The 72,089-nt window shown below is 37.6% G+C and overlaps 3 protein-coding genes and 1 long non-coding RNA gene across 5 annotated transcripts; 1 reads left to right on the top strand and 3 right to left on the bottom strand.

The window, feature by feature from the left end:
• Window positions 1–16,155: 16,155 nt before the first annotated feature.
• LOC104227433 (uncharacterized) lies at window positions 16,156–19,034 on the bottom strand. 2 transcript variants are annotated; one of them, XM_009779676.2, is made up of 2 exons: window positions 17,498–19,034; window positions 16,156–16,302 (listed from the first exon to the last, which is right to left on the bottom strand). In XM_009779676.2, exon 1 carries the CDS (start codon window positions 18,444–18,446, stop codon window positions 17,538–17,540), a length of 909 nt encoding a protein of 302 aa, XP_009777978.1. In that variant the 5' UTR covers window positions 18,447–19,034; the 3' UTR covers window positions 16,156–16,302; window positions 17,498–17,537. The 2 variants fall into 2 exon arrangements, with proteins under 2 accessions (XP_009777978.1, XP_009777979.1); XM_009779677.2 differs by lacking the exon at window positions 16,156–16,302 and adding an exon at window positions 16,381–16,456.
• Window positions 18,480–18,998, bottom strand: LOC104227434 (FRIGIDA-like protein 5). Its single transcript, XM_009779678.1, has one exon. It carries the CDS (start codon window positions 18,996–18,998, stop codon window positions 18,480–18,482), a length of 519 nt encoding a protein of 172 aa, XP_009777980.1.
• Window positions 19,035–20,374: 1,340 nt separating the features above from the next.
• Window positions 20,375–64,808, bottom strand: LOC104227435 (phospholipase SGR2). The gene is made up of 22 exons (XM_070162880.1): window positions 64,655–64,808; window positions 63,974–64,224; window positions 62,643–62,743; window positions 62,164–62,349; window positions 44,620–44,775; window positions 44,222–44,293; window positions 43,985–44,137; window positions 40,851–40,901; window positions 37,744–37,914; window positions 36,656–36,805; window positions 34,561–34,626; window positions 33,910–34,458; window positions 33,763–33,817; window positions 33,505–33,626; window positions 33,101–33,173; window positions 32,399–32,501; window positions 32,225–32,318; window positions 32,077–32,139; window positions 31,311–31,359; window positions 31,020–31,123; window positions 23,171–23,217; window positions 20,375–21,357 (listed from the first exon to the last, which is right to left on the bottom strand). Exons 2-22 carry the CDS (start codon window positions 64,176–64,178, stop codon window positions 21,120–21,122), a joined length of 2,808 nt encoding a protein of 935 aa, XP_070018981.1. The 5' UTR covers window positions 64,179–64,224; window positions 64,655–64,808; the 3' UTR covers window positions 20,375–21,119.
• On the top strand, window positions 26,990–28,065 carry LOC138882282 (uncharacterized). The gene is made up of 2 exons (XR_011403760.1): window positions 26,990–27,417; window positions 27,654–28,065. It is a non-coding gene; the product is annotated as an uncharacterized lncRNA (long non-coding RNA).
• Window positions 64,809–72,089: the final 7,281 nt, after the last annotated feature.

The following is a 72,089-nucleotide window of genomic DNA, read 5'->3' as shown; positions in this document are numbered from 1 at the left end:
TGTTGGGGATAAATAGGTGCTCACCTCTTCGCAAATCCAGACCCTTTTTGCCAATCTATCTTGTTGCCTTATATTGCCCTTCGAGGGGTTTTCACTAATAAGACTCTCTCCTTTCCCTCAGCTCCCGTCGCCTTATGGTGCCTGTGAAGGTTTTCACCGATAAGACTCTCTCGTTTCATTTCTCTCATCTTTCGTCGCCTTATGGTGCCTGTGAAGGTTTTCACCGATAAGACTCTCTCATTTTATTTTTTTCAGCGGGGAATTGGAGTGTTGCCGATATGACTCTCTCTTCTGGAAATTCTTTTCGGCTATCAATTCATTTCCAGTTTATGATCCTCTTCTTGCTGGGGATCAGTGCATTATTGTCGGCTTTCATTTGCCTGACTTGCCACCTCTCGGATATTGATCGGGAGGTCTTTTTTGGACATCGATGTTGGTTTCGGCGTGGGGCTAAAAGAAAGGCTATCAAAATTTCAAAATAACTTTGATGGGTGAACTACTACAACTCTTGGAATCAAACCTTTTTTGAAACTTTAAAACCTAACTTCTGCCCCAGTTTTCTTTGCTTGGGGGATTTTATTTTTGTTATACTATGTTGAACTATGCACACTGTGACCGAGCCGTGAGGCGCCTACGTATCCTCTTTGAGGAATCAGGTCAAACGTAGTTCCCACTGCTTTTGTTTTTCTTGTGATCTTTATCTTTCTTTCTTTTTTTTTCATTTTTCTTTTAAATTTTTCTTCTTCTTCTTTTTCATATCTTTTCCCATTAGTGATTCCAAAAGAGGGGTACGAAAGAATAACTTAAGGCTCAAAAAGGGGGAAGCAAGGGTTAAAAGTGTTTGGATAGAAGAAAGAATTGCCTCCGTCATTTCATTATCCAATAGGTACCAAATACAAACAAACGAACCAATAACTACCATAATCAAAGAAATTACGCATAATATCTTTTGACTGCATCAGAATTGATAGTCATGTCGACACATCTTCCCTCGATATCTGTTAGACACAAAGCACCGTTGGACAACACTCTGGTCACGATATAAGGCCCTTGCCAATTTGGGGCGAACTTTCCTTTTGCTTCGACCTGATGCGGGAGGATCTGTTTCAATACTTGCTGCCCTACTTCAAATTTTCTGGGGCGCACCTTCTTATTGTATGCTCTTGCCATTCTTTTCTGATACAACTGACCATGACACACTGCTGCCAATCTTTTTTCGTCTATCAAGCTCAGCTGTTCTAGTCGAGCTTTGACCCATTCATCGTCGTCAATCCCGGCTTCAGTGGCAATTTGGAGGGATGGAATTTCAATCTCTGCTGGTATTACTGCTTCAGTTCCGTATACCAACAAATAAAGAGTTGCACCTATTGAAGTACGAACAGTAGTGCGGTATCCCAACAATGCAAATGGTAGCTTTTCATGCCATTGTCTGGATCCTTCAACCATTTTCCTCAATATCTTCTTTATGTTTTTGTTGGCTGCCTCAACCGCTCCATTCGCCTTGGGCCGATACGGGGTGGAATTACGGTGTGTAATCTTAAATTGTTCACATACTTCTCTCATCAAGTTGCTGTTAAGATTAGCACCATTGTCCGTGATTATCACTTTCGGGATCCCAAATCTACAGATGATATGGGAATGGACAAAATCCACCACTGCCTTCTTGGTTACTGACTTGAAAGTTTTGGCTTCAACCCACTTAGTGAAATAATCGATGGTTACCAGAATGAACCTGTGACCGTTCAAAGCTGCCGGCTCAATAGGCCCAATGACATCCATGCCCCATGCCACAAATGGCCATGGTGCGGACATTGTGTGCAATTCCATTGGTGGAGAATGAATCAGATCTCCGTGTATCTGACACTGATGGCATTTTCGTACGAAACTGATACAATCATGCTCCATAGTGAGCCAATAATATCCCGCTCGCAGAATCTTCTTTGCCAACACATATCCGCTCATATGGGGCCCACAGACTCCAGCATGTACCTCTGTCATCACTATCGTGGCTTGACCTGCATCAATACATCTCAGCAATCCCAGATCTGGGGTTCTTTTGTACAACATTCCTCCACTGAGGAAAAATCCATTTGCCAGTCGTCGAATGGCTCTCTTTTGATCTCCGGTTGCCTGCTCCGGGTATATCCCCATCCTGAGGTATTCCTTGATATCATAAAACCATGGCTCGCCATCCATTTCTTCTTCTATTATGTTGCAGTAGGCATGCTGATCACGAACCTGAATATACAATGGGTCAACATGGATTTTGTCTGGATGGTGCAACATCGATGCTAAAGTGGCCAAAGCATCGGCAACCTCATTGTGAACTCTCGGGATGTGTCTGAACTCCACTGATCGAAATCGCTTGCTCAGATCGTGCAAACATTGTCGATATGGTATAAGCTTCAAATCCCGTGTTTCCCATTCACCCTGGATCTGATGTACTAGGAGGTCCGAGTCTCCCAAGACCAAGACGTCCTGAACATCCATGTCTGCAGCCAATCGTAGGCCCAAAATGCACGCCTCATATTCAGCCATGTTGTTGGTACAATAGAAACGTAGCTGAGCTGTAACAGGATAGTGATGTCCTGTTTCCGAAATAAGTACTGCTCCTATTCCAACTCCTTTTGCATTCACAGCCCCATCGAAGAAAAGCTTCCACCCCGGTTCCTCCTTCAGTTCTAACTCCTCTATATGCATCACTTCTTCATCTGGAAAATACGTCCTCAAAGGCTCGTATTCTTCATCAATAGGATTCTCAGCCAAGTGATCGGCCAATGCTTGGGCTTTCATGGCCGTCCTCGTCACATAGACAATGTCGAACTCTGTGAGTAATATCTGCCATTTTGCCAATCTTCCTGTGGGCATAGGCTTCTGGAAAATATACTTCAAAGGATCCAGGCGTGAAATAAGGTAAGTAGTATGTGACGACAGATAATGCTTAAACTTCTGTGCTACCCAAGTTAGAGCACAACATGTCTTCTCAAGTTGAGTGTACTTATTCTCATAGACTGTAAACTTCTTGCTGAGATAATAGATGGCTTGCTCTTTCCTTCCTATGATGTCGTGTTGCCCCAACACGCAACCAAATGAATTCTCCAGGACTGTCAGATAAAGAATTAATGGCCTCCCTGGCTCAGGTGGAACCAACACAGGTGGATTGGACAGATACCCTTTAATATGGTTGAAAGCCTCTTGACACTCCGCCGTCCAGTCTACCACAACGTCTTTCTTCAACAGCCGAAATATGGGTTCACAAGTCGCCGTGAGTTGAGCGATGAACCTGCTGATGTAATTTAGTCTCCCCAACAGACTCATTACCTCTGTTTTGTTCTTTGGCGGTGGTAAATCTTGGATGGATTTGATCTTGGATGGATCCAATTCAATACTCCGTCGACTGAGGATGAATCCTAACAGCTTTCCTGATGGAACCCCAAAGGCGCATTTGGCCGGGTTGAGCTTAATATCATACCTTCGAAGTCTTTGAAAAAATCTCCTTAGGTCTGCTATATGGTCTTCCTGACACCAAGACTTTATGATCACATCATCTACGTACACTTCAATTTCTTTGTGTATCATGTCGTGAAACACAGTAGTCATTGCTCGCATGTACGTTGCCCCAGCATTCTTCAGTCCGAACGGCATGACCCGGTAGCAGTAAGTCCCCCATGGTGTGATGAAAGCTGTCTTTTCCGCATCTTCTTCGTCCATTAAGATCTGATGATATCTTGCAAAGCAGTCCACAAAGGATCTGATCTCGCACCCAGCGCAATTATCGATCAGGATATGGATGTTGGGCAATGGAAAATTATCCTTAGGACTTGCTTTGTTGAGATTGCGGTAGTCAATGCATACCCTGATTTTGCCATCCTTCTTCGGCACTGGTACCACATTGGCCAACCACTCGGGATATCGAGTGACCCGAATGACCTTCGCCTGCAGCTGCTTAACCACCTCTTCTTTGATCTTCACACTCATCTCTGTTTTAAATTTCCTTAGCTTTTGCTTGACCAGAGGGTATGTCGGGTCAGTGGGCAATTTATGAACCACTAGATTGGTGCTTAATCCCGGCATATCATCATATGACCATGCGAAAACATCTTTGAATTCCACGAGGGTTTTGATCAATTCCTCCCTGAAATTTGGCTCAATGTGGATGCTGATTTTGGTTTCTCTGACATTATCTGTGTCCCCTAGATTCACAGCCTCAGTGTCATTCAGATTAGGCTTGGGTTTCTCTTCAAATTGGAATAGTTCTCGGTTTATTTCTTCGAAGGCTTCATCCTCGTCATATTCAGACTCATTGCCACGATCGACCTCTTGTATCATTAAGTCAGAGTCGGATTGATTTATTAGACTAGGTCGAAGATCCGCTGTGCATGCCATGTCATTAGAACGAGTAAAAAAAGAACTGTTCAGAAAGAAAAAGAACAAAACAGAAATCAAAATGAGGCAAAAGAAGAGAATTTTATTAAAATTTGGGATAACAGGGTTCACACTTTTACAAAAAATAATAATAAAAAAAATAAAATTTGGATTACACCCTAGAATAATCCGAAACAAGAAAGCAAAAATCAAAACCTACTACCAGGACTCCCCCCGGATAGGAAGAGGAGTAACCGTCCAATTGTTGGTTTTGGCCTCAGGCCCCACAAAAGGTACGTCTGCTCCGCTGGAACTCTCTCCAACTTCTACCATATTGACATCAGTGAATAGCCTCTCGAAACTCTGATTCAAATCTCCGTCCATCCCAATCAATGGTCCGAGAATTTTTAGGACCGGTGACCCCTTGGCATTTGCTCTAACAAAAGATCTTGAGATACGTGGCACAGGTTTGGGAAGAAACCAAACTTTCTTCTTCATTTTCCGCGCTCGCTTTACATCTGCCGCAGTCGGTTTGAACCCCAACCCAAAGGTCTCTAAATTCTTGGGCAAGGAAACAGGTTGGACAATCCCCTGAAGCTCAACCCCCAGGCCTTTTCCCGGCACAAACCCATTACCCAACATTTCCGAAACCATCATGACCGTTGCGGAAGCTACCCTAGGGTGCTGAATGATCTCACCCTCGGAAATCCTATTTGCCGACACTGCATCGAAAATCTGGTAAACGCAGGGATCTTTGTCATCATTGGTCTCTATGAAGGGCACAATGGCGCTTCCCATGGTGCACGCAGTGTCCTCGCCGTGCAGTACGACCTCTTGTCTATCCCACTCGAACTTGACCATCTGATGTAAGGTGGAAGGCACTGCTTTAGCTACGTGGATCCATGGTTGCCCCAACAGAAGGTTATAAGATACCGCAACATCTAATACCTGGAACTCCATGGTAAACTGGACTGGACCGATGGTCAATTCAAGTACAATATCCCCCATGGTGGCTGTTCCATTTCCGTCAAATCCTCGGACGCAAATGCTATTCTTGTGGATTCTTCCATGGTTGATCTTTAACTGGTTCAGGGTGGATAATGGACAAATATAGGCACTTGAGCCGTTATCCACCAATGCCCGAGTAACTGCCGAATCTTCGCATTTGACAGTTAGGTAGAGAGCTTTATTATGCTCCGTGCCCTCCATTGGCAGATCATCATCTGAAAATGTTACCCTGTTCACCTCGAAAATTTTGTTGGCAGTCGTTTCCAGGTGATTTACAGAAATCTCGTTGGGCACATGAGCTTCATTCAGTATCTTCATCAAGGCCCGACGATGTTCATCTGAATGGATCAGTAATGATAACAGCGAGATCTGTGCCGGTGTTTTCTTCAACTGTTCGACCACGGAGTAATCCTACACTTTCATCTTCTTCAAGAATTCCTCAACTTCTTCTTCTGACACAGGTTTCTTTGTTGTAGCTGGGTTGGGTCTTCTCAACTCCACTGGAGCAAAACACCGTCCTGATCGAGTTAGTCCCTGCGCCTCACAACTATCCTCCTCCACTGGTTTTCCCCTGTACATCACCACTGCCTTCTCATACTTCCAAGGCATGACCTTGCTATCAATCATGGGCAATTGGACTACCGGCTTTATGGTGACCAGTTCCCTGCATACTCCTTTCAACACAACTGCGGGTGTGGGTGGTGTCCCTGATATTACTAATTTGGCTGGCTCCGGTTTCTTTGTTGCGGTGGACGGACTCTTTCCCAAGATCACCACTGGATTGACACCTTCCCCTTTCAAATGTACCCCTGGTCTTCCGCCGGTCGATCCTTCTTTCGGAACGGCCTGGATCATCATCACTGTCTGTGAGGGCTTCCTCGGCTCTCCTCCCTCAATACCAGCTCGATCATGTGAGCTTCGTGGTGTACTGGCAATGGGTTTTGGTTGATGTTGGGCGCCTCCGGCGTCTGGACTTCGATCTTATTGGCATCAATAAGATCTTGTATTGCATGCCTTAACTTCCAACACTTTTCGGTATCATGCCCCAGTATTCCTGAGCAGTACTCACAGCTTATTGATCGGTCCAAATTTTGGGGTGGAGGATTTGGTCCTCTAGTCTCGACAGGACTAACCAAACCTAATTGCCTCAATTTGTGGAACAAGGCGGTGTAGGTTTCTCCCAACTCAGTAAAAACTCTATGCCTCTGTAGCCTATCATTTCTAGCAGCTTGATTTCCCCGAAAGCCCGCCCCTGGAGGGTTTCTGTATGCCCTTGGTGGAGGATAGGTGTTTTGCGGTGGTGCATGTGTGTTCTAGGGAGCCGGCGCACGCCATTGCGGGCGAGCCGGAGGCTGAGTGTATGTCTGGGCTTGGTGCACGGAGAAGTGTGGTTCTTGAGGTGGATAATAGTGCTGTGGTGGGCTGTATGGGTAGTTTGTCCTGTGGGGTCTGGGTTGGTTGTAGTATAGTTTGCCGGACCTGGACCAATTGCTTGCCTCAATCGTGGCAATTTCTTCTTTCTTCCTCCTTCCCAACGCACCTCCCGTGCCGCTCTGAATAGCCTGGGTCGTTGCCTTGAGCGCCGAGTAATTCAGGATTTTGTCAGACCTCAGACCCTCTTCTATCATGACCCCTATCTTTACTACTTCATTGAAGGATTTTCCAACCATCGTCACCAAGTGACCAAAGTAAGTTGGATCCAGTGTTTGCAAGAAGTAGTCCACCATTTCTCCCTCTCTCATGGCAGGATCAACTCTGGCTGCTTGTTCTCTCCAGCGGAAACCAAACTCACAAAAGCTTTCCCCAGGCTTCTTTCCGGTCCTCAGCAATGTGAGACGGTCAGGGACTATCTCGAGATTGTATTGAAAGTGACCCGCGAAAGCCTGCTCCAGATCATCCCAAGTGTACCATCTGCTGGAATCCTGCCTGGTATACCATTCCAGTGTCGATCCACTCAAGCTTTGACCGAAATAAGCTATCAGTAGCTCGTCTTTGCCGCCTGCCCCTCTCATCTTGCTACAAAAGCCCCGCAAATATGCCATGGGATCACTGTGCCCTTCATATAAATCAAACTTAGGCATCTTGAACCCAGCCGGGAGTTGGACGTCCGGGAAAGGGCATAGATCCTTGTAGGCCACGCTGACCTGGTTGCCCAATCCGTGCAGGTTCCTGAAGGACTGCTCCAGGCTTTTGAACTTCCTCATTACCTCATCTTATTCTGGGACCTTAACCGGCTTTTCAATCTCTACCGGTACCTCCAAGTGCGGATTGTAGGTATGGGGTTCTGGTGCATGGAATGTGGGCTCAGGGGGATAGTATTGCGTATTGTGAGCCTGAAACAACGGCTCGTTGGTTGATCTTTGCAGGGTGGCTGATGTGGGTCCCATAAAAATGGGAACATTTGGTGTTGGGAGAGGTTGATGGGGTGGTGGAGCTTGGGAATCATGGGGGCTTCTCTCCTGAAGATAACGGTGATTCGGGAGGCTTGTTGAAGGGCCAGAGTGAGGGTATTCCGGCATATGCCCCAGTGGTTCAGCGCTCTTTTGTGCTTTGGCCAGAGCTAACTGCATTGCATTCATCTCTAGTCTCATCCTTTCTATTTTCTCCATCGCTTCTTTTAACAACTGGCTCAACGGCCTTTCTTCCTCGGTACTATTTTCTGAAGTAGGCATGCTCGTTGTTACCGGTCCTTTGGATCTGGTTTGGTAAGGGTGTGTTGCCAGAATGCTTTAACAACTAACTGTCTGATATTTGTGGAAAACAACAAACTTGTTAGCGTTAGAGTTTAACAGATTTGATGATAGCACATTGGGGATGCAATGCTCCTAGGCAGTTAACCATTTCTAACATGCTTTGCTTCAAACACATGCGTCATCCCGGCTCGCTTATTTGCCCCTTTAAAGTACTTTGGGAACCCCTGTATTTTATTTTTATATTTTCTTCTTTTTTTTTTCCTTTTTTTTGGAATTATCAATTTTCATAATAAAATAAACTGGGTTTCAAAGGTTTAAAGATGACCATACAAACTTGAAAATCAAATGACCCACATATTCTAATCAAAAGTTTTACAAACTCAAAAACAAACGGCCAGCTTCCTTTCTCTCTTCGACAAATGCAACCAAACGGTTATTTTTTGCAAATGTGGCCCCTTCCAAATTTCACATGAATTTTGAGGCCGAGGAGGATTATTTTATGACACTTTACAAACTTGTCCGTTCTTTTACGAAAATAGCCTTTCGACAACTGAAAGATACTCTAAGGCTATTTCGGCAATAACGGTTTAAGACACTGCCGAAGCTGGCTCGGCTTATTTTGACTAAAACTCCAAACGGTATTCACCTGACCGCTGACTCTTTGTTTATTTTTGTTATTTTTAAAAAAAAAATTAAAATAAAAGACCTGCTGTTGCAAACACAGCCTTTCAGCGTCTCGGGGACAAAGATTTTAAGGCTGTGTGGGTCAACTGGACCAAAATCCTAAACATGACCCAAAAAGTGGCTGTTTATGCAAAGTCAGCCTTTCGGCGTCCCTTTCGGGAACATTCGGCTATTTATGACAAAACAACATCACCTGACTTATTTATGACTCTTTTTATCGTTTTTCAAATTAGAAAACTCAATATTGCAAACACGACCTTTCAACGTCTCGGGGATGAAGATTTTTAAGGCTGTGTGAGTCAACTGGACCAAATCTTAAAAATGACCCAAAGGTGGCTGTTTATGCAAAGTCAGCCCTCCGGCGTCCTTTTCGGGAACATTCGGCTATTTGTGACAAAAACAGCATCACCCGACTTATTTATGACAGAACTAAAATTTTGACATGTTTTTTTTATTATTTATTTGTTTTTGGCTATTTTAGCAAAAGGTGGGGTTGGACCCGATGAGGGTTGTCTACGTATCTCACATCCGGTGAGAATCAAACCCGCGTAGTTCGGGAGAATTAACCGCACTATTTTAAAATAGGATTCTTTTTTCATTTTTATTTTTGACATTTCATAAGCACAAATATAAAAAAAACTACTTTTTAAAACAAGACCCTTTTTTTTTTCAGACAACCTATTTTCCAATTAAAAAAAAATCTTTTTTTTTGACAAACAATATAACAGCCTATTTTTCGAACCAAAAAAACAACTCTTTTTCTTTTTTTTTTTTGCTCTTTTTTTTTTAAGTAAAACAAACCAAAAAATAAATATTTTTATTTTATTTTATTTTCCAGAGTTCCGACAGTACTTGGGCATTTTTTTTTCAAAAACCATTGGTTAACTCTCCAACTGCTATTTTTCTCTTTTTCTTAATTTTCTAACATTCCCGAAATTCAAAAAAAAAACGGTCAACATCCAGGCCAGAGCAAATAAATGCACACAAAACAATTAGGATGCATCAGGATGACCTTTGCATTTCAGGTTGCTAGCCCTAGACGGACCCAACCCCTGTGTTGAGTCCCCTAAGTCAAAATGCACATGAAGCAAACAAGCGTTCCTACTAGGGATATGGCATGAGGCTGAGTTATTCTAGGTTCAAAACCTAGGTGTTTGTTCTAGACCTGGCTTACCCGAGCGGACAACTCGAGCCGAGGAGGAGGCGGCAGTCCGGGAATACAGAAGCTTCACCGGCTTTGCGACTTATCCAAACCTCGTTCTAAATTGGGACTTGACACTTAAACAGAAAAGAAGTCGTACACAGTACACCCTTCTTCACAATTCAGAAAACTCAGAGAGGAGATGGGTTTCGGCACAGCTTATATACAATTCACAAAATATCAAAGCAGTAAAAGCAGTTAGTTAGCACAGTATGCACAGATCATGTAACAAAATCTGATAAAGCTGAATACAACAATTATTCCAAGCTCGAATTCTGAACCCTGAACCAGAGATTCTGGGTGTTTATCCCCAGCAGAGTCGCCAGAGCTGTCACACCTCCTTTTTCCGCCCCCGCGAGGGGTGAAGGAGTTTTTCCAATTAAAGGACAATCGAAACGAAATTTGTTTATTTATTTCAGAGTCGCCACTTGGGAGATTTAGGGTGTCCCAAGTCACCAATTTAATCCCGAATCGAGGAAAAGAATGACTCTGTTTAACAGTCTGCGAACCAGAAATCCGGATAAGGAATTCTGTTAACCCGGGAGAAGGTGTTAGGCATTCCCGAGTTCCGTGGTTCTAGCACAATCGCTCAACTGTTGCATTTAGCTATTATCTGATTTTTACATGAATAACCTATGTGCTGATTCTACTTTTTATTGCTTTTACATATACATATTTATTCGAGAGAGTGAACGCCGTTTAAAGTATGTTTTCGGATTGCGCCGCATCAAATGAACCCGCAATCTTAGGCACACTCTATTCAACGTCTTAGGATTTGGATTCGGGCCGCATAAAATGCCCACCCATATTTAGGAATGTAATTTACTAAAGCCGCGCCTAAAGATTCTAACACATTATTATATTTTGGGAGGGCCGTGAAATTCGCTAAACGGCCCTTCCCGACTTCTAAAAAATTTCTTAAACCTTTACTGAGGGTCCTACAATTTTTTTTATTATTATTTTTTTGTTTTTATTTGACGAAGCTCGTCTCATTTATTTATTTATTTATTAAAAGGAAAGTAACTACATTTCTATTTTTATTTGTCTCTAAATAAAGAAAAATCCTGGTTAATTACATGCTAAAAAAACCATAACTTATTTAATTAATAGTTTAGAACAGATGCTAACGAAAATTATACTTGAACTTGTAAAAATGGAAAATTGTTTCGCGCCTTATTCCATAAGCTAATATTACTAAAAATGGAATTATGTATATAAAAAACGTACAAGATTGACTAACGTTACTACAATTAGCCATTTTTAACTGTGGTGAGGTTAACTAAATGATCAAAGCTATAGACTAATTCATTAACCCTAATGGATTCACAATTTAACTATACTTTATTGAAACTACTCTACATTAGTGTAAGTATACTTAATTATTAATACATAAAATTATCGACTACGACCTTTATTTGTTTATTTATTTATTTACTTTTATTATTATTATTGGAGCTATAATGTTGACACTACCCAACCACCTTACATTTACATTTTTATCAAGTCCACAATCTATCTATGTGAGATTATTTGTAACATGAATTAATGCCAATACTGATGAGAGTATAATCACTTAAGAGGACTAATGGAAATTAGTTTTAACCATCTAAACGAAATACTAATCGGGTTTTGACTAAGTACTCTATCTCGTTTATGGACTACTTAAATATATGCATGGAAACAAACAACTAACTAGAGATATGCTACTTATCATGATTTACCCCATTAATCTAACAAAATTGAAAGGTTCATGTTATATCAGCGCATGACCATTTATACGATTCCTTCTCTTTTCAGTCCAATTATACAAAAAAAAATTAAAACAGTTCACAAAGAAAAAAACTAAATAGACCAGATTGTCTACTATCTACTTTATTGAAGCGGTTGGATTTTATTGTTGCATTTCAACTTCAAAGCTTTATCACTACAAGATTCGAATGTGTACCTGAAATTTGAATTACAAATAGAGAAAAGAGGTCAGGAGCAACAATGTACAGCAATAGCACAACAACAGAATCCCACAGCAAATAACAGCAACAAAAACCAGCAATAACCAGTGTAACAATGGTTAGAACCAAACTGAAAAACCCCGAAAAGCCTGACTGAAAATCAGTAGCACTAAACGCAATCCACAGAGGCAGTAACAAAGTTCTGATTTCAGTAGTCAAGAAAAGGACCTCACTTTCAGTTTTTAACTCTCAAAGACTGATTTTTAGTTCTAAAAAATTAGCATATTTCTCCCTTTTAAGTTCTGAATATTTTTCTTCTCTAAATTTTCAGTCCCCTATTTCTATATCAACTCCTCCTATTTATAGGTTAGAACAAAACATTATTTATTCAAAGTTTTTCACTTTCAGCCTGTATATTCCCTCCCATGTGCATGTATACACTTTTATCATTAATCCCATGCTTATTTTCTGATTTCCCACCCTTAAAGATACCAAACAGGGTGTATTCTGCACTACTAATTCCTTTTTCATTAAATAATTCATTAATTTAATTATACACTGAATATTCAACTGGCAGACTACTAACACTAAACATTTTAAATCTTTTAAACACCCAAAAATACCCCTGAAAATCCCCTATTATTATTGCCTTACCCTCACTCTTAGCAATCTGTATTTAAACCTCTCTGATTTACAACTACACCAAATCACTACACAGCTACAACCAATCCTTAAGTCAAATTCAAACAAATGATTCAAGCATCAAAACAGACCAAAGAAAAGATTCGGGTTGTACTAGTCCAAACAAAGCAGTCATAAACTAACTATTCGACGAAGTTGTTCAAATCGAAGGTCGCTTATAACGCACACTCAAACAAACAGAAGAAAAACCTTGACCAAATAAAAGGTCTTGAAGAAGAAGGAGAACTAATGAACAAGACAAGATTTACAAAAATAACACTTTAAACAAAGATTCAATAATCCGAAAAATAGAATGAACAAAACAAGATTATGAACAACACTTAAAACCAAAAACCATAATAGAAAATAAATCAAATGAACTAAATAATCTTGAAAGAAAAATCTGACACTTGAACGAACCCAAGTCGAACTCGGAGTTGAACTATTGGAGGTCGAACGGACTGTTTTGTGGACGTCAAAAAAGGACGAAGCAGAAGCTGGTCGTTTGGCCTATGGCGGACTAGATAGAGGGACGAGGGTGGTGAGGCGTCGAGGAACAGCAGCGACAGCAGCTGGACTCGCTGCTGCCATGGTCGATAGGGAGCGGCAGCGGCAGTGGTCGCTGGTCGACGTGAAGCAATGGGGTGGCTGGTGGGTGTTGGGCAGTGGGGTTTGGTCGACATGAAGAAGTGGGGTGGCTGGTGGGTGTTAGGCAGTGGGGTTTGGTCGACGTGAAGCAGGCGACGGGGTAGTAGGGTTTGGTCGACGTGAAGCAGGCGACGGGGGTAAAACTGGTTGTTTGGACTGGTTATGGCTATGGAGGACGAAGCAGTGGTCGTTGGGTGAGGATGGAGGAACCTCAGGCTAGGCTTTTCGTTTTTTTTTTCGTTTTTCTTCCGTTCAAAATGAAGAAGAAAGTGAACAGTGCCTTCTTCAATTTTTCAGAAATTTTTTCCCCCACGTTCCTTTCCAATTTTTCTCCTTTAAAATCCACCCTCCCTCGTGTGTTTTGTCTTTGTTCAAAGAACATGGACCTTACGTGTGTAGGGGTCTAAGACTTGTGTCCCCCATGCGTGGTGGGGTTCCCCGTGTGTGGTGTTCCGTCCGTGTTCCCCACGCGTGTCCCCCATGTGTGGTGGGCTCGAATTATTACGGGGTAGGTCCGAAAATTAGGCCTAAAAACGAGCAGTTTGAACCCAAATATTATTCTTTGTCCAGACCCGAGAATAGAACACGATATTATTCAATTAATCCTATGCAAGCAAAATAACTACCAAAATAAGACTAACATTTAAAACAAAACTATTTTTAAAATAGCTACAAAGCATAAATAAAACTATTTTTGTCATTTTCGTTTTATATAAAGATAAAATATAAAGTACTATTTTTTGTATTTTTCAAGATTAAAATGGCTACAAAACGTTAATAACTCCTTTTTTTTTGTAATTTTCGGAATTATACAACGATAAAAATATAAAGTACTATTTCTATATTTTTAAGTTTAAAATGACTACAAAACATTAATAAAACTACATTTTTTATAATTTTCGAAATTATATAAAGTACAAAAATAAGGTACTATTTTTTTTGTATTTTTTCAAGTTTATGAGAAATACATAAGCTAAAATTTACATATATATTTTTTGTAATTTTTCTTTTGCGAAGAAATAAAGTAAAATAGTCAAAATAGCTATATTAGACTCAATTCAAATATTAACGTTTTGTAGCCCTCTTTTTTTTTTTTTGATAAAACTAAAATTCTAAATTGAGCTACAAACTAAATTAACTCCAAAAATACTAATTAAACTCCTAACAACAATTATCATACACAATTAAACACCAATTAAAACAAAATTGCATAATTTGACATTAAATGCTAACAATGCAAAATATTCTTATTTTTTGTGACTTTTATTTTTGCAAAACAAACTTAATTAAATACTAAATGAAAATGTGATATATTTTATATTTTTATTAATTAAAACAAATAAACATGCACTCATAAAAATACAAATAATTATACAAAAATACCACAAAATAACAAAAATTGTACACAAAGGAAAATTGTTTTATTTTGAATTTTTGGGAGTAATTCTTTCATAGGGCAAAAATCACGTGCTTACATAGGTGTTTCAAAAAAATTTGATCTTTTACATAAATTGAGACGAACAAGTAATAAATCTAAATTTCTTTTGTGATTGTAGTTTTAGGTCCTATTTCAAATTTTTAGGGATCAAAAGTGCTAGTTTTCTAATTTCAGTTAAATAAGACTAATTGCTTGGCATATTGCATCGCAAGGTGTAAGCCTAGTGATGTGGTAATTTTTTTTGTATTTGAAAGTTATTTCTATACGCTAATATATCCTTTTTGTTCGTTGTACAAGGGTACATATTTATGACGATGAGTTGTTGGTTGAAATTTTGCAATACTCTAGAAAAAGTGAGCGAAAATACTATGATAATTATACTACAAGTGTATATTTATAATTGGTCATACAAGTCAATTTATGTTTTAGTTACGAGGCAATCAATGAAATTACACTCAGTTGCTAACAAAAATTAATGCTAAACAGTGGACGAAAATGCTAACCATGTGTCCCAAAATATCTACTTTGAGCACGAATTATGTAGGAATATTCACCAATATCTTTACTATGTAATGTACATGTGAAAAACTATAAAAACAATAATTCATGTTTCAAACTCTAACCGGAAATTTTTTCGCTTGGAATTCTTATTAACTCTTCACCATACCGATCAAACTTACAAAAAAAAGTTTCTTTTAAAATGCCAAAGAGGGAGGGTTTCTTGAGAACCCCGAGCTTAGTCTTAAATCTTAGGAACCCTCACCCTAAAAAAAATATTGTTCCATTTTATTTAGTTCGCTTACTAGATAGATATCATATTCATTGAATATGATTCATGTTCAAGATGCCTTGATGGTGAAATAGCAAACACAAGAGATTCACAATCTTGTGCTAAAGAGCGTGGATGCTTGAGTCCATTGAGTAGATAAGAGTTAATCAGTAATAAGAAAGTATTCATTTAAATATGTATGAAGTGATAAATACGAAATCTTTTCCAGTTCTTGCATTTTATCAATCATATGAAAAAAATGAAAAAATAAATAAATTTTACCTCATATTAATCTTTTTGTATCCATTTTATACAAAAATTGGATTTGTTATACGGTCTATGTTTGTTTCTCTTCTATTATTCTTTCTCACATTTATGTATTTATTTAGTTATCTACAAGAGCAATTATGAATTGGAAGTTGATTCAAGGCAAGTATTTGAATCTAATATGACAAAGCTTTGAGAAGCTCAATAGGATAGTTTCTTCTTAGTGGATCCCTCTTGTTAGTGTTTAATCCCCATCATTTCGAAAGTAATTTCGATTTCTACATCTATTTCAATGCATAAAATGATGAGTTCTCGTGCACATATACGGTACACGTACTTGAAAACTAGTTATTAGTAATATTCTAACCGAAGCTCCTTATGTAAGGAGTTTGAGTTAAAGGTACACTATCATATTTAATCATTCTTCACATTTAATAAAGAAAGCAATTTTATTTTGCAGCAAATGCACAATATTTTGCCAAGCTTGAAAGGAATTGGTCCTCTGATTTGGTTAGCATCCAAGTTGTAGAGCTTCAGTTTTTCTCAACATGCCGATCTCCTTTAATACTATTTTCATCGTCATATTTTCTTATGAAGTTCTGCGTATCAACAGTATATAACATTAAAATCTAAAAAAATTCAAAAGATAGAAGCTAATTCCTTTAATCCTTCTTTTGAAAATAGCTACAGTTTCACAAAGAAGACGCGCAAGCGGTTGAAAGAAAGTCTATCTGAGAAGCACCGGACTTATTACTGCAAAAAATTGCAAAGAATCTCTAATAAATTATTTCCACTAAAAAGATCAATAACCTAATTAATCACCAACTAATTCTATTTCCCTCCAAAGAACAGCAAGAGGAAATTTAACGAGATTTTACTGTCAATAAATTGTAAAGACTAAGTCTTAATGCAAATTCCTTTTCTTTTCTTTATTTCAAGGAATATTATAAATAATAAATTTGTATAAAACTATAGAAAAACAGCCAAAGAAGTTACTTTGAGGGATCATCAAACTCACATTTTACAACTCTTTTTGTCTGAGTAAAGCTTATGATATGGTAGCTCACATTTAAACCGATCCAATCAAACCATCCTTAAAACTAATTATAGTTTGAAAAAATTAATACAGTTCCTATACCTACCGGACTTTCTGTATTCTATATCTACTTACACTACTAACTATTAATTCTTGATCATTGTCATTGAAATCTTATATAAGGAAAGAGCATCGTGTCATGGACTATAGCTGTTGGATGGAAAAGAATTGAATAACAAGAAACAACTAGCAACTTTTCAACACTTGATTTCAGAAACCACAATTGGCATACAGGAAATATAATTTCAAAGAACTTTATTTGTAAGCATAGGATCTACTACCAACTGCAGCAATAGCCTGCTCTATACATATTCTACACTTTCCTTAATTAAAGCCTAAGTTGCTTCGACACGGCACATAAGTATTCCATAAATTTTTCTCATAATTTAGAGATATTATTATATTTTTATTTTTTAAAATTATTTTTAGCCGAATCCCCACACCCATATCTATAGTAGAATCCGTATCTCCGAATCTTCGAATTTACATCTCGAAGGATCCAACCTTTAGATCCGCACCCGTGTCCAGACAACTTAGATTAAAGCATCTCCATTTTACTTCCCCCTCCCCCCAAACAAGTAATTTCTCATTTTAATGTAATACATATAGCATAACAGAATATGGAGCTAAACCTTGTAATTGTAACATGCATTATATGGATAATTTCAAGAACTGTAATATCTAATGAAAATAATTACCTCATAGGAATGATGGAGAATAAGGCCTTCAATTTCCTTCTTACTTCAAGGTAGAGACATCGTCAACTTCCTCATAATCAACCTTAACCTTGTTATTGTAACATGCATTATCTTGATAATTAGGTAGAGAAGCAGGATCAAGTTCAAAATATTCATCCATCAAACATTCTCTTATAGTTTGTGTCAATTTAAATAAGGGAACTTTGTGAGAAAATCTGTATAATTCACTTGCTGGTATCGCAAATGAGTCAGTCCCACAGTTTCCCCTTTTAAAAATGCTCATAAATCCACTGACTTTTTCCAGATAATGTACCTTTACGCCAACATCATCAACAAAATCATACAATACCTCTACAATCTCATATTTAAACGGTCGACAGTCTCTGTAAACAGCCCAAATCTCCCCTTTCATAGGATATATCAGATAATAATCCTGCATTTCCCTTTTGCATTTCACTTGATGAGAGAATATATAACGATTCGAAATGTCTACAGAGCTCCCGAGTTTAAATCTACCACAACTTATTGCCTGTAAGTCATGATTTGTCCGATCAACAGCCTCTAACCAGACCATTTGTAGCTTAAATTTAGGAGTAAAAACCTTTTTAACTTGGGCGTAAAGTCTAGGCATACCATCTAAATTGTCATAACATGCCCAAATTTGGTCGATGTCAAAATTTCCTTCTTCTTTATCCTTATCAAAATCATGAAATTCTGCGCGAGGACAATACACTTCTAGACTTATGACACCCTTATCGTTGTCTGTGTCCGATTTTGAACCTGAGTTGACATTCCTATCAGGACAGCTTATTTGCTTGCTTGACATGATGTCTCTCTCGTGTATACTTTGGTTAAGATTTTGCTCCTCTTTACTGTATTCAGATGATTTTTCTGCCTTTGACTTTTTCAAGGGATTCTCAGAACAATAAGGCCTGCTGCATCTTTTCATAGTTTTGCTCAAGTCAAGTTCTTTTGGTTTCTGTTAACTGCAGCCTTGTTGCTTCAACTTGTCTTCTTTGATAGCAATCTCCTTAAGCCTTTTGTCAATCACATTCTCAAATTTTTGTTGCTCATATCTCACTTTGGCGAAAATACGTCGAATCAAATTCTCTTTCTCGTCCAATTCCTCCTCTCTGAGATGAAGTTGTTTGACAGCCTCCTCTTGAACGACACTGAATTTGTGCTCCCTTAGTTTCAAGTTTTCAACATATTCTAAAATCTCGGTTTCTTTATCCTCAACTTGTTTGCGCTTCAAGTTTAGTGATTCTCTTATTAATTCAAGTTCCTTTGAGCTCTCACTTACTGATTCTTGAATAGAACACAGATGCTTCTCCCTGGATTCCAGCTCGGCAAAACATTCTTGAAAACATGTTTGGCTCAAATCTAAGTGTTGTTCAAAATCTTTCCACTCTAACAACAATGTTAAAAGTGCTTTTCTGAGGCCACATTTCTTGGATTCAATCACTTGTAAAGCATCAGAAATCCTATTCAACAGAACCATCTTGAATTATCAAATGTGCATAATACTATCAAAATTTTGAGAGAGTAAAGTCAAGAAGAGAGGAAGTAGAATTGATGCTTGTGTTTGGTACTTGTGAAGTACAAAGTCATCTTAGCCCTTAAATTACCTTTGTCATCCAATCAGATCAAACAACATGTGTTCATAAGAGCTGCATGTCCTAAGAGTTCAGTTTCAAAATATTTTACATTCTTAACCTGTGTCCTTGTCATTTTCTCTAATTGTGACTTTTAAGACCTTTTAATTTGTATATTCTTACAATTCAATCATATGAGCGATAAGGTTAAAATCCCACATACCAGCTACTGTGTAAACTAGATATAAGCTTTTGAATTCCCTTGTCATAATTTTTCCCTTTTTTTAAAAAGATTTTCACTTTTTTCCGAAATCAGCATTTGTTCATAAAATTTCTAATTTTCACTTGAAGATGCATTTTGGAATTTTTCAAAAATTTGAAAAACTCCAAAAAGCTGGTTTTCAAAATTCACTCAAATCACTCACAGAACTTCAAAAATAACCCAAAATTATATTCATGTCCAAACACAACTCTAAATTTCAAATACCATTTTCACTTGAAAAATTTTTTCCTCCTATTTTGAAATTTTACAATTCTTATGTCCAAAACGGCACTATAATGTAGTGATAAAGTGGGTTCAAAAATTGCTTTATGTAAATAAGTTTTACGTTCTAGTAATTTTTCTTGAATAAATTCCGGACTAGAGAATAAAATATACTACTTAATTAGTTTACCTTTTTATGAAGAAAATATGCCAAAAATATAAGTATAGTTACTATCGTTTACATCAAATACAAATAATAATGAATCAGTAATGATTGCAAATCAGGTTTGTTTAAAACATTTTATTAGGAACAATAGCGATTTATATTTTCTGTAGGTTAAGTATCTTCTTATATCGTACTTCTAATATAGTACGACTTTTAGAGAAGTTGGTTGCTTGAGAAGTATACAACAAAGGCAATACTTTTTGCACGCTACATAATGCTCTGTCGTTTGGAACTCTGGAATTGAATAAATTATCAGTTTACTTATATATAACAGCAAAATAAAATACTAGAAATCAACTGAGTTGAAATCAAAGTAAAATAGAATTTAGAGCACAAAGAGAGATATATAGTTCTGTATTGCGTGATAAATTCACATTAAATACAAATCTGCAGAGAGAAGAAAGTTGACTATGAAGAAAGAGGAGCAAACTCGCAAAGGCAATATTAGACTATGCTGTGGGTTTAAATTCAAATGTCATTAAGCACACATGTACGCAATAATAATAATAATAATAATAATAATAATAATAATAATAATAATAATAATAATAATAATAATAGAAAAAGGAAGAGAAATTAAATATACAATTCATACAGAGTCAAAGGACTCCTCTGGCCGTTTATAGACAATTACATTTTGGATTTAACTTATATGCACTAAGCGTTTTCACCAAGAAACAGGGGCAAGTCTGAAATTTAAACCTAATGACTTCAACCTCTAAATTCTTACCACTATACTCATTGCACTTCTAAAATTATAAGTTTAGTGTTTAATATTTACTCTGTGCCTAAAACAACACATTGAACCCATGCTCCAGCCATCTCTGATACGGATAATGGAGGATTTAAAAAAGAACTGGGGAAATGTCCAACGAAGAAATGACAATAAAATATAAATTAAGTGGCACATTAGAACTTTCTGAGAGCCACATATATTTACATGTCAATGCCAGAAATCTACAACTAAAAACAAGTATTCACAAATGGCTCAAGTCGCTATGCATATCCCCTTTCACCGTATATACTGGAGGACCTTGCTTATGTTCCTCATTTTCCGTTTAAGATGGAGATCAGTCTGATACTAGAGTTGAACATCGCGGATGTGGAGAAATGCCTCGGTTCACATCAAATTCTGAAACCAGTGTAATATATTCTCCAGAACATGGTTCAGAAATGATCCCAAGAGGATACTTTGAGCATAGTACATGGTAAGTATACCTTCAACACTCCTTGTTTGAGCTCTGGTATGGAAAAAATTTGTGCTTTTACCGGTTGGTGTTGAAGCAAATCCAGAATTGGTTAGGAGATCAGCATCATTCACCACTTCAGAGTTTTTCGGGCTTTGTGAGAGAAGCTCTTTACAGTGACTTTGTCTGCAAATGTTAATGGAAGTTCCTCGTCAGCCTCCTCTCTTTGATCACACCAGGCCCCTGTATTACTATTATCTTTTGACTTTCCCTCCAAAGGTTCACGGGACGAGTAGGAATCCTCTGGTATATCCCGATACAAGTGTTTCAGAATAAAAAGAGCTGTATCATTATCTCTCCAGTAGTTCCTGAAAAAAAAGTAAATCATTTGAAAAATATCAATTCACAATAGAACAAGAGGAAAATCTTTGCTAACAAAAGCTGCGATAAAGACAAAATTCATTAAACAAACTTCTATGGGTCAGCAAGCATTTTTGACCTGACAATGCCTCGCAACAAAACGATCTGCAACATAGTAAAAATGAACCATAGGAGGGAAGGGTTCAAATCCTAGTAGAGGCAAATAACCCTAGGAGATATTCCCTCATATCCATCTACCCTTGGTCGATAATGATATACTTTTGCTGGTGGGAGGTTGCAGGTACCCGATGGATTAGTTGAGGTACGCATAAATTGCCTAAACACCACCGTTATCCAAAAAATAAAGAGTAAAAACTATACCAAATCGTTTGAAGTAGCAAAACCTAAACTAAAAAAGCTTATTATATGGTCAAGTTTGATTCAGCTTTCTTAAAAACCCTCCCCATCTATGTAGAAGAATGCAACAAATGGCATTTGAAAATATGAGACTATTAACAGAGTTGTCCAAGGATGTCTGAGAGGTCGGCAACAATGTAAGTATACCAAGCTTGTTCGAAAGAACTGTTGGTTATGACTCAAGAAGCTTCAACAATCTCCTAAAGGAATCCGAAGCAAGAAAATCATACAGGATAGGCAACATGAGACCACATTCTCCATGGTCCACAAACAAGGGACAATAAGAAGAAAAGCCCACATACATGCTACTAGAATATGTCAGGGTTCATTATACACAGAAAGTCAAATGTACGTTTTCTGATTAGCTAACTGCTCAATTAAGTAGGCGTTTGGAAATACATTATTTGCAAATATTATTTGTAATATTCAAATATTATTTGCAAACCAATGTTCGTTTTACAATTTTGTCCATATCTACTTGAAATAGAGCATTTGAAGTTGAAAATTTGATGAGTATTTTAAGTGAAATAATGGTTTTCACTGAGAAAACTCATTCTTATTCCAAGTGAAATTCATGTCTGAACACAAGTCAACTTTCGTTATACAATGACTTACTTTCAGGTTTGCAAACTAAACAAATTCAAGGGAAAACCATTTTAAATATGCTTTTTTTTTTTCGAAGATCTAAAAATGATGAAAAATCCAATTTCTAGATCCACACCCGTGTCGGGTGCCCACACCCATATCCGAGTAACTAGTCAAGAACAGTAGGTAACGAAAATGACAAGGAAGAAAAAGCTTTTAGGATAAATTGACCAAACTTTTGCTCAATCGAGCTCTATGATTGACAGGGATGGTTGACTTAAACATGCATTCCAGCCAACAACGAAACCATCCTGAACAAATTTTGCTTCCAAAAAGTTCGATTGACACAGCCACAAAGCAGATAAATTCATATTTTTTGCTTTGAGAGCTTTAATTGACGAGTCTATCAGGGTTCCCTATTGCATAAGAAAACTATATTGAGTTACAGAAAATGTCCACCATGGCAAGCAAAGATTTGAAAGAGTTCCTTAATGAGAAGTACTGGAAATTCCTAGGGTAAGGACCTTAAGTAGTGGAGCAAATTGACACTGGTTGAACTGCCATAACCATTAAGCTCTTCTGTCCCTAATACTTAATTCAGACTCCTCTAGAGCTGTTGTCATTTTGCATATTATACAAGTTTTAAAATATGAAAAGACACTATGAACATAGAGAAGATTATTTCTCACTAAAACACTTTAGAACATCAACCCTTTCTTCATTTGTGCAAAGAGAAGTTTTTGGTTTCTAAAAGCACTTTCGATTAGTATTGAGGGGAAACAAGCAATTGACTTAATTGACTCTGATAAGGATACTTACGTGTGCGCTCCAAGGGTTGAAATGTATGCATGCCGAAATGTTTTATCCTGCGAAAGAACAGATAAAAACAAAAGGCAATTGGGACTGGTAAGTATAAAATACAGTAACGCATGCACGGACACTGCAAGATGTTAATGAAAGAAACACATACGAAGAACCATATGATATGTACAAACATATTTATAATTAAAAAAACTGATGTACACACACAAAATGAAGTTCAATTAATCATGTGGATTGGGAAACGGCTACAAGACTTATGTTCATTTTTACAATCGTGTGAATTTCAAAAAGAACAACAACTTGGATCTAGAACTGAAGTTCACAACATTAAGAGATAATAAAGCAGAATATTTTGTTTTCCATTCAATGCGAGAATTTACCAATTCTGAGTGTACAAGAATTTGTAATATAGTTAGGTGATAAAGCTTGAAGAGGAGCCTTGGCATAACTGGTAAAGTTGCTGCCATGTGACCAGGAGGTCACTGGTTCAAGCCGTGGAAACAGTCTCTTGCAGAAATGCAGGGTAAGGCTGCGTACAATAGACCCTTGTGGTCCGGCCCTTCCCCATACCCCGCTCATAGCGGGAGCTTAGTGCACCGGGCTGCCCTTTTTAGGTGATAAAGCTTCTACAAAAGCTGAGTCAAGCAACAGTAAACATGTTGAGAACCAATTCAATTCGACCCATTCACCATCTGTGAGTCACCATGGAGAACGATTCTGTTCAACCCATTCCCTATCTGAGCCAGTGAGCCTGTCAGCACTCCCTTGTATGACTCCCCTTGGATAAACAGTTTTTCACATACCTTGGCACATGCAAACCCATTGGGGAGAACTAGCTAATCGAGATCTCCTTCCTTAACATAACTGGGACTTGTGCAATTCTACAATTCACCACTTGCTCTATATCTTCAACCAGATAATTACTCAATGTTGAAAATTCTGCTTGGAATGTCCAGTTTATCGATTCACAGTGACATGCTCACCACCTTATTTCACATGTGGAGAATGTGAACTCCCAAAACTTCTGAAAGCCATCAAGTTTATTTTGGATTTAAAACAGCAAAGCCACCTCCTGCTAAATTTCTTCTCCTCAGGGATCCCTCCCCCCCCCCCCCCCCCCCGCGGAAAACTTAAACCCCACCAACCAAACTGCTTCGACTTTTTTTTGAGAATGATAACATTTTATAAATATAAAACAGCACAAAGTTTGTGCTGCTAAAAGTGACAGAATACATCCCCCAAAAAGTAAAAGAATTCCCCACTACAAAAACTTACAAGGATTCTATGATATCAAGTATGGAGTCACTATCATTTACAGGGAATTCTTTACACCAAAAAAGAAAAAGTACTAAACAGTTCATTTTGATTTTCTGAATGGAGTTGCTAAAATCCTCAACTGCTTCGACTTAGGAGCCAACAGTGGCCCTTTCTCACATTGCTCGCTTAGTGATTCAGATCCCCAACCTCAAGGTTGAAGATGGAGGGTATTTTCATCAGCCTAGTCCTTGTCCAAACTACTTCTCCTTGTACTCCATACCTAGAGTGAATAACCTAAGAGATGAACAAGAAAGAGAGGTACTCGATGATTTACGTAGTACAACCTTCGAGATCCAGAGAAAAGCATACCAACAGTGCTTTTGCTCAATCTTGTTTTAGACACCAACAGATAGCCGTGAGTACTCATTGGTTTTTGCAATAGTTAAATAAGGAGAAAAGAAAAAAGAATTCTATGAAGTTTAATTAGTTTTCCCAAATATAAAAGAGATAATATAGAACTTCAAATAATTGCTTGCATAGCTCCATCTACAATGTTGGCCAAAACCTCTAGAAGTCTGGATAACATCCTAAGCTACAATCTAGATTCAATTCTCAATTGATCTGTCGACGATTTTATGCCAAAAACCAAACTAGAAGAGGTTGGCATTTTAATTGGCTAGGAATTGATTTTTCCAGTAACAAAAAAATCCCCGAGGGCTAGTGGTGCACGGTTCGACACTCGGAGGATAATAGGTCTGCCATTCTACCCTTCTCCACTTAATTGTGACCAAATATAAGATTGGTCAAGTTAAAATTGAACAAATGAAATAGGACTATCAAGTAGAAAAAAAAATTACACCTAAACTATGAATTAAATATTGGATAAAATTTCCTCCAGCGTTGTGTAGCCAGAGCAAACAATCCACTAAGCATTTCCCAACAACATATAAGGAGGCAAATCATCTACATCCCTACCGATGTGGGAACTCGACAATTAGTTTTTTCTTATGAAAGATTTTCTGCTGCAAATGAGCATTTAGAAGTTATTCTTTATTTTTTCTAGGGAAAAGCAAATGGCAAGTAGCAATTTTTCACCGGGCATCTAGAGCGTAGATAAAATAGCACGGGAGCCCAAACTCAGTAAATCAAGAATAAGGATGGGTCTGGCCATGGATAGAAAATGGACCTTGGGCCTAAATCGACCGTAAAAGCTAGCTCATAATATGAGAATTGTTCAGCACCATAAGGAGACAACAGTCTATTCCCTCAACCAATGTGGGATATTTAAAACTCCCCACACATGGACAACATAACATTGGGGTCCAACATTGAGTAAACAAGAATACATGTGTTTCCGCTAACACCATCTTAAGAAAATGAACCTTGAACCTAACTATCCCTCTAATACCATGTTAAGAAAATAGAAGTTGTGCCTAACTCAACCCCAAAACTTGGTTCATGAGGTGAAAATTGTCTGAATTATATAAGGATACAACAACAAATCATAAACCAATGTGTGACTATAAACGAAAGATAACTTGGCATTGTAAATTGCTATTTAAGGGAACAAATGAATACAAGCTGTTGACATACAAGTTGTCTAGCACATGTATACACATGTACTACATCATAGCTAGCACATGTATATGAGTTGTATAGTAGGTGTAATACAAGTTGTGTAGCACATGTATACACATGTACTACATCATAGCTAGCACATGTATATGAGTTGTATAGTAGGTGTAATTAGGTGTATGGCAACTAATAGATTAGGTGAATTAGTATTATAAATAGGCCTTGTAATCTTCTCTTCTAGATATGAAATATAGAACTTCTTTGGTTTATAACATGGTATCAGAGCATTGAAGTTTTTTCATCAGTTTGTTGTTGGGAATTTTTTTTTCCCCGTTCGAATTATTTTTGTTCAGAACGGTCTTTCGCTGCTTTGATTCTATTTCACTATTTCCGGCCATTTTTTGCCCCGGCTGCTTCTTTACAAATTTTTCTACTCACTATTCCGACCAAAGTGATGACTGAAACGAAACCTACCGTTGATGTCATTCCGGTTATGTCCAAAATTACGGAGAATAAGTTCATGGGTTCCAATTACATGGATTGGAGTAAGACGATCCGTCTCTATTTGCGGAGCATCGACAAAGAGAACCACTTGGTTGATGATCCACCCAAGGATGAGACTAAATCAGTCTGGTTAAAGGAGGATGCAAAATTGTTTCTCCAAATCAAGAATTCGATGCACAGTGAGGTAAATGATCTAGTTTCTCATTGTGATTATGTGAAGGATCTAATGGATTATTTAGATTTTTTGTACTCTGGCAAAGGAAACTTGTCTCGCATGTATGATGTGTGCCAGACATTTTACCATCCATCCATGCAAGATCGCTCTCTCACCACTTACTTCTCAGAGTTTAAGAAGGTGTATGATGAGCTTAATGTTATATTGCCGTTTAGTCCAGATGTGAAGGTACAACAGGCTCAGCGTGAACAACTGGCGGTCATGAGTTTCCTTTCTGGTCTTTCTCCCGAATTTGAAGGGGCCAAATCGCAGATTTTATCTGGGACTGCTATCTCTTCCTTGAAAGAGGCCTTTACAAGAGTGTTGCGTACTGAAAAGTCTCATCCAGGTCCGACAGCCACGATCGATAGTGGTGCTCTGCTTAGCCGCGTCCAAAAGAATAGGAGTCATAGTAATCGCAATCGGAGTAGCGATAGTCGAGACCTAAAGCAAGGGGAAGTTGAATGTTTTTATTGTCACGAGCTCGGTCATACCATACGTTATTGTGTGAAGCTTCAGAATAAGAACAAAAGATCTCAGTATGCCAACATCGCCACTTCCGAGACTATTTCACCATCTCAGTCATCATCTCCTCCTATCAATACTATCCCCGAGTCAGGTAAAACCACTAAGTGTCTCCTCTCTTCGTCATCCAAATGGGTCATTGATTCTGGTGCCACAGATCATATGACAGGTAACTCTAAACTTTTTTCCACTTTTCAGTCACATACCCAATGTTCCACAGTTACTTTAGCCGATGGGTCTACCTCATATGTTTTAGGGTCTGGCACTGTTAACCCAACATCTTCTCTTTCCCTTAGTTCCGTCTTAAATTTGCCTGATTTTTCTTTCAATCTAATATCTGTCAGTAAACTTACTCGTACTCTAAATTGTTGTGTCTCATTTTTTCCCAATTATTGTCTTTTTCAGGATCTTACGACGAAGCAGATTATTGGTAAAGGTTCTGAGTCTGGGGGTCTCTATGTTCTTGAATCACAGGTGCCAAAATCCATTTCTTGTTCAACTGTGTTGTCTCTCTTTGATGTACACTGTCGATTGGGTCATCCATCCTTGTCTAGTTTGAAGAAGTTATATCCTCAGTTTCAGAGTATTTCCTCTTTAGATTGTGAGTCATGTCAGTTTGCTAAACATCATCGCCTTCCTAAAGTTTCTAGAGTCAATAAACGGGTCGACTTACCTTTTGAGTTAGTTCACACCGATGTTTGGGGTCCATGTCCTATTATCTCTAAAACTGGTTTTAGATATTTTGTTACCTTTGTGGATGATCATTCTCGTGTTACTTGGTTATATTTAATGAAAAATCGTTCGGAGTTGTTTTCAATTTTTTGTGCTTTTTGTGCTGAAATAAAAACTCATTTTAATGTTTCCGTTCGTAATTTAAGGAGTGACAATGCAAAAGAATATTTTTCGGATTTGTTTAAAGATTATATGGCTACAAATGGTATTCTACATCAATCTTCTTGTGTTGACACCCCTTCTCAAAATGGGGTTGCGGAACGAAAAAATAGACATCTTCTTGAAGTAGGCCGAGCACTCCTCTTTCAAATGAAAGTGCCAAAATGTTTTTGGGCTGATGCCGTCTCTACAACTTGTTTTTTAATAAATCGTATGCCATCTTCTGTACTTCATGGTAATATTCCTTACAACATTCTTTTTTCCTCTAAGCCATTATTTCCTATTGAACCCAAAATATTTGGTTGTACTTGTTTTGTTCGTGATGTTCGTCCACAGGTAACTAAATTAGATCCAAAGGCCCTTAAGTGTGTGTTCTTAGGGTACTCACGTCTTCAGAAAGGTTATCGGTGTTATTCTCCAGATCTCAAAAGGTACTTAGTGTCTGCCGATGTCACATTCCATGAAAATTATCCGTTCTTTTCTTCATATGTTTATAACAGTCCTGAGGAAGAAGATGATACTTTGGTCTACACTGTCACACATCCAGTTAGTTCTCCAACACCTCTTCCTCAGTCACCCGTTTCCCTCGATCGACCATCCGAGCAGCCACCTGTTCTTCGTGTGTATACCAGGCGACAACAAACCTCAGAACCCGATCCTTTACCTACTTCTGCTTCGTCGGTAGATCCAACCTCCTGTGTTTCAGATCCTAGTTTGGATCTTCCTATTGCCATTCGCAAAGGTACACGACAATGTACTTATCCTATTTCTTCTTTTGTGTCTTATGACCATTTGTCTACTTCTTCTAGCTCGTTTATTGCATCATTAGATTCTGCTAGGATACCTAAAACTGTTCGTGAAGCATTGTCCCACCCAGGTTGGCATGATGCAATGATAGAAGAGATGATGGCTTTAGATGAGAATGGTACTTGGGAGTTGGCCGATCTGCCCACTAACAAAAAGGCTATTGGGTGCAAGTGGGTATTTGCTGTTAAGTTTAACTCCGATGGGACAGTAGCTCGCCTTAAGGCACGCCTTGTTGCAAAAGGGTATGCACAGACCTATGGAGTCGACTATTTGGATACTTTTTCCCCGGTCGCCAAGTTAGCTTCTGTTCGATTATTCATTTCCATGGCAGCTACTTATGATTGGCCTCTGCATCAGCTTGATATAAAGAATGCTTTTCTACATGGAGATCTTCAGGAAGAAGTATATATGGAGCAACCACCTGGGTTTGTTGCTCAGGGGGAGTGTGGAAAGGTATGTCGTCTTCGAAAATCTCTTTATGGGCTGAAACAGAGTCCCCGTGCTTGGTTTGGCAGATTTAGTGAGGCTGTTCTAGAATATGGGATGAAGAAAAGCAATTGCGATCATACGGTGTTTTATAAAAAGTCTGATGATGGTATTCTTTTATTGGTAGTATATGTTGATGACATCGTTATTACTGGAAGTGATATTACAGGAATTTCAACTCTAAAGTCTTTCCTTCACACTCAATTTCAGACGAAAGATTTAGGGCAACTAAAGTATTTTTTGGGAGTTGAAGTTACACGGAGCAAGAAAGGCATCTTCTTGTCCCAAAGGAAATATACTCTTGACTTGTTAGCTGAAACTGGAAAGTTGGGATCTAAACCATGCAGCATGCCAATGGTTCCTAACACACAACTCGTGAAAGAAGACGGTGAGTTATTCGAAGATCCAGAGAAATATAGGAGATTGGTTGGGAAACTGAACTATCTTACAGTAACTCGTCCCGATATCGCATACTCTGTCAGCATTGTGAGTCAGTTTATGTCTTCCCCAACAGTCAGGCATTGGGCGGCTCTGGAGCAGATTCTTTGTTATCTAAAGGGATCTCCAGGACGGGGTCTAGTATATAAGAATAATGAACACACTAACATTGAGTGTTTCACAGATGCAGATTGGGCAGGGTCAAAAGCCGATAGGAGATCCACGACAGGATATTGCGTTTTTGTTGGTGGAAACTTGATTTCGTGGAAAGAGTAAGAAACAAAATGTCGTATCTCGATCTAGTGCGGAAGCAGAATACAGAGCTATGGCACAATCTGTGTGTGAGGTTGTATGGGTACATCAACTATTAAGTGAAGTTGGCTTCCAAACTACATTGCCAGCAAAGTTGTGGTGTGATAATCAAGCTGCTCTTCATATCTCCTCTAATCCTGTATTTCACGAAAGGACTAAGCACATTGAAATAGATTGTCACTTTGTTCGTGAAAAGATTCAACAAAAGCTCATCTCTACAGGTCATGTTAGAACTGGAGATCAATTGGGAGACATTTTCACAAAAGCTTTGAATGGAGCTCGAGTTGAATATATCTGTAACAAGTTGGGCATGATCAATATATATGCTCCAACTTGAGGGGGAGTGTTGACATACAAGTTGTCTAGCACATGTATACACATGTACTACATCATAGCTAGCACATGTATATGAGTTGTATAGTAGGTGTAATACAAGTTGTGTAGCACATGTATACACATGTACTACATCATAGCTAGCACATGTATATGAGTTGTATAGTAGGTGTAATTAGGTGTATGGCAACTAATAGATTAGGTGAATTAGTATTATAAATAGGTCTTGTAATCTTCTCTTCTAGATATGAAATATAGAACTTCTTTGGTTTATAACACAAGCCATTGGTGTCCGCATCTATGAAGCATACATAACAGAGTATGAACACCAAATGACTAGAACGGCTACAGTGAAAACAATGAAAGGGTAGAAAAATCAAGAAGAATAGCCATGTAGAAAGAAAGACCCCACACAAAATATTAAGCCTTCAATTGCACAAGAAGCTGGGAAGACAAAATGTTAATTGCACAATTGTTTCAAGGTCTAATGGCGAATGAACTTACTTGTAAAACATGATCTATTCGACCATCTGCACTTCCAGTTAATCTCTCCATCATAATTGAACCATACGACCTCTCTTCTTTCTCCTGGTACTCTTGGGACTCCTCTGCAAAAAAGTGCCACATCAGTACCTAGAAAGATAGGAAGCTAAAGTGTGTTTTTGTTTTTTTGGGGAGATGGAGGCTCCAGCTTGATTCAGAGCTGATAGCTTCTGTGACTGAGAAAAAGGAAGAGGAAGTTCTATAATCTAAAATGAAGAAAGCAGACGAATAAGAAATGCTTGCTTCTATTACCATCTTCGCCATTGTTGTATCTTGATTGACAAAGAGTAATCACCTTTACCTGATTAAAAATTGTCATTAAGATCCAAAACTCATTGGCATCATGAGACATAATCGAAAACCATAAACTAACCATAGAAAATAAGGCTAAACAATAAAACGAGCAAATCCACCAATCTTTGTAAATGACTTTGAATGACAGATGAGTTCATGCCACACCAACCAAATAAGGACGAAAAAAGAAAACGTGGAAACCTCATTTCCCCTACAGATATGATGATATTTAAAGATTCAAAACATCGCACTTGTGGGGGAAAAAAGCATGTCATAAAAAGCTAAATATGAAGAAGACACATTTTCAGCATGATAATTGGAAGGAGAGTATCAAGTTATAGAAGCATAATCCAAGTCGTTCAGTTCATGGTTTCAACAATAAGCTGATATAAAACTAAACAAATAACTGTTCTCCATTTCAAGCAATCAAGTCAGCAAGGATCTCTAGTTTAACCAGCCATTCATTGATATCGTAAGGTCATACGAGGATCTCTGCTTTAAACAGCTATTCTCTGAAATTTGTTAAGGTCATTTGTAATTCAACCAGCATAAGACATTAGCAGCAAGCCGAAGATTTAACTCTTCATGTGTCTATCTTTGCAAGGTTACAGGACATCAAACTTCTTAATGAGTGATATCAAATCTTATCATCTCAATTAAACAGACAACCCTTACGTACATGTATCGTAACACAAACAACTAGGGAGAAAAATTAAAAACACACCTTTACAGAATTTATATTGTTTGCAAAAGCCTGTGAACGCAAAGCTACTTCTTCTTTAAATTCCTGCACCAAACAGTAACAGGATGCACATTAATACAGATGGTAGAAGGAACCTAACACGTTAATTATGTAACTATGGAGGCCTTACCTGAAAACCAATATGCAGTCGTTTCCCGCCTCTGTGGTAGGGTATTATGACGGGGCGTTTGTTGAGATATTCTTTACAGACAAGTGGTTCTAATCTGAAATAGGAGAGAAGCAGGCATGAGCTTGTATAACAAAAAAAATTGACAAAACATAGCAACAATGTCGACTATGAAACCTGTATGCCACGGGATCACAAGGGTGGAAAATGTTGAACATTTGTCGACAAGCTGGCATCTCTTCGAGTATGTTATCCTCTTCCCAGTAATCTTTCCCCTTGCCTGCCATACCAGGATAAAACAGAAAATAAAAAATGATAACTAAGTGCAACCAGATGCACCACCATCTTTAACAGAGAGAAGAAAAGAACTGGCATATTTCATACTCCAAACTTGAGTTGCCTAGTACCAAAAGAAAATGAGTTAAGATATCTCCCATATAAAGTAAACAAGGCATCAAAAGACACCAGCCACCCCCAACAGACAGAGTTTATAGGATCCATAGGATACTTGGAACTTGCAAAACTAAAGGCAACACAATGCACCAGGAGGAGTTGACAAACATTTTTTAATGTTACACAAGTAAAAAGAAGGATAATCTTTCTGCTGCATGATAAATAAAGATTAGGTTGATACTGCACACAGGTCAGCAGATTTTGATGTTAGTTAAATTAAACTTACTTGATCTATGAAAACTAACACTAGATGTCTTACTGAAACATTCATGCAAACAGACAAGAACCTTACAGGCTTACTGGTAATATATTCAAGAGGCTCATCACAGAAGTACAGAGTATATACCCCACTGCCTCCACAAGATTCAGAGTAAAAATAAGCAATAAAATCAACATGCACTTAAATATAGGCAGCAGAAGAATTACCGATCCCAATACGAGCATTGCGAAGAGAAAGAAATACACCAAGAGGGGATCCAACAGCGAAATATGTATCGACCTTCTCATAAAAGAACCAAAGAACGGAACAGCCAAAGTTAGAAGATGTCTTGGAGCTTCTAGAATGGACGGAGAATAATCGCGAAAATTAAAAGATCAAATTATCAGAAACAAGTTTATGGATTCAAAGAAAATTGATAATTACACTATATAGCAAAACATCTTCTACTAGAGAAATGATGAAAGCATAATACAAGCATTTAGTTCAATAAGGTTAACGACTTTATTCTGGAAGCATTTAAAGAACATTGAAAGTCCAACTGCAACGTCCAACCAAGACTAGCCAAACACACCCCAGAAAATAGTAGAATCTTACAATGGAGAAGTATTACCTTAAATTTCAACTTTGTGTATCTTATTTGTGGAGTATAACTCTTCGGTGAATCACTCTCCTCGTGAGAAAGCCTTTCAGAAGTAGATTGATTTCTTGTAACTGTGTTTGTTCCTCCATTTTCTGCTTACATTACACATCCCATTCCAAGGAAATTTATAAAGTTCATTTACTTTGATACTCAAGGAAAATATGCTTGAAGTTTTGGAAAGTTAAAAAACAAGCTCCATAAATGGTTATTTATTCTGTGTAGCCGTACCTTTCTTTACATACTCAGATTCTAACTCTTGGATTTTCGCTCTCAGCATATCAATCTGGGCCAGTCTCATTGACGAAGAAAAATAAGTAGATATAACAGATTAAAACAAATGAGAAATTTCATGCAGAAAATGAAATGTCACACTACCTCTTCCCTCAGTGAATTGATTGTTCTATCTTTGTCACTTTCAGATGCTCCCTCATCAATTGTCTTTTGATCAAACTCAACTATTGCATCTTCCATTTTCTCGGCATCAATTATCGTGTCCCTCTCATAGATATTATGTGTCCAATCAATAGGAGGCTCACGATAATTTTCAGTCGCTGAGGAATCATTAGATTGCTTGAAATCATCGGTTGCAACTGGTTCGTCTGAGTCTGATGAAGCAGGAGGACCCACTGGATGACAGAAATCCTCTGTGCAAGCTTCCAGGGGGTCTGAGGAACTAGGTTCTGCCTTCATTTTGTCTTTATCTGACAGATTACTCTTATTTTCTCCCCTAGTAAAGCTTTCATCATCTAAACTGGAGGCAGAGTTGTGGTCGAAAGATAGGTTGCTCTGATCCGGCTGAGATGATTTATTCTCATTTTGTTCTTTGTACAACCACTCCATGGGAAAAGGGGAGGAAAGTTTTATTTGGTGGCATAGGATATCATATGACAAGACACTCCCAAGGGAATGACCATATAAGGAAATCTGAAAATTTTACGAAATTTTAATATCTTTAATATGATCTGTTTACATTGAGTTCTTAAACAATAAGCAAGGAAAACTTTGCAGGTTCAATCATCTCTATACCTTTCCGCTATAACCGGGATTCCTCTTAAGAAACTTTAAGTATAACTTATTCAATTGGTTGGAGACCTGAATAGAGAATAAACAATTAGCTCCAGACACTAATGAAAATTATTTTTATTGATTTGTTCCAAAGACATTTAAAAGTAGGCAGTTGATAGACCATAATGAGTGCTAATGCATATCACATGAAGCAAAGGAAAATTAATGGGTTAATATGCTAAAATGGCATCTACAGAATGTACTCACAGAAACGAAGAGGATAACAACTATGCCTCAACCCGTAGGAAGTTGGGTTCAAGCTACATGATTGTCCATTTCACTCAATTTGAACCATTCCATTTCCAGTATTCATTATTCAACAGTTAATATTAGAGGTTTACTACAATTTCTACTAACACATTAATCTTAAACTAAAAAAATCCTAGCAAATGCTGAACCAAATTTTAGTCTATTATAGTGACTAAGCTTTAACCCCAACTAGGTGGTATCGCCTATATGGATCTTTTGCTTCCATTCTGTTCTATTTCTGCCAAGTTTGCATGGATTTTGAGAGATTAAAGATCTTTTGGGACAAACTTTCTTTCCATGCAAGTTTAGGTCTGCCTCATGACCTCATCCCCATTTAACACTTCCAATCATCATGGTTACACACACCCATAGAGCGGTGCATTTGGATGTCTTTATAGGTATTGAAACCAAACATTAACGACACAGCAAAATGAGGGGTAAATATAGATAATTCATAAAACATAATAAAAGGCTCGTGACCAAATTCTTTGCAGAAAGTCATGCTACTCATGCAATACCCTAAGTCCCGCAGGAAGGACATTAAGAGTCACTTTCTAGTTGTGTCACTATCCTTACGCTTGGGAAGCCTTGTATTTTGTCATTTTCATTTGGTAAAACTGGTTGAATCATTTGTGGTGCCTTTAGTGCTGTTCCATTACATGTCTCTCTCTTTTTTTCTTTTTCTTTTTTTGACAAGCAGAACCTTCGATCCCTCAAGTTAGAATAAACTACATTTGATATATTTTTTTCCACATTTCTATTCCAGCATTAAGATTTATCCTGCATGCCTAGTGCCCACTCAGTTTTCCTAGAAGCAACATTATTTGTATAACAGAAAATTTTCTCAAATATAAGTTACTTTCTCAATTTGTATTACCCGGATAATACTTGGTATGTTATTGTTGTTGTTGTATAAGTTATATTATGATTTGTAGTTAAAATTCAGTAAATAGTTTAGAATATATTAACTTATAACTTCTTTGAGTGATTTACACGTGTATCGTTTCATTTAAAAAGGAACTATTTCTTTGCAACATTGGAAGATAATATACTGACACTAGTCATCCGGCATATGCAGGATTTCGTCATGACAAATGCTACTGGGCAATTCCTCCCATCACAGCAAATATTTAAGAAAGCTAAACATACAGTAGAGATTCAAAGAAGAAAGGGATTCCCTTTTTCTTAATAAAGCATAAAATTTTATTAAGTGAACGGGCGTATAGGGATACATATTATCAGATATTTCCTTTCAGGGTGGGTTTGATTGGCGGGTTCTTTTATCCAACCAGGATTAGCCACGTGTATTTTTTTAGGTTGGGATGAAGGATTTAACGGGTGAGGGGTGAATACGGTCTAAAAGTATGACGGTAGGAGTAGCTATACTAAGAAACTGAAACGGAGGGTAGATGGAGCTTATTTTCGATAGTAGAGGGACAAATATGACCCTTTTCGATTATATTAATTTACCCATCTTCTGAAAATTTAACAAATATAAGACCATAAGAGCACAGTTATTTTCCTGACATTTTACAATTAATAGGAAAGCAGTAGGTTATGTGCACCAGTTGGTTCACATATCAACAGCCAGGAAGTGAACCACTGCCAAGTGTAAATAGTGTTATTACGGCGGAATTTTTCTTTCTTTTTTCCAGTTAAGTTGTTATTAGGATAGGATTTAAGAAAGACAACACCAGTTTGAAAAGAAGAAAATAGGCAGTAAATCAAACAAAAGAGCAAAGCAACATCAGGAAGAGGAAAGGACAGCGGGAGAAAACTTGAACAGCAGAAATCAAATTTGAGGTACCGAGTCAATAATCGCCTGGCAGTAAATGGGGCTCATGTAATACAGCACATCATGCACTGTTGCACTCAACACCTCACGCAATCCCCGCACACCATCTAGAGTAATTTTTTCAACTGTGGTCTCACCACTAAGCTTTAAGCCCTTTCTCCACTGGTGGTACCCACAGTCGAAACATAAAAACAACTGGTGTTAGTTCACATTCACAAATCAACAGGAAACAGCAATGGGCAGACTTATGCAAAAGAAAAACCCAAAATATCATATAACAGGAATGCAGAAGATAAACTTAAACATGCTAAGGGACAAGGGGGGAAAAGGCATTCTTGTAATTAACAAGAAATGTTAAATCAAAAGAATATAACAGGAAATCTTAGAGCTGCAGCAAAGGTGATAATCAGAAATAATTCTATTGAGCACCACTAAGCATAAACAACCTTGGTACCCTCGATTTGGCCTACTTCAGCCTTTTATGATCTCAAGGAAGACCACCAACCAGAGGGCAGATCACAAATGGTCTCAGATCGCTAGGCCCCGAATCACATGTCCAGTAGATGATTCTACTTACTAATTTTAGATGCTTCTAATGCTCATTGTTATATAAAACATTCGTTACTTGCTTCATAAAATTCCTGCTATGCTGGATCCAAACAAACCATACTTCCTGCCCCAAGCTATTTCTAAAAATCATAAGATTTAAAACCTGAGTTGTAATAAATGGTATCTTCTCCCATATTATGTTGAACTTAACTTTGGATTATGAAACCTAAAGATTCCGGTCAAGTTACTGAAATATCCTCCTTGAAAGTTGACTCGAATGACATGAAAAGCTAAAAGGAACTAGACTCGGGAAATGTGCCTGGGAGCATTTTGAAGGCTCTTCCAAGCAAATCGGGGATGCCTTTTATTGATTGAGATCTTCCGATAAAGTAGTTTTATAAAACAAAATATGGTTGAGATCTCTATAGTTATAGTCCAAGGTAGCGTCAAAAACAATTTCTGAACTCTTTCCATCACAAGGACGAATGATTGTTTTCATAACAACATACCCCAAAATAAGAAATTTAATAGACCAACTATGAAAGCTTTACCTGGCATGGGATAAAGAGGACTCTCTGAGTGCCACGTTGGTACGAGGTTAAATGTCGTTCAGCAAGGATTGACGTGATATGACGAAAGTCACTAACATCATCCACAAGATTTGATTTTTCCAACCTTTGACCAATACCATGAACCATGAACACCAGATGTCGAACAGGGACCTATACCAGCAGGATCCAGATATAAAGGTTGTACCAAAAAGCTACCTTAGAACTAATAAGGAGACCATTCTTTAAGGATGTCAAAAGTGGAAAAGATGAGAGTCTGGTATCTACAATTAGATCACGAACAAGTTTATGGATAACTTCTTTCAGGAAACATTAAGAATTGCGACTAACTTGATCAGCAAAGAAAAAGGAAAAACAAAAACAAAAATGAAGTTAGGGGAAAATTGATTAAACAAGTAATTGTTAAATTCTAAAGAATATGGATAAAGACATATCATGCAGATAGAACCGCCTCAATGAAAATGGACAAGATTAGTTCGTCTTTTCTTCACATATACTATCATCATTTTTAATAAAAAGATAATGTGAATTCATGCACAAAGATGAAGAGATAGGCAAAGGGCAAAGCACAAGACCGTATACAGAGGTTGAACTAGCTAAATAAATGAACCTTTACTTCTAAAAGAACTTTTGCTTCTGTGGTCATTTTACTATGTAGCATTCTCTCCCTAAGGGAAATAACTGATGCAAGAATACTGAAAAATTAAAATAGGTCATGCAGCTCTTATGTTGTAAGCACAGTATGCTGACCCGTCCCAGAGCTTGTTATGGTGTAGGATAAAATAACGGTGTATGTTAGCGATGCAACATAGCACATATCAGCCAATTTAGACATTTTTCAGTGTGCTAAAGCTGTGATCATCTTCCAGATCAATACACAATTAGCTCTTAGATATTACTCTTAAGCTTTGCGTTCGGATTGATTCCCTACTTTAGCTTAGCATTTTCTCGAGCTTACATAGTTCCTAAATGTGTTTTTTCATTTGGTATCAGAGCTAGAGGTCCTTGGCTCAGTTGGTATTGATTGTAAATAGCGTCGGAGACGAAAGATCTAACAGATTTGTTACAAAAACTCTCTGCAGAATTTGCTTTTGAGGCAAAATCAGATGGAGCAAGCCTTTGTTGAGTTCAAAGGTATTGAGCAAGACTAGATAGAGTTGAGGAGCCAGCTTCCCCTGGAATTTCAGGCAAGACTTGTTCTCGAAGAGCGATGCCATGTGCACACAGAGAGCAAGATGACGCACAGCTCATGTTACCAGCAAGGTAACACCATGTTGACTCGTTCTTCTAAGTTGGAATTCCCTCATTTCAATGGCTCGGATCTGAAAACATGCCTTTACATAACACAAAAGCCATTTCATAAGCTCGCTTCAAAATACAACTCTCACCAAATTTTGCAGAAAGTTGGCCCTATAGCTTCTTCTCCCTACCTTCCATGTCTCTCAACCCAAACCTTGCCATAAAACTATGGCTCAAAATAACTACCCTCCTGTTATTAACATCACTGGCCCACATTGCCCTCAACCCATTGCCATCCTTGATTGCCGGCTTGTCAAGAAGGGAACAAGGTTGTTCCAAAAGTCTTGGTTCAATGGTAGTCAACAACACCAGAGCATGCAACAAGGCAGAACTTCCACTCTTTGTGTACAAAATTTCTTATTCAAACTTTGAGGAAAACGGTTGGTTTATGGGGGAAATATTGCTGCTATAAACTGGCGGGACTTAGGAATTAAAACAGGTCATGCAATTTTATGTTGTAAGCACAGGATGATGATGGGTCCACAGAGTTTGTTATGGTTTAGGATAAGATAGGAGTTAGTGGTGCAATATTTTTCAGTGCACTGCAGCTATGATCATCTTCCGTATCAATACAGAAGTACTTGTTGGTTATTAATCTCAAGGTTTATGTTCAGATCAAATCCCTACTTTAGCCTAGTATTTTTCTCGAGCTTGCACAGTTCCTGGATTTGCCTTATCAATAACTTCATGACTTTGTTTGACCAAATCCCAGTGTTTGAAGCCAAAAACTGATCTGATGTTAACAGAAAAAGAAAAGATCCTTGAATACTTAATAAAACCGCTGCACAGTTCAGTTGCAAATGAACATATAGTAAATAACATGAGTGGGTCTAACATAAGAGCCTAGCAAGGTAAAATATTCCAAGAAGTTCACACAAACTTAAAGATTAGTAAGGACAACCATAAAGGTAATTTCCAAACTTGTTATTTAATTGCTAACCGGCAAAGAAAAGCAATTTCAGAGGTCCTACAAAATAAATGTAGTAGGGCAGCCCGGTGCAGTTGCACTAAGCTCCCGCTATGCGCGGGATCCGGGGAAGGGCCGGATCACAAAGGTCTATCGTATGCAGCCTTACCCTACATTTTTGCAAGAGGCTGTTTCCACGGCTCGAGCCCGTAACCTCATGGTCACATGGCAGCAACTTTACCAGTTAAGCCAAGGCTCCCCTTCCACAAAATAAATGTAGTATAGCTCCTTATGTCCTGATTTTGTTATCCTTTTATATTTAAAAAAGAATGTCCCAAAATATGCACACAAGAGTCAAAAGAAACTGACCGTCTATTTATGCTGGTCAAGTACATAATACACTTGTTATTGTATTTCCTGACATGATTTCGAATAAGTTTACAGTTTAAAAGGCCACATTATGGTTATTTCGTAATAATTTAAGAAAAGGTAGTGAAAGAAGACTCATTTACTGCACTCACAGCATAGTCTAATATAATAGAACGGAGTATTTACAGTTCACTGAGTGAGGTTAGCATTTAAAATTAGTTATTTTCTTGATCCTGCAAACCGAAGTGACTGGTCGCAATTTAGTTTAGAGGGGCAAAACCTGCCAAACCATAAGAATCTTACCAATTTTCAAAGTACCAAGTACCATTAACTTAGTACTTTTGATGCCTTTCATATCTACTTTCTCAATCAAGAACAACTAATACAAGCCTACATGATAGGTTAATATTTTAAGGTCAAGACAGGTATTCCCTAGTTTATATGCCATTTGCTTGATGAGTTATATAATCACAACACATACACTTGTATAGTGAACAGGAAGCATTTGGACTACCTGTGAGCAGTAATCATCCATTTCTTCCTCCTTTTGTTGACGTAATTCGTCCTAAAAGAAACAGATGCATGAGTGCAATTTCAGCAGTGAGGAACAAGAGAAAATAGATTAAATCCTAAATATCCCCCCTGTGCACCAAAGTCAGTGTGCACTCTAAATGATCTTAGCACAAAAGGCTCATAAACAACTTCTTATCAAGGATACCACTGAAGAACACATGAAAGATACCTACTAAAAGGAAAAGCAAATCTCTTTTCGAGATAATAAAACTTTAGCATATGCATGTCATAGTGAAGGATAATCGATCCAAAAGTAATATACAAAAATAATCTCAATCCCAAGCTAGTTGTGGCATGCCACATAAATCCTCACTATCCAAAAGCTAAACACAGACGTAAACACACGACTGACCGGATTATTGTTCATGTATGTGTATAATTTCTTTAAAGCTTGTCAACCTTTCTCTAACTCCTCACTTGAACCAGCAAATAATTATTCCTTCCTTAAAAACATCTTAGCAACTAATTTAGTAGTACAAGCCAATGAAAGTCAAGAGAATGTTGTAGCCTATAAGTATATGTTGGTTCTAGAATCACTCTATGCATATAGGTTAATACTATAGGATGTTCTCCTGAATTGTGATGTATCTTTTATTTGATAAGGTGAAGTATTTGTAATTTTGTATGCAATAACAGTACCAAGAAGATACCAAAAACATCACAAAAATCTGAACTTGTTTAAACAAAATAAGGGAGCCCAACAAGTCCAGGGTATCTGTTATGAAAATTACCAAAAATTCATTCAGCCAAAATACTAAAGTTATAAATACATCTGTATTTCATATAAGTAGTAATAGGATCTTTTTCCCCCATCAAAACAACTATCGTGATAATTAGGTACCCCGATATTTGAAAAAAAAATCCTCATCTTTAATAGCCTAAGCTTCTGTATAAAAAGCCTCGTGTATGTTGTTAACAATCAACTCTATGAAAGTACTCTCTTTTATTCTCTTATACTTTAAAATATATCAGGGCCTCTACAATTCTGAGAGAGACTTAAGCTGTTCTGCCTACCCTGCTAAAAAACTCACAATCGCTCCACAAATTTAGTAGTCTCACCTAATTTGTATGACCATTTGAGTGACACTACTCTTCTTACCAATGATGACTCTAGCATCCCCATCACTGTTCTGGTGTTCTCTAGCCACTACGCCGTCCTAAATTTATGGCAGCGAATTGCAAATATGTCTAGGGTTGATTTATCCATCAATTTCAGCTAACCTATCAAGTAACACCCAACAGCTAACCTGTCAAGACAAGTTAGTTGTCTGAACCCGTTAACCTGTTAAGTTGATTAATCCGTTTTAGTCAGCATAGTGCTGCCGTTCAACAACACACCATTGTCTAGTCAGTGTCACCTTAGACACATAAGCCATTCAGCGCCATGTCACTATCCATTTAATTGTTCTTAAAAGGACACTTCTATTACTTACTTTACGTCTATAACACACCCACTTACATCTGACCCTATTCTTTCTATTGGGCCAAGCAGCTCGTAATATTTTGTCAATGGGGACAAATAAGAACTGAATTCAGGAACCTCTATTTTGTTGGTACCACATTGAATTATGTGATCAACTCATCTAAAAACTTAAGCTATTGGAGAGAGTGTCAACCATAAACAGAAAAAGAAAATATTCTCAAGTGCTTGGCCCAATAAAAAGAATCGCGCACCATACGATGGGGCAGTATAGACATAAAATAAATCAATTAAAATTCTCTCTAATAGCTAAAACTTTCAGATGCACTGATCACACAATTCAACGATGGCCACGCAACTATCCAATCAATCGTCATATCATTGTCTAATCACAAGTGCCACATCTTCAAACAGTAGCTCCTCTTGTCATACTCGACTCCACTTTTTAGTTTTGATTCGCAAACTCAAGTTGTTTAATTATCTCAAGTTTTAGAGGGAGTATTAGAAGTCAAGAAATCGAATCAACTACTCCCTCCATTCCAGTTTATGTAACACTATTTGCTCTTCAGTCTATTACTCTCTTCCAAAAAGAATGACCACTCTAACTTTGGAAACAATTTAACTTACACTTCCCCTTTTACCCTTAATGACAAGCATTATAGCCAAACAAATGTAATGTTATATTTAAAACCACAAGGTTCAGAAGTCTTATAGCAACACAAATGTTATGGCATGTTTAAGTTCTTTTCTTTCTTAAACTCCATACTCAATCAAACAAGGGTCACATAAAACGAAATGGTGATGTATATGTTAAAATGTTCTAGATTTGTTTCATGTGTTCAGGTTAATAATATCTAACATTCTTGTCAACCCTATCATAAGTAGAACTCTCAGTATTCAAATATTCTTTATTTAATTACCTTCTCTTTTACATAATTACAATATTATAAATTTTCTTACTCCTATCATAAGTAGAAATCTCAAATTAAGTATGCCTTATTTAATTAATTTCTCTGTTACATAATTTACAACATTATAAACTTTTCTTAGTCCTAAAGTGTAAACTCCTATGCAAGGAGCCCTTCTGTATGGCTTTCATAATTAATTCAATACAAGCTCTGTTTTATCATTTTCTCACAATCGACAGATAAAAACAAGAAGACCCACAAAGGAGGATATTAGCATGACTTACCTCCTCCTACTAACTTAGCTTCTGCAATTTCCAAGCCAGCAGCTTTTTGCAATCAGAAAGCTGCTACAAGCTTCACGACACTCATTTGAATTTCCAGCATAGATGGAATATAACATTTTATGAACCAAGTGATCAAGTCTACATGCATGCAGTCCCAACCCAAATTTTCCCAAATACTAGCTATTTCACTTGAACCTTTTTTTTTTTACTTTCTTTTTTATTTTCCAGTTTTAACTGGAGGGGGAAGCAAGGACATTTTCTCTCTTCCTTTTATAGCATTTGTATCAAACAATTTAAGTCTTTCAAGCTACTCCTCCCCCACCGTGGCCACTTAAAAAAGAGAAGATGCAATGAGACTGAGCACCATAAGATCATCAGTAACAAAGGAAACCAACATCGGTAAACTTGATATCAGAACAAAGAGAACCAACAGTAGTAAACTTGATAGTGTGTAAATGAGTGCCTGTGTTGGTTTCGATGACTGAGGAGTAGCATATCCACGCCTTAACTTAACGCCATTCCCCCCAAATCCCATAGCACTAGAGAAACCAGACGCATCAGCATTTAGCCAGGCTTCCCAAGTATCATCTTCTCCAGTGAAAATAGCATGCAGTCCCTGCATTGTGGTAAGCAAGTGCATCACTAACAGTACGACTCAAAAAACAAATGCAAAAGCTCCATAAATTCAGCAAACTCATACTGGGCTGAAGCCCTGCATATCGATCCGAGCTGCATAGAGCCCTGATGGCTGAAAGCTTCTTCTATGCCAAACCTGTGGCAGCCAGCTAAAACTCATCAACTTGTATTGAGGGAAAATTTTGGATGGTCAAGAAAAAATGAAAAGGAGAGTAAAAGATTTATTCAAAAAGAAAATTGCACATCTTGGATTAGTAAACGAACAGATAACAAGGTACAATTTTCACATGCATTTTATTTTTGGCAGTAAGTAGTAGAAGCGCAACATCTGCCGCATGCTGCCTGATATTCACTAATGGAACATGTAGAAACAACGCACATTAGAACAGTTACATATAAATTTTTGCAGTCAACATCAGATGAGCATACATAAGATGTGCCACTCTTAGTGATGCCGATTACCTTACTGCGATATGCAAACTCCAACTGTTCAGCAACATCTTCACGCAGCGGAAGCCAATCCAAACCCCCTTTACGAGCAAACCAGTGACCTCTTAAGACACGACGGTTTTCTCCGGTCCAGTAAACAGGAAAACAATGTCTCTTTACCAAATCTACCTGCAATGATGAGGATATCCATTATTCAGGAATTTATTTTCTTTTAAAGCAGGAAGAGGATCTGGGAGAGGAGAAGCCTGCAAGACATTTTAGAGAACCATAACAAGAAGATTTTTATTTTGTTATTATCGATAAAGTAATAGTTATATTGACATCATGGGAAATTACCACTATACAAGTGGTACACAAAAAGAGCAGTGGACTACAAAAAAGATATGATTCACTACAAATGATACTCGATCATCAAGACTAACAGGGACCTCATTATTGAACCAAAAATTCACTGATTCCAATCTCATCATCAAAAAATCCAAGAATTACCAATTCACATAATCATAGGCCTTTCCCAAGGTCCGACACAATGCAGTGCCAATCTTGATCACCGTCACAAAGAGTTTCAAGACTTCATTCTGGAAAGTAGTCTACTTAGCACGAGCGAAGAAACAGAAGTGGATTTACCACAATAGAAGCAATAAGCTAATCATGCATGCACCCACAAACTATTTTCTTTCCTCTCCTTTTTCTATTAAGACACCCACAAAGTTTTGGAAGTGTTACATCCCGTACTTTTCTATATTGGATTTGTCATAAGATAGTTTATTTAAGTTCATGGACAAGACTATTTTTGAGATTATAAGTATTTGTGATATTCCAAACAAGTGATAAGTGTCATGAAGATCAGAGGGTAAACGAATCGAAGAAATTGAGTATCGTCGAAGTTTGACATTTTGAGGTGAAATAAGGTCCAAGCTATAATACCCCATATTTATGGACTAGTGCTATACCACATGATCATAATAGTAAAGTATATGACGTATATTAGTATTTAAGAAAATTGAGTGCTAGAATTAATTATGTGTGTAGTTGGTTAATTGGAAGGTTGTAGTGTAAGACTAGAAATTTATTAGGACTATTGAATAAGCGGTACGTGGGACATAAGCCATGTGGGATGTGGACAAGTGGTAGTAAATGTTATATATCCATACACGCAAAAATATGTGGTGTCTTCATGTAATGAAAGGATTGACCAAAGGATGACACATTTAAAGAGGAACATTAATGGGCTGCCACATGGAATTAATATGAGCAAGGGTGGCACTAAGTGTACATATATGAGTCATAGCACTTAAAGTGCATGGTTTACACGTGTAAAGTTTGGTTATGAGTCACTAGATGTGCACCTAGAAGATTACACGTGTAGAATGGAAAGGAAGTCTTTAATGTTAGTAGTATGACATCCCGTACTTTAGTACTAGGATGAGTCGTAATATCCATACGAGCTTAAAAGGGATTAAAGTCATTCATGAGGTTATAGAGGATTTGTGACAATATTATTGTAAGACCCCGTAAGTTTAACAACCTTGATACTGTTAGATACATTTTGATATAGTACCATAATTCTTCTTAAAAATATTTTTATAGTAGTACTTTAGGATGATGATTTATGGAGGATTGCAAGGTGACTAGGATGTCACCACGTGACTACATAGTAAGGAGCAACAAGTGACTAATACAAGTCATCATGGAGGTGGCATCTTAGAAAATTGTGGGTAAGTTTAAGAATTGTCTTGTCCACGTGGGACCATGACAACTAAAGTAATGTATGACTAATAAGTGAATACTAGGTGGTGTCACTTTTTGAGAAGGCTTGCTAAGCATTGAAGTTACACGTAGAGCTTATGCAAAGGAGGTTGTCAAATCTTAAACATTTGTCAAATAGTTGTCTCATAGTCATTAGAATAGCAAAAAGTAGAACTTGATCATTCTCTGCAAACATTGCCACTGTTCAAACATTGCCACATGAACAAGAAGTTAGACAATTAAGTATAGCATTTTCACATTCAACACCAAATTCCTATCCCATCCCCACGTGGCAACCATACAATACCAATTAGATGGCTCTTAAAGTTAAAACTTGCAAGATAGCCACAAATGGAAGGAATTCGTAGCGACTCATAAGTCCTTTTTTTTAACTAGGTGGCATCTTTGTAGCTAATTAAGAAATTGTGGATAAGAATGTCCTTGTAGTTGCCACTTGGCATAAAGTAAGGTGGTAAGCATTAACTTTTGGTGACACATGTCCAACATGTATGAAAAGTTCTCTCTTTATCTAATTAGACAGGTTTCCACCGCCAAGGATAATTAATGTTGCATCATATCCTTTCTTTTCCTTCATTATTGTGAGAAGGCACGGGAGAAAATATGATATATTGATATTGTTGTATGTGATGCAATACAAGAGGTGCTATTTATAGCTACTCTATACAAAGGGGATACCACTCCTATTCCAATGTGGGACAATTACATAGCTATCTCTAACACTCCCCCTCAAGCCGGAGCATATAAATCATATGTACCGAGCTTGTTACATATATAATCAATGCGAGGACTAGTGAGGGACTTGGTGAAAATATCTGCAAGTTGATCATTCGATCTCACAAACTTCGTAGTAATATCTCCTGAGAGTATCTTTTCTCTGACGAAGTGACAATCAATCTCAATGTGTTTAGTTCTCTCATGAAACACCGGATTTGATGCAATATGAAGTGCAGCTTGATTATCGCACACAAGTTCCATCCGACTGATTTCACCAAATTTCAACTCCTTGAGCAATTGTTTGGTCCAGACTAGTTCACATGTTGCCATAGCCATTGCTCGGTATTCTGCTTCTGCACTAGACCGAGCAACTACATTCTGTTTCTTACTTTTCCAGGACACCAAATTTCCTCCTACTAAAACACAATATCCAGACGTAGAACGTCTATCAGAAGGTGATCCTGCCCAATCAGCATCCGAGTACCCAACGATCTGCTCATGACCTCGATCCTCAAACAGTAATCCTTTACCTGGAGCCGATTTTATATACCGGATAATGCGGACAACTGCATCCCAATGACTATCACAGGGAGAATTCATAAACTGACTTACAACACTCACAGGATAAGAAATGTCGGGCCTAGTCACTGTGAGATAATTTAATTTACCAACCAGCCGCCTATAGCTTGCAGGATCGCTAAGCGGCTCCCCCTGTCCAGGCAGAAGTTTAGAATTCGGATCCATCGGCGTGTCAACAGGTCTGCAACCTGTCATCCCTGTTTCCTCAAGAATGTCTAACACATATTTCCTTTGAGAAATAACAATACCTGAGCTAGATTGAGCAACCTCAATACCTAGAAAGTACTTCAATCTGCCTAGATCCTTAGTTTGAAAGTGCTGGAAGAGATGCTGCTTCAGATTAGTAATACCATCCTGATCATTGCCCGTAATAACAATATCATCAACATAGACTACCAGATAAATACATAGACTTGAAGCAGAGTGGCAATAAAACACAGAGTGATCAGCTTCACTACGAGTCATGCCAAACTCCTGGATAACCGTGCTGAACTTACCAAACCAGGCTCGAGGAGACTGCTTTAGACCATAAAGTGACCGACGCAAGCGACATACAAGGCCACGAGACTCCCCCTGAGCAATAAAACCAGGTGGTTGCTCCATATAAACCTCATCCTCAAGATCACCATGAAGAAAGGCATTCTTAATGTCCAACTGATAGAGGGGCCAATGACGAACTGCAGCCATGGATAGAAAAAGGCGAACTGATGCCACTTTAGCCACTGGAGAGAAGGTATCACTGTAATCTAGCCCAAATATTTGAGTGTATCCTTTGGCAACAAGACGTGCCTTAAGTCGATCAATCTGGCCATCGGGACCAACTTTGACTGCATAAACCCAACGACAACCAACGGTAGATTTACCTGAAGGAAGAGGAACAAGCTCCCATGTACCACTTGTATGTAAAGCAGACATCTCGTCACTCATAGCCTGTCGCCATCCTGGATGAGACAATGCTTCACCTGTAGACTTAGGGATGGAAACCGAGGACAATGAAGATATAAAAGCATAATGGGGAGATGACAGACGATGATAACTCAAACCAACATAATGAGGATTAGGGTTTAGTGTGGTCCGTATACCTTTTCGAAGTACAATCGGTGTACTAGGAGCAGGATCCGCAGTAGGAGCCGTGTCAGGTGCAGGACGAGAACCAGATGGGCCTGATGTAGGGCGCGAACGACGATGATAAGTCAAGAGTGGTGTTCCTGTGGCTGGGGAACTAGGAGGGATAATACTGGACTCCTCAAAAGTTGGTATGGGTGAAACCTCTGTGGTTGAAGGTGGAGGAGGATTACTAAACTCCTCAAAAGTCGGTATAGGTAAGACCTCAGATATGTCATGGTGGTCAGCAGAAGTGACATCAGTTGTGAAGAAAGGTTTAGACTCGAAAAATGTGACGTCAGCTGACATAAGGTACCTATGAAGATCAGGTGAATAACAACGATATCCCTTCTGAACACGAGAATAACCAAGGAAGACACACTTGAGAGCACGAGGAGCTAACTTATCTTTCCCCGGGGCTAAGTTATGAACAAAACATGTGCTCCCAAAAACCCGAGGTGGAAGAGGGTATAAGGCTGACTGGGGAAACAATATTGAATGTGGAATCTGACCCTTGATGGGAGATGAAGGCATCCTATTAATCAAATAACAAGCTGTGAGAACTGCATCGCCCCAAAAACGCAGCGGAACACGAGACTCAATTAGAAGTGTGCGAGCAGTCTCAATAAGGTGCCTATTCTTTCTTTCTGCAACCCCATTTTGCTGAGGGGTATAAGGACAAGATGTCTGATGAATAATTCCATGAGAAGACATAAACTGCTGAAACTGAGAAGATACATATTCTAAGGCATTATCACTGCGAAAAATGCGGATAGAGACACCAAATTGGTTTTTGATTTCAGCACAAAAACTCTGGAATATAGAGAATAACTCAGAACGATCTTTCATTAAGAAAAGCCAAGTACATCTTGAGTAATCATCAATAAAGCTAACAAAATAACGAAATCCCAAGGTTGAACTGACTCTACTAGGACCCCATATATCAGAATGAACCAAGGAGAAAACAGACTCTGCATGACTCTCAACACTACGCGTAAAGGAAGCTCGGGTATGTTTCCCAAGCTGACACGACTCACAATCTAATCTAGACAAACTGGATAAACTAGGCACCATCTTTTGAAGTTTGGATAAACTCGGATGTCCTAAACGTCTGTGGATTAGATCTGGAGGATCTGTAACTAGACATGTTGTGGAAGGACTGAGCGAGTTAAGGTAGTAAAGACCTTCTGATTCACGACCTGTACCAATTGTCCGTCCCGTACTGCGGTCCTGCATAATAAAAGAATCATCAATAAAATATATACCACAATTGAGGGCACGAGTCAAACGACTAACAGATGCAAGACTAAAAGGACAACCAGGAACATAAAGAACGGAATCTAGGGTGATAGAAGACAATGGGTTGGCTTGTCCAACTCCTTGTGCCTTAGTTTGACATCCATTGGCTAAAGTAACAGTAGGAAGAGACTGTGAATATACAATATTCGACAAAAGTGATTTATTACCAGAGATATGATCAGAAGCGCCTGAGTCCATGACCCATGGTCCAAGAGTACTAGACTGGGAAACACAAGCAAAAGAATTACCAGCAATAGGAGTGTCAGTCTGGGCAACTGAGGCTACTTGTGGAGATGTTTGCTTACTTGCTCGATACTGAAGGAGCTCATTATATTCTTCTTTAGATACAGAAAAGCCCTGGTTACCTGTAGTCTCGCTCTGAGCAACGTAGGCATTTTTGGGTGGACGGCCATTTAAGGAATAACACATTTCGCGAGTGTGTCCAAGGTTGTGACAATAAGAACACTTGGGTCTAGATCTCCCAAAACGACCGCCTCCTCGTCTATTCTCCATAGCTTGAGATGCCCGAATATCCACTGTCTGGGATGCAAGAACAGAGGAATCAAGTATCTGTGATGAAATCACTGGGTGACTTGGTGCTGCAGCAAGGCGAAGTAATCGAGAGAATAATTCATCAACTGTAGGGACAGTCGGACTCGCCAAAATCTGGTCTCGTACTGAATCAAGATCATGAGGAAGTCCAGCGAGTGTAAGAACTAGAAACATTTTCTGTCGCTGCTCTTGTTGTTTTGACACACTAGCAGAAACTGGCATCAATGTCTCAAATTCCTCCATGACTGCCTGTACCTGACCCAAGTAAGTAGACATATCTAATTCTTGCTTCTTTAAGTTTGTCATCCGTGATATCACATCATAGAAGCGAGATATATCATTAGTGTATAACGTACGAGCCTTTGCCCAAACCAAATAACATGTCTGGAATGGCCGAAACAAAGGCATCAACTTAGAATCAATAGAACGCCACAAGATGCTACATAATTGAGCATCAATTTTTGCCCAAAGCGCTATCGCCTTTTCATCTCCTTCGCTAGACTGTTTAATCAGATGATCTTGCACACCTTGACCTTTACACCACAACTCGACAGATGAAGCCCAAGCTAAGTAGTTTGAACCTCCCATTAAAGGTTCCGAGGTAATCATAACATTAGAGTTTCCAGAACTCATGCTTTTAGACCCAAAAACATCAATTCCCAAAGACATCTTGTAAATTATTACCAAATAAGAGAAATAATCAACTGTAATCCACTGAAAATAGAGTAAGGAACACTGAACCAGAATAGTAAACTACTGTAGCAGTTGGAAAGTTACTGTTGCAGCCGGAAAATATTCAAAGTGGTCGGAATGAAATAAAAACAGTAGGGGTAGGATCGGAATTACCAGAAGACCCAACTGTTCTGAAGGAACTTTTTCAAAAAATGGCCGGAAGTCAACTTTTTGAAATCACTATTCATGCCGGAAAAATAAAAAAGTGGTCGGAATTTGGTGTAACCTGGATGGGTAGGCTCGGAATTGCAAGGGAAACAATCTGTCCTGAAGAGTCGTCGCCAAAAAATGGCCGGAAGGTGGCCCACGCAACGTTGGAACTTCGCCGGAAAATTTTCTTTGGACAGCTACAGTACCGCCGGAGATTTTCACTGGGATTTGGTCCCCGGACAGTGACTACTCTTGTGGTAGTGTTGGATTTTGTGCACAACACTGACCGAGACAAAGCAGACGCAAAACAACTTTGAAAGTCGCCGGAAAAAAAGGGTTCCGATGACTGATTTTACTTCCCGGAATCGTTGGAATTTATGCACAGCGATAAATCTCTCCCGATAGCTCTGATACCATTTGAGAAGGCACGAGAGAAAATATGATATATTGATATTGTTGTATGTGATGCAATACAAGAGGTGTTATTTATAGTTACTCTATACAAAGGGGATACTACTCCTATTCCAATGTGGGACAATTACATAGCTATCTCTAACAATTATAAATCAATAAGTAGCAATCAGCATTTCACTTCTTTTCAAAAATCAAAAAGTACAAGAAACGAAGTCTTGTTTCTTCTTTCTATTTTCACAAAGAAGAACGGTAATCTTAACCGGAGGTTCCTTTTATCAAATTATCTCAATTAAAGTAAGATGTAGGGAAGCTTTAAAGAAGGCGACCTTCTACGATCTCGTATGAGCAATTAAAGTATGTTAAGGCTAAGCTTTTCTTTCATTTTGGCATAATGTCGTCATTACACAAGTTTGATAACGAGGTATAAAGAAAAATTCATATCCCGAAATTTACGTATATTTTGCTAGTCTCGCAAGTTACATATATTTTTCTAGTTTTGTAAGTTACAATATTCTCCTTATCGGGACTTCATATTCAATTGAGTATTTCCTTCTTCCAGTCAAGAGAGCAAAGAGTTATATATACAGTATTAAAGTATTTTCATTACCATCGAGCTATAATCGATGGGCAGGCCCCTATTGGGCAACCTCTGATCAGATGATAAGTTATATACCGATCCTACTGTGGCCGAGCGCCTATGAGCGAGCCCAGCATGGTCAAGATACAGAGCCTAGTATGGCCGAGCACGTATGAGCGAGCCTACTACGACAGAGCAGTTATATATATATATATATATACCGAGCCTTATAGGGCCGAACAACTATTTTACTTACTATAGTGAGAGAGTTGAGTCAGTATCAGCAGGTAAGCATATCTTCAGATTTTCTTTGACTTCCAGCTACTTGCAGTTATTATATTATCAGTTCAGTTTCAGCTTTCAGTATATTGCCTTACATACTCGGTACATTATTTCGTGTTGACGTCCCTTTTGCCTGGGGAAGCTGCATTTCATGCCTGCAGGTATAGACAATCAATTTGACGATCCCTCATAGTATGTTACTGATTCAATTTCTGAGCCTTCCACAGCAGCCAGTACTTCCACCGGGATAGCAGCATGCTACCATATTCATCCTTCGGTCCACCAGCTTCTTCTAGAGTATCAATTCCATTACTAGTGCCACTTCATCTACCTATCCTCAGACTGCGCTGCAAGTCTCCAGACATTGACGAGTCTCAACAACTGGATACAGGCAGCTACTACAAAGCTGACTGATATATCCAGTGTTATTGCAACACAGTCCTCAGCCCCAGTAGAGCCACAGGTACCTCCGTCAGTGGAGGAAGCCTTGAAGAAGATTATGGCTGACCAGAAGACTATCATGGATAAGATGGAGGCACAAGGGAAAGTTATTGAGGATTTGGGAAAACATGTCAAGAAGATGCGGAGATCTCAGGCATCAAAGAAATCGGTGGATAAGCTGAGAAAAGAGATTGAGAAGACTACATCCGCCGGTGATCTACCACTGGACCTGCTCATGGAGACAGCACCCCAGCAGCACAGGCAGTCCTAACAGCACAGACAGCACCAGAAGCAGCAACCGGCTAGTCTGAGGAACCGGTTGCCACTTCCCACACTGCTGAGGAGATGATCCAGATGCTCAGCAACCTAGTTGTCCCTCAGCCGGGTGATGATGAGATACAGCTTGAAGCTGAGGTTGCTGATGATCCTATGCAGACTGAGACCACATAGGGAGTTCTCTTAACTCTCTACTCTTTCCCTGTTCTTATTTTTGTTAAGCATTGGGGACAATTCTTATTTTTCATCTGGCGGTGGTCTATTCTGAGTATTTGACATTTGGGCTGTAATAACTATGATACTATTTTCCTTTCATCTTTATTTTCCTTTTGGTATGTTTATATTCTTCCCATTTGATGTAGATGTTCATTTCCCTTATGTATATATTCATTTGACTTTAGTTTGTATATTCATTCATCTCGCTTTTTGTAGTTTATTTCATAGCTTCTTTAGTTTGATTTGCCTTAGTAGTATAACTTCTTTTTTTTTTGGCAATCCGCTAGGCAAGCGCCTAGGGCTAGTTTTTATTAATAAAAAGAAAAGAAAATACAACAATTCGGAAAAGTACAAATAAGGGGGACAATAGCACCGGTTTTGTTACCCATATGCCTTGGCTATATAATCACTCCTCTGCGCCTCACATTGCCTTATGATGGCAGACTCATGTAGAGGATTCATGGGGTAGCTGCCGGCAAAGTCTCACGAGGGCATATAATCTCATAGCCGTGTGGATATTTTCCAAAGGCATAGGACCAAGGTGAACTGGGCTAAACCTTACCTTACTATTCCTATTGAGGCTTTAAATAGCCTCACCTACTAACATGCATGTAAAAAATAAGAACTGAAAAGTACCAAATATTCAATGATCATCATAGAGTTTATAACATACTCTGTGATGATATTACAAATGAGAATACTAATATAATGGTAGAATAAAATGATGAAGGAATTAAAATGTTGTCCCTTCTTGTCCGAACTTGTAATTTCTTCAATTTGTAACTCTTTTTCATCACAATCCCAATTCTTCAAGATGTATTCAAAATTCATGATTTCTTTTTTGAACGATTGGACTTTGTAGATGTAGTTGGGGCGGCCTTCTTTTGTTTGGCAACTCTCATTGGAAGTCGCCTAACATTTAAAAAATCACTAACCTTGTCGTCCCAACTATTTTTCCTTGTATGAGATTTCCTATTTTTTCCGCATGCATAGGTGACAAATCACCTTTTCTTGTTGCCTCTGCCCTGCATTGATTTAGAATATCATCTTCCTCACCTATTTCATATGTATCTCTGCCCACAAGCACCCGATTTTGCATGTCTTGAACATGTTCTTGAATTACCACACTGTTTCCATCCATTGCATCCAATAGCTTTCTTTCCGCTGGTGTAATAGGAGTGGTTGTCACAATTTGTTGCTGCCCAGAAATTGCTGTTACTGTTGATGGACGATCAACAGTAGGTTTAATAACTGGATCATTTTGATTAAGCTGCTGCTCCATTGCATCGAAGATTGGATTATCTGTTACAGTATGCTGCTGCCCAGATTTTATTGTAGCTACTGTTTGATCAATTGCAGCTGGGACTAATTGCTTTGTATGTGTTGCTGCAGTTCGCTTCAAGCTTCCAGTTGGAGAATTTCTGGGCAAAAAAATTGGAGCATTGATGTTCAATTTGCCCTTATGACTTGCTGCTGGTCCCTCATCATATTTTGCCATTGCTAGACAGTCAAGATCTTCACCTGCACTCTCTTGATCGACCTCCTCATCAGCTTCTTCAGATGAATACCCTGCATGACCATCACCCCAATCCTCGTCTTCGTCATCCTCTTCACGTTGTTGTAACCAAAGTTTAGATTTGATCACCTTTGCTTGGATAAATTCATCATTGTTTCCAGTTGACAGAATAAGCTGCCCCGCTTCACCTTCAAACTCGCCATAGGATTCAACTGATTGTGATGGAACATCAAATACAGAGGTATTTAATGTGACCAAAGGTTGTTTAACCATTGTGGAGTTCCTCATCATTTCATTCTCAGCATTCTTGATTATTTGTTCTACCTGAGGATTGGAAAAATGTAGTGTAGGAACTTTGGAACTGTGAGCTTGGATGCCTATAAGTTCATTCCCCAAATTGTTGTTGGAGTCTTTTCGTCGAAAGCCCAAATTTTCAGCCAAGTCGTGACTGTCTTGCCCTCCTCGTTCATTACTGGGCGTTGGAACTAAATGTTTGGACATTCCACTATCAAGTACACCTTTTGCATCAATTTCAGAGTCCCCCATTAAGAACCTCGAAATTATTTGTGCTGGAACCAACATTGAAGTCTGTTCCTCGAACATTTTTATTCTGTTGTTTTGGTGAGACCTGCCTCTTTGTGGGTGTTTTCCTATTTGTTACCAAGCTCCAATCTCCTTCCTTTTTGTTCATGTCAGCTTTCTTAACATCCCCGATCACCTTCCCATTTTGATTTTCCCTCAATACGCTCTTAGTCCCAATGTTTTCATTATCAGAGTTCTGGGCAGTAGCTGTTTTGTCAGAGATTTTCTCTGCAGTTTTCTGCTGATCATCAGCAAGTGTGTGTGCAGCTGGTTGTTGCCTTACACCTTTTGGAGAGTGTTTAGCTTGTTCAACACCAACACATTCCAGTTCTTGTTGCTCCTTATGTACATCAGCAGCTGTACCTGATGCTCCAAACTGCTGTTGAACCATATCAGGCTTGTTAGAAGTATCCGCTCGATCGGCAGCAACCTTCAACGCACCAGCAGTAGCTGAGTACATCCTTGTAAAATCTGTAGAGGCAGGGATATCCTTCAACCTTGTATCACCAATTGCAGCGTTATGATTAGCAATCCCAACAGGATGTCGATCAACAGTTGCCTCCAGCTTAGAACCAACAGTAGCTGGTTCTTGTCCAGCATTTTTATGATGCTCTACAACTGCTATTGTTGCATACTTACCCTCCAATTGTGAGCCTACATGAACTGGTCGTTTTTCATCCTTAGAAGTAATAACAGCTGAAACTTTATTTAGCTCAACACCTCCCTGTAGCCCAGGATTCATATCAAATTTTGAAGCATCACTCAGTTTTTGCACGTTTGATTTCTCCACTGCTTCCACTACTGCAGCTCGATCCCAAGTTGCTTTCAAAGCAGCATTATTCACTAAAGTATTAGCTGCTTCAACATGCACTACAGTAGTACTAGGAACACCACCTATATGTGATATCTTGACTGAACTTTCACCATGTTCATGAATCCCAATTTGATTTTCACCCATTTTCTTTTTCGCCAAACTATTTTGTTCTCCAGCAAATCGATCCCCTTCATTCACTCCCCTCTTCTCATTCAGAAGTTGACGTAAATCACCAGTGTACTTTTCCCCAGTAGTTTGTTCTTGAAAAACTTCAAGTTCATCAATCGCAGCTGGGTTGTGAGTCTTTTTCGATATATATCGACATGTTTTCTCGTCGTGGCCCTGGTGTTTGCAACAGTTACAGTACAAAGGCATATTGTCATAAACAATTTCCTGAAACACTTCAATGATTTTTCCAGAGATTTTATCCAAGCTTTGGATCCTCACACGCTTGGGATGCTTGTTCATTAGGTCTAAGATTACCTTTACCCTCGCTGTGCTTGGTCTGGATTTAAGTTGCGTCGCTTTATCAATGGCAATAGGTTTACTAGCAGCAGAAGCGATTGATAACACCGAACGCATTGCAAATAACTCCGGTGACAGATTCGGCAATGAAATCCAAACTACTGCCATTGTAGTTTCCTCATTTGGATTAAATCCAATTGTCCATGGAAAGACTCTATACTGGTGTTCTTCGCCATTCCATGATAAGTAATTTACTGCACGAGCTAAAGCCTGTACATAATCTTCATTTTGATCGAACCTAACAGAATTTGCCTTGGTGCGAGTGAACCTACGAGGCATCGACCTTTTGTTCCTAGATGTTTTGGAAGTAAGATTCTCAGCTCTTTGAGATCTGGTGCACCCGAGGAGAGTTTAAAAACAACAGATTGGTGTAATCCCTCCTCCATTGCAAATTCAAATCTTTCCTCCATGGTAAAACAAACAGTTGGTTCGCCATGTACATATTGAATCGATTTCAAAACTGTTTTTGTTGCAATTTGTGTTGGTGATTTGGATTGGATCTGAGCAGCATATGTTGGTTTAATAGATGGCTCTCCCACAGCCAAAGGCTGGGAGAGGACGCAGCAGTCATGAAACTCTTCAACACTCCATTGACGTGAAGAAGCAGAAGAATCTAACCAAAAAATTCTGCGTGCTACAGTAATCGCAAAAATAAAAATTAAGATCTGGAAAAATTAGTTATGAATTTGGGGATGAAACCAATTGGGGATTGTGCGCAAAGAGTAGATGCTTCTTTTGACACCAAAATTGCGACAATCCACCGCTGGATGCCAGAGTTATGGCCCGATGAATAGTGATAGCTTCTTTTTTACGTTTTGAGTGAACAATAAGCCTTTGATTTTCTTAATGCTACGGTTCTTTCCAAAGGTGGATAATGTGTGAACCGGGTGGCTCTTCCCAACGATGGATGGCGTGACAACCTTCTTAAGGGATTGAGTACATTTTCTTTTATGTTTTGGTAAATATAGTAGTAATGAATAAAAGGGGTCTCAAGCATGCTTCACTTGGTACCAACACATGTTTCTTCTTTCTATTTTCACAAAGACGAACGGTAATCTTAACCGGAGGTTCCTTTTATCAAATTATCTCAATTAAAGTAAGATGTAGGGAAGCTTTAAAGAAGGCGACCTTCTACGATCTCGTATGTACAATTAAAGTATGTTAAGGCTAAGCTTTTCTTTCATTTTGGCATGATTCATCATTACACAAGTTTGATAACGAGGTATAAAGAAAAATTCATATCCCGGAATTTACGTATATTTTGTTAGTCTCGCAAGTTACGTATATTTTTCTAGTTTTGTAAGTTACAATATTCTCCTTATCGGGACTTCATATTCAATTGAGTATTTCCTTCTTCCAGTCAAGAGAGTAGAGAGTTATATATACAGTATTAAAGTATTTTCATTACCATCGAGCTATAATCGATGGGCAGGCCCCTATTGGGCAACCTCTGATCAGATGGTAAGTTATATACCGAACGTACTGTGTCCGAGCGCCTATGAGCGAGCCCAGCATGGTCGAGATACAGAGTCTAGTATGGTCGAGCGCGTATGAGCAAGCCTACTACGACAGAGCAGTTATATATATATATACCAAGCCTTATAGGGCCGAACAACTATTTTACTTACTATATTGAGAAAGTTGAGTCAGTATCAGCAGGTAAGCATATCTTCAGATTTTCTTTGACTTCCAGCTACTTGCAGTTATTATATTATCAGTTCAGTTTCAGCTTTCAGTATATTGCCTTACATACTCGGTACATTATTTCGTGCTGACGTCCCTTTTGCCTGGGGACGCTGTGTTTCATGCCCGCAGGTATAGACAATCAGTTTGATGATCCCTATTAGTAGACGAGATTGGCATTCAGCAAAGGATCGGTAAGACTCCACCTCATTCGGAGTGCAGCCGAGTCTATGAGTCATCATGTCAGAGTTTTACTACATACTTATGGGTCAGCCGGTACCCCGTCCCATTTGATGTCAAATAATCTTAGAGGCTTTGTAAACAGAAGTTCATTTTGTACAGTATATCATAGGCCTTGACGGCCCATATGTATTCATATTTTATGAATGATGGTTCATTGATATAACATTTGCCCACTTACAATTGTACATTACGAGTTGCGGCCATGTTGGCCCATGATAGTTAAAAGAAAAAGGAGTTACAGAGTGGTTCGCTCGGGCCAGTGCGGCACCGGGTGTTAGAATGTTAAAGTTAGCATAGTGTTCCTGTTAAGCTGACTTAAAAAGAAAGTGTTGATGTTAAGCTAGTACTTGTAAGTAATATAAGATGTGGTTTGTATCCTTTATCTATAAATAGGTGTCTTGCACAATTCACTATCATCACATTATCTATTTATTCTTTCAATTCTCCTAGTTTTATAATATGATATCAAAGCTTCGTCAATCCTGGTGGAGACATAAGAGACTTCCCCTATCCAGTCAAAGTTGCTCTGCACTTTTATGATATTATTATTCTCATCTTTTCTGGGTGACTGTTCTAGCTGAGCCACTCTTATTTCCAATAACCATTCCAACACCCTGCGCATCTTCCTTGTAATCAATTGGCGATATTGCCTCTTAAATGGCCGCTTTCGGCCACTATCCTATTCACTATTTATAGCAACTTCTTCAACAAAATTTTGATGGCTTAAAATTTCCTCAAAAAGATTTCCGCAACCAAAAATTTTATCAGTAAGACTCGAACGATCGGAATTCAGAACTTTGCAAGCGATTATTACCTGTCTATGCTTCAAAATAAGCAAACCTAAACTGATTCTCACCTTAAGTTTGAGAGGGCACGTAAGCGGTCACATGTTAGTGTTAAGTACTATGTTAAGTTAGTCCTTTATAGGTTAAAAGTGGATCGCCCTCGTGACCCCTATTCAAAATGAACCACCTCCAAGCCTCCTGAACTAATTCCATTATCGGCGGATATACTATTCCGGCCAGAAACAGTAGGAATGACCTTGCAGACTTGAGCTTTAGGCCCCCCCACCCCAATACCATCATTCTGAGGCCCACCCGCTCTGTTTCCACCCGAAAAGACCTCGCTGGCATTTAAATTTTGACAATTATTCTCGACGGAGTTACTGTTCCAACCAGAAACAGTAGAAATCACCTTGGAAACTGTGGTAGACCCCTCCACCTCAATCCTTTGATTATGAGGCCCACCCAGTCGTATCCACCTGAAACAACCTCGCCGGCGTTAGAAATCGGCAAAGAATCCCGCCGGATGCGAAGACGGAGCTGTCATACTTCTTCCCTTATAGTCTCGGGTTTCCCCCGAGAACGAGACATGCGGCTGGATTCAAATCCTTCCTTCGAAAGCATAGTAGATTTTTTCGGTTCCTTTTGTTCATTCGTCTTTACCCTAGTGCCTCGTCGACTGTCTTCAGTTTTGTGTGACCCACGATAATTCCCCCTTCGACCAGTTTTATTTTCCTTAGAAGTAGAAATCGGCCCATAACTTTATTGACACAATATTTACCCTTTTTAGAATGTGAGGTGATGTTCTTGATACACTTTTCCCAGATAATAGAACTTTTTATAACTGTTGCAAGTTTCAAGAATTCAAATTCAATTAAAAGTTCAAAGTTAAACCATGATGTGATGTTTTTCCTAGCAACTCAACTTTTCAAGAACTGCTGTAATGTCATTCTTCTACCCAGTGTTTAAAAAAGCAATCGCTTCATCGCTTTAAGTGAAAAGTGACGCTAAGCGACAGTGCATCGCTTTTCTGAAGCTGAGGCGACATGATTTTCAAAAGTGATCACTTCAACACCGGAGGAGAGAAGCGACGCACGATCGCTTCAGTCAAAAGGGGTCAATTTTAAAAAATTCCAAAAGTCCGTCCAGGTAATTTCTTCTTTCTTCTTCTTCTCCTTTTTTCTTCACCTTTTTTTCTCTCTTCTTTCTTCTTCTTCTCGTCGCGTCCACTGCTGCTCACTGCTAGGGTTCCAGCGGTCCTTTTTTTTCCTTTTATTCTTCTTATTTAGCCATTATTTATTAATTTTTGTGTGTATTTCAATTTATAAACTTAATTATTATATTTTGAAATGTTGTTGCTTTGTTGATTCTAGTATATTAAACTTAATTATTATTATTTTTTCAGTTTTTTTCCTTTTTCTTTGAAATGTTACTGATTTCAGTCATTAAATTTAATTTAATTAAGGTGTTGCTGATTTCAATTTATTTCATTATGTTTGTTTTTCTTATATCTTAATAGGGATATACATTGAACTTTTTGATTATTTATATTGTGTCTTTGCAAGGTTTACTTTATGCTTTTTAAGAATTGCACTTCATTTCAATGAAGCGTGCGGTTCCCTTCGCTTTTGAAGCAAGGCGAGCCCCCGTCACTTTTTTGCGCTTCTCGCTCTCAAAAACACTGCTTCTACCCCCAAAGACATAAAATGCAGGTAAAAGTAACTTCCTCATCTCTGAAATTCAAGAATCTATAGTCATATATCATAAAATATCTTATACATCTGATAAGTTTATATTCTTCAGTTACAGAAATCACATGCACAAGTCTTTCAACTGTGCATCCACCAAAGTATACATATTAAGAAAATGGTTAACTAAACTGTAAATAGTCAATACTTCATGCTTCAAGTGGTAAGACCAAGTTGTATTTTGTATTTACACCCTTCCAGTTTTTTGCTTCTTAATTTAACCCTTCCAGTTAATCTCAGATGCAGCATGAAAGCCAAATTACTGAACCAGATAAGAGTACTAGGTAAAAACGACAGTCCATGCTAATTTCATGCAAAATTTACATATATCATGTTCTACTCTAAGATCTTTGCCATTGGCAAACACCTGTATAACTTCTATCTTATCTCTCTCCTCTTAGTAGGTCTATATTCTTTACTGCAACAGGTTCTTTTTTTTTCTTTCACAAGTCATTATGCCAGTCCAAAATGTACTTTCCCTTGATGGACTAATAAACGATAACAATTGTTCGTGCACACACACACACAGAGAGAGAGAAGGTATGGACAAAGGATACCTCATAGAGGCCACCCTTAACGGGGACCCCAACTCTTTCTTCTTCAACTGAATACTCTTCACCCAATTGAGAGCTCTCGGAAGATGATTTTTCTGATGCAGGACTAAGTAAATCTGGTGCCCCCTTTGGGCCCTCACTGCACTCTGCATACTCTTTCCACCAACAAGAAAGCAGCTCATCCTCCCTCTACAGAGTGCAAACTAATTAATGGCTCATATATCAACATAAGATATTTCAAACTTAATAGCCACACAAGTCTTACCATTATCTGCTCTTTACTTCCTTTTTGGGGGGAAGTACATTATGACCATTTTTAAACTTAAAATTTGCATAATCAGGCAGAGGTGAAGTAAATATGGAGCAATAAATATTTATCTCGACCAACAATTGATGTACTAACTGGGTCGTAGATTAATTATTTTACAGATGAGGAGTACTCTTAAGTCTTAATAAACAAAACACCAGTCAGAAAACATTACCTGCAAGAATGAAGCTTCAATTGCAAGAGAATCTCTCATGCCAAATCTGAAGTAATCACCCTTCCCCACTATCTCTGCCTGGGGGACTGCTGCAGCTGGCTCTGTGCAAAAGTGAAATCCACAAAGGACAACCTAGATTTATACATGAATACGACAGCTCATGCTCATAGTAACTGACAAAGCTATAATAATTAGACTTAAAAGTTTAAAGAAGATCTGCGTCTTATTGCAGAATTTCTGACTCATGAATACATTTTATACCAGAAACTACAAGCTGACTCGTCAGGATTAATGTTTCTGATTGTATGATAGTGAACTAAAAAAAGTTTCTGATTGTATGATGAACTCCATAGCAGAACATTGAATCTATGCTTTAATTTCACTTACTGTTACAGCTGACTTATAGAATCTGCAGTGTTCTACTGAGAAAGCTTATGTATGTTTTTTTAGTCCTGGCATCTTTTATTTTGAAGCTGCAGAAATTGATTTCAAAAGGAGTGCAACATTTGGAGAAGAACAAATCTTCCGAACCATAGAATGAACAGCAAAAGCATAAACAGAAGAAAAAACTAGCAAGTTGCTTTTTCATCTGATTGTTCCTAAGGTAGAGTCTCAAAGCGGAATGATATCATGAGCCAAATACGTGGCCGTCCTCCTTTGAGCCAATGTATCAACGCCCTTCTATTTCAATTCAATTATTCAATTACTCGACTATGCCTCGGTGCAAAACTTGGCTACAACAATATGAATTTTGCACATCCATTCAGCTTTATTCAGGCCTATTTCATTTTAACAATCCGTTTTTAAGGTATTTTAGGGTTATGAATTCTCTAAAGCTAGGGATTCTATAAATTTCACATGATACATTGTCATACAAGTCTCCTAACAAACAGAAGACCAAACGTAAGTGTAACAACACAACTAAGCCGTAATTCCAGCTAGTGGTATTCCATTGTGTTCTATTCTCGCCTTTTAACTAACTTAACAACAAAAAAAAAAAAAGAGAATGTGTGCCACATCCTACATCCACTACAAGCACTTCAATACAGTAGCGGAGCCACATAAACACCCTTCGTCCGAAATTATATTGTGTATATAGAAAAATCTATATGCTGCATATATAGATCAAAAATTATTTATTTTTACATATTAAATCTTGAACCTCCTTAGCGAAATTCCTAGTTTCGTCACTGCTTCAACCAGCAGAGAACCGAACAGCAAGAAAATTCAATGAGATCAAACCAAAGCACTCAAATGACTATAAGATGGATTTGCAAAGATGAATGCCAACATTTGGACCTAAAAGGTTTAGAGTTCGAGCAAAAACATACGATTTACAGCCAAAGGCAACTTGCAGAAATACCAACGAACATCACCACCATCTGAGGGACTTGTAGTCTGAGCAAGGTACTTTTGCCTACCCTCTAAGTGCTCAATTTCATCTGCTAACCTTCTAATATTTGACGGCGTGTTCTTCAACAAGTCGGGAGATGTTTCATCAACCACCCCACCTTTAGACCCAGAAACAGATGCCATCCTCAACCTCCCAAAGTCCAAACACCTTTCTACCAGTCAACTATACCTTCAAAAGAAAGAGTTTAAGATCACAGTGTAAGAAAATATCTACCCAATAAGGTCACTTAAAACGTAGTCAACTTTATTTAATAACCTGTTATAACATGTTAAATTAAACTGACGCATAAAAATTATTACATTGTCAGTGCATATAACTTAACAGTATGCATCATCGGTATTAGCAAAATACAATTCAGAAATCTCAGTCAAGTATATCAACTCGAAAAATTATAGGTTTTGCCCAGCTGAAAACCTTGAGCTTTTCTTTATTTCTTGAAATTGTTTTGCAAATTCATTAAACAAAGGATTAACTGATTCAAGGGCATGAATTAAACCATCCCCCTCAACAGAAAAAATGCTTTTGGACATTGAAAGTTGGAAACTGGACGGGAATTGTTGAATTGAAGATAGCATCTAGACTTTGTGACGAAATTTACCTGAAAGGAACGACGAAAGGGTTTTCTGGATTCTCTTCTTATAGAGGAATATTATTGTAACTCTTTTTTCTGTCAATTTTAGAATTTAAAAGAGGAAATTGAGTCGTGTGGAAGAAGAAGAAAATGGAATTGTATCGAAATGAGAAGAACGGTGGGTGGAAAGGCAAGAAATAACGAGAAGGGGCTTGGTTAGAAGGAATATTCTGTTAAACCCCATTAGGAAATTAACAGCTTGTTTGAATGGTTGTTAGGTATCTTTTCATAATGTATTGGTTTATGGTTTCATAAATACAATGTTTGGATAGATTGTGTCATTTAACATCGGTTCGTGATATCACAAGCTAGCAATACAAAGAATAAACTTATAATATTATAAAGAAAAATTGTAATACATGATAAAATTATTATTAAAGAGGTAAGAAAAATGATAAAATAAAATTATTTAATAATATTGAAGGGTGAGATTGAGAGAAAAAGACAAGGTAACGATGCGATCACACCGAATCGGTCATTACATAAAGTGGCACATTTCGTCGGTATGTAACGACGGATTTAACGATATGATACAATAAAATTTATGTAACAATCAAAACAAACATTGTATTTAACGTAACAATACGATACAATACAATTGGTAACAACCATCCAAACAAGCTGTAAATTAAAAATTATAATAAACAAATACCGCCAATACGAAGAGAAAAAAATTATAGTGTCCAAAGATGAAACAAAACTGCTTTTGATTTTTTTTTTCAAAAATGAGATGGTGTTTGGCTAAGCTTATAAGCTTGTTAAACTGGCTTATAAGCAATTTTAGTTTGACCAATGTTTTTACAACAATAACAATAACAATCCAGTAAAATTTCACTAGTGGGGTTTGTGGAGGGTAGTGTATACACAGACCTTACCCCTACCCGAAGGAGTAAAGAGGTTGTTTTCGAAAGACCCTCGGCTCAAGAGAATAAAAAGACAAAAGGAGACAATATTAGTTTCACTATAGAAATCATAGGAAAAATAGGAAGATAAAATGCATAAGAAAAATGCAAAGCAAAAATGATGGCTAGTAAATAGGTCATGCACCGAAAAAAGAAAATAGTAAGACACGACATTGCCACTGGTTAACTTAGGCAAAAACCATACCAGACTAGGCTCACAAATGTACAAAGTAAGGCAAGACTCAACTACCTCCTAGCCTACAACCGTAATACTCGACCTCCACAACTTCTTATCAAGTGTCATGTCCTCAGAAATCTGAAGCATCGTCATATCCTGCCTGATCACCTCTACCCAATACTTCTTAGGCCGCCATCTACCTCTTCTCATGCCCTCCACAACCAGCCGCTCACACCTCCTTACCGGAGCATTTGGGCTTCTCCTCTGCATATGCCCGAAATAGGGGTGTTCATGAATACCCGAAAAGCCGAACCAAACCGAAAACCAAATCAAACCGACCAAAAAAACCGATATTTTTTGGTTTGGTTTGATTTTGGTTTTGAATTTTAAAAACCGATCAAATTTGGTTTCGTTTTGGTTTTAATCAGAAAAAACCGAACCAAACCGACTATAGAAGTAGCTATTTCAAATTTTATTACACCTATATATATATGTGTGTGTGTGTGTGTGTGTGTATTGTTATACAAAGTTTCAAAAACTTTATGGTAAATGTTAATAGTTTGCACTTTTAATATAGTTCTTTACCTTTACATTCTAGTTTGATTGGTAATTTTCTTTTGTTTAGTGTAAGAGTCCATTTCGTGTTAAAAATAACATATTTTTAATTGAGTCCTTAAATTATTCATCACTATTTGATTCAATTATCATCAATATATTTGGGTAAATAATAAATTTCTCAAAGGCAATTGATTTGATAGTGTTACATTGAAAATGTGGTTGTCGGAATATGTGTTTGGTTTTGTATATCTTATATTTAAGAAAAATCAGACAAATAACCGAAAAACCGACATAAACCGAATCGAGAAAAACCGACTTAATTGGTTTGGTTTGGTTCTAATATTTGAAAAAACGACTTACTTGGTTTGGTTTCTTTTTAGGGAAAAACCGATCCAAACCGAACCATGAACACCCCTAGCCCGAACCATCTGAGTCTCGCTTCCCGCATCTTGTCATCAATGGGAGCCACGTGCACCTTCTCCCGAATATCATCATTCATAATCTTATCCATCCTAGTGTGCTCGCACATCCACCTCAACATCCTCATTTATGCTACTTTCATCTTTTGGATATGTGAGTTCTTAACAGGCCAACACTCGGCCCCATACATCATGGTCGGTCTAACCACCACTTTATAGAACTTACCTTTGAGTATTCTTGGCACTCTCTTGTCACACAAAATTCCGGATGCTAACCTCCACTTCATCCATCCTACCCTAATACGGTGTGTGACATCCTCGTCGATCTCCCCTCCCCTGTGGATAACCGACCCAATATGACGTGTGACCCAATGCTTTTACTAGTTTATTCTTAATAATATTTTTAATTCACAATATACTTTTCTCAAAATAAATTTTCTAACTTTCTCTTCGTTCCATATTCGTTGTTCATCCTTTTCTTTACAAAGGCACTTCTTAATTTACATTTTTTTATAAAAAAAATTAAGGGTATTTTAGTCATTTTAATAAAAGAATAACTTAGCAACACTTTTCTTCCAAACAAATCAACTGTTTATTATTAGTTTCAGCACGTCTATCCAAACACGTAAATGCTTAATTAAAAAAAATCAGTTTCGACATTTAAAAATACTTTTCAGCACTTCAAGTTTATCAGCAATTTACAATCAGCTAATCCAAACGGGCTCTAAGTATTTCCTGTCAAATAGTATTTTACGCTATATTAATTGTTAATTAAATAAAAACATCGCCTTTAATCAGATATATTAAAATAAATTAAGAATAAGAAAATATTTTTATAATGTAATTTATTTCTAGTTTTTTATCCAATACTATTAGTCTAGCAAAAAAAATGTTACTATTAATCTAGCAAAAAAATCTATGAGCTAAAATTTACTCTGACTTCATATGTGCAAACTCGGGTATATCATAGATAGGCAGTGAGTTAGTACTCAAATCATCCTAAATTTCCCGGAACTTTAAGCTTTAGGTTGACCCATTTCAAGTTTTCACCTTAAATATAAACTCTAGGTTCTAATTCTTCAAAATAATTTCTATTCGTTTTCTAAATCATTCTCTAAGCTCAATATTTCATCTTACACCTCAAATAGACATCATATCACAAATATCTCTCTCTATATACATATATATATATATATATATATATATATATATATTAAATCAAGAAAGTTTGTCTTCTCATTTAGCCAAGTGGCAAGTTAGTAAAAAGCCAAGTGGCAACTTATTTCAACCCAATTTTATCGCCTCTTTTCTAGAAAGTTTCCATTACATAATATGTTTTCAACTAAATAAATTAAGAATACTAAAAAAATTTATATATATTAAAGCAAGAAAGTTTGCCTTCTCATTTAGCCAAGTGACAATCTATTAACAAGATATTTGGTAACTTATTTCAACCCAATTTTATCGCCTCTTTTCTAGAAAATTTCCATTACATAATCTGTTTTCAATTAAATAAATTAAAAATACTAAAAATTGCAGAAGCACCACATTTTCAACAAAAGTATCGTCTTTCATATTAAAGGCAAGCTTCTTTATCTCTATCCCTTTCTAACGTTCCCAATTCTCCCAATTCCCACCATTGTTATCTCTATCCCATATTAAAGGCATTGCTCTGATGGTAAGCAACCCCCACTTCCAACCGAGAAGTTGTGAGTTCGAGTCTCCCCAAGAGCAAAGGTGGGAAGTTCTTGGAGGGAAGGATGTCGGGGGTCTATTTGGAAACAGCCTCTCTATCCTAGGGTAGGGGTAAGGTCTGCGTACACACTACCCTCCCCAGACCCCACTAAGTGAGATTATACTGGGTTGTTGTTGTTGTTGTTATATCACTTTGTCACGAAAGATGAAAAGAAACTAAGCAACAAAAAACAGGGTATGTTATACAAAATCATAAATGAGTAACACCTCATCAGGTCAGAATATTTATTATCTAAAATTAAGGAATTTCTACTTGGAAAAGAATTACAATTTCCCATCAACTATTACATTTTACCATCTCCAACCAAAATCCAATTCGAGGTATGTTTGAGCAAGTATTACACGTATTTTGTTTCTTATTTATAGCAAGTAAAAAGATTATGTGAATATATATTATATACTTTACATATATGTAGCAATTGAATTTTTTTGAATTTTTCGGCTCTTTTTATGGAAATTTCTTTTTCATAAAGTTAATGCCCCTAAACACACGTATTTTGTTTCTTATTTATAGCAAGTAAAAAGATTATGCGAATATATATTATATACTTTACATATATATAGCAATTTATTTTTTTTGAATTTAACTACTACTTAGGGTTTGTCTTCAGTATATATATAGCTGCACCGAGCATATACTTTAGTACAGATAATCCTTTGATCAATTTTCTCTAAGGCAAAATATGACGCAAAATTTGACTATGTCAGCGATATATCAACTAACAAGATGACTTAGAATTTGAAGGTACAAGTAGTGAGATTGTGGCATGTTCTATACTGCAAAAAATCAAACAACGCCGTCTCCCTTGAATTAATTATTCAAGACGAAAAGGTGCATTCTTTTTTAGTTGCATTTATTTTTTCTGTAATTTGACTACAATATCCATCTTCTGATTTGCACTATGGAATTTATTAGGTTATGTGTGTATTTAATCAACTGCAATTTTAATTTTTATGGTCTAGATGGAGATACCTCAAATTGTGAATGAAGCTAACTCTTCATCTGCAATTTTGGTATACTTGAAATCATTTGTAGTTTGTTCTAAAGAATATTTTTCACGCGCGAGAACATTTTTGGAGATCATTTTTCATGTCTAAGATTATTGGTTTTGGACATCATCTTTTAATGGAATATAATGAAATTTTCACAGCTTATGCTCCTTGGCATTTATATTGATATTCCAACAAGTAAATTTGCTTATTACATTGCCTACAACTTTAGTTCTTATTTTCAGAAAGGACAAATTTAGATTGTTGCGACTGTAGTGAATCTACAAGTTGAAAAAGAATGGTCATATTTGTGGTGCAGGAGATGCTCGAAGAAGGTTAATAAAATTAAAAGTAAATTTCACTGCAAGAAATGTGACCGCCTTGATAGTTCTGTCACTCATAGGTTTGATAAGCTTCTCTATTTATTTAAAAAATTAAATAAAACTTAAGTTTCAATTTCTTATTCTAAACGTGTTTTTCGGGTACAAGCTTCAAGTGCAAGTAATGGATCGCACTGGCTTATCTTGATTGCTTTGGGATCATGAAGCAACAAACCTCATTGGGAAGTCTGCTAATGAGTTAAATGAAAGTTCAATAGCGATATTTTTTATATTAATTGTTAATATATTTTTTCAATTAAGGTAAATATGGCAAATTTGCAAAATTATAGTAAAAATTAACTTTGAACCTTCAATACATCCTTATATTTATTAGAACTCACCATTTGTTATATCACTAAAAAGGAAGAGCTTTATTATTTTTTTTGATACCATTCCTTTTGCCATTTTTTGGCAGCAACAATTGCGTGTAGACTAATGATATTGTTACTATTAAATTAACTTGGATAATGAAACAAAATAAGAAGCATAGCATAAAACGACATAATGTAGTCTACCAGCATGAAAAGTAGGCTATCGATTTAAGAGATGGATTAGTAGATGTATTTTTTATTTTAATTCTTTTTCTGTTTTAGCACTTCTAACACTAATCCGGTCTTAGACATCTGGTGTTGTTAATGAGTGCTCTTATCCAGTGGAGTTGTATGATATTCTTGACAAAAAAATCATGTTTAAAGTGACCGTTAAGAGTTCCAACATTAAAGTGCATGCGAAAGTTTATAATGTTGTTAAAATCAACAAGGACGATAACCTTATACAACAATATAGTCATTCTCCACAAGTAGATACATTCACTGCATGTGATCATTACTTAAATACTTCATAATATACCAATTTTTTCATTGATTTTATATAATCGATTATCAAGTTTAAATTAATTATGTTATTATTTTCTTAATAGGACCCTGATTTTAAGTATGAACAACATATGATGCAGACACAACTTTCAAGGTGAATAATTCAAACTTAACCTTTATAGCTTCTTATCTACAATATGGGTTTAATAATTTATTTTTCCTTTGTAGGATTTAATGGCTGATAATGAGATGACTTCTCCTGCAAAGACCTCTGCCAAAAGAAGTAGAGAAGAGGATGGATCATCTGTAGTAGAGGTTGATGATGATCTTGCACAATTTTCAAGTAACAAGGTTAAACGAGTGATTAACACCAACAACAACAAGTACAACAACCCAATAAAATTTTACTAATGGGGTCTGGAGAGAGTAGCGTGTACGTAGACCTTACCTCTACCCCGAAGGAGTAAAGAGACTGTTTCCGAAAGACCTTCGGCAACTCCCGCAATTAAACAGGAGAAAAATCCACAAATGGCTGCATTTACTTCATTTTAAATGACATTATTTGTACACTTGCATTAGCAAGTACTTTGGTACAATTTGAAGTACTTTTATTTGTATTTTAATTTGGTTTCTACCATTTAGAATCATGTTTTAATATCTGAAATTAGTTGACTTTTTGTGATATGAACTTTATTTATGTTAGAAGTGCAACTGCATATATTTTGAAATATCGCATTAATGTCGCATGGGAACGTTTACACTATTATATCATCAAAGAATGATGAGAAGGAACTTATGAATGTTATATGTGAGTTAAGTGAATGAATCAAGTGTTGAATAAGTATCTTTGTGTATTTAAGATTTCTGTATCTACTTGTGTTTGTGTGACTTCAAACTTTTGATATATATTTTTTGTATGAGATATTAAAGTCCAATAAAATGGGACAACATTCCCAGTATAATAAAATGGGGAAAGGGTCCTAAAGTGTAACCTTTATGTATGGGATATTGAAGTCCCATTATGATATACATTGTTTGAATAAGATTAACATCTCGATAATCCCTGTAGATACTCCATATAGTTTGGATGAGGTAAAATCTGAAAGGCTTGCTCCACCTCCTCCAGCAACAACGTGTATAGTTCCATTCAAAGTTGTGTCTAATACTCTTGGTTAGATTATCATGACTCAGTTAGGGAAAAATGGTTGTATTGATATACTTTTCTCATTATATAAAGATGCCCCAAATACTTCCCTTATTATCTGTTTAGTGGAACATTATGTCAGGATTCTCAATGTGCTATTGTACAAGCCCCTCATTTTGATACTAGCTTGGATGGTGTTCTGCTATTTGATTTTGTTCTCAAACCTTCTTACGGACATTTTGATGCTGACATGATTATTTA

This window comes from Nicotiana sylvestris, chromosome 11 (genome assembly GCF_000393655.2).
Source record: "Nicotiana sylvestris chromosome 11, ASM39365v2, whole genome shotgun sequence".
Taxonomy (NCBI): Eukaryota; Viridiplantae; Streptophyta; class Magnoliopsida; order Solanales; family Solanaceae; genus Nicotiana; species Nicotiana sylvestris.
The sequence above is the reverse complement of the archived record's forward strand: the minus strand, read 5'-3'. Positions and strand labels throughout refer to the sequence as shown.

Excerpts from the sequence above, each read along its gene's own strand:
- LOC104227433 (XM_009779676.2), bottom strand. The coding sequence starts at position 18,446 with ATGAAAAGATGCAGCAGGCCTTATTGTTCTGAGAATCCCTTGAAAAAG.
- LOC104227434 (XM_009779678.1), bottom strand. The coding sequence starts at position 18,998 with ATGGTTCTGTTGAATAGGATTTCTGATGCTTTACAAGTGATTGAATCC.
- LOC104227435 (XM_070162880.1), bottom strand. The coding sequence starts at position 64,178 with ATGGCATCTGTTTCTGGGTCTAAAGGTGGGGTGGTTGATGAAACATCT. Across the intron at positions 44,294-44,619 it reads AGTTTGCATATCGCAGTAAG|GTTTGGCATAGAAGAAGCTT; the intron begins GTAATCGGCATC and ends TGGCTGCCACAG. Across the intron at positions 34,627-36,655 it reads GCCAGGCGATTATTGACTCG|GTCTCCAACCAATTGAATAA; the intron begins GTACCTCAAATT and ends TTCTCTATTCAG.